The sequence below is a fragment of the Phoenix dactylifera genome, unplaced genomic scaffold (assembly GCF_009389715.1).
Source record: "Phoenix dactylifera cultivar Barhee BC4 unplaced genomic scaffold, palm_55x_up_171113_PBpolish2nd_filt_p 000964F, whole genome shotgun sequence".
Classification (NCBI taxonomy): domain Eukaryota; kingdom Viridiplantae; phylum Streptophyta; class Magnoliopsida; order Arecales; family Arecaceae; genus Phoenix; species Phoenix dactylifera.
The window spans coordinates 15376-87464 of record NW_024068322.1 but is presented as its reverse complement, the minus strand read 5'-3'; the positions used below and the strand labels follow the sequence as shown (position 1 = coordinate 87464).

General features: G+C 37.5%; 2 protein-coding genes and 1 long non-coding RNA gene across 4 annotated transcripts; all 3 read right to left on the bottom strand.

The window, feature by feature from the left end:
- Positions 1 to 38692: 38692 nt before the first annotated feature.
- LOC120107696 lies at positions 38693 to 39140 on the bottom strand. The gene is made up of 2 exons (XR_005509375.1): positions 38974 to 39140; positions 38693 to 38870 (listed from the first exon to the last, which is right to left on the bottom strand). It is a non-coding gene; the product is annotated as an uncharacterized LOC120107696 (long non-coding RNA).
- A 40-nt stretch (positions 39141 to 39180) lies between these two features.
- On the bottom strand, positions 39181 to 39963 carry LOC113461485. Its single transcript, XM_039121089.1, has 4 exons — positions 39761 to 39963; positions 39591 to 39683; positions 39389 to 39490; positions 39181 to 39302 (listed from the first exon to the last, which is right to left on the bottom strand). The coding sequence occupies exons 1-4, from the start codon at positions 39854 to 39856 to the stop codon at positions 39225 to 39227; spliced, it is 369 nt and encodes a 122-aa protein (XP_038977017.1). The 5' UTR covers positions 39857 to 39963; the 3' UTR covers positions 39181 to 39224.
- A 91-nt stretch (positions 39964 to 40054) lies between these two features.
- Positions 40055 to 42090, bottom strand: LOC120107697. Of its 2 annotated transcripts, none has more exons than XM_039121090.1 (3): positions 41591 to 42090; positions 40420 to 40602; positions 40055 to 40326 (listed from the first exon to the last, which is right to left on the bottom strand). In XM_039121090.1, exons 1-3 carry the CDS (start codon positions 41670 to 41672, stop codon positions 40070 to 40072), a joined length of 522 nt encoding a protein of 173 aa, XP_038977018.1. In that variant the 5' UTR covers positions 41673 to 42090; the 3' UTR covers positions 40055 to 40069. The 2 variants fall into 2 exon arrangements, with proteins under 2 accessions (XP_038977018.1, XP_038977019.1); XM_039121091.1 differs by lacking the exon at positions 41591 to 42090 and adding an exon at positions 40700 to 40753.
- Positions 42091 to 72089: the final 29999 nt, after the last annotated feature.

Below are 72089 nucleotides of genomic sequence, written 5' to 3'. Positions count from 1 at the left end.
TATACCCTTTAATTTAAGATAATCTAAAAATTCACTAGAAAGGTATTCTCCTCCTCGATCAGATCGAAGGATTTTAATACACTTTCCAGTTTGTTTTTCGACCATACTTTGATACTCTTTAAATTTATCAAAGGCTTCGGATTTATGTTTCATTAGATATACAAAACCGAACCTTGATAAGTCATCAGTAAATATGATGAAGTAAGAGTATCCACCTCTAGCTGGAGTTGATATAGGACCGCACACATCAGTGTGTACGAGTTCTAACAACTCACTTGCCCTTTCTCCATGTCTCGAGAATGGAGACTTGGTCATTTTACCCATAAGACAAGATTCACAAGTTCCTAATGATTCAAAATCATAAGGGTCAAAGAATTTATTTTTATACAACTTGTGTAACCTTGTCTCACTAATATGACCTAATCGGTAATGCCAGAGGAGGGTATTATTAATATTCTCTCTTTTTCTTTTATTATCTTTGCCAATATGAAACATAATATTATTAAGACATAATACTAAAAGACCATTTTCCATAGTGCCATGACAATAATACTCATTAGATAAAGAAATAGAGCAACCATTGCTCTTTCCATTTATTTCGAATCCTTTCTTAAGCAACAAAGGAATTGAAATTACATTTCTAATGATTTTTGGCATAAAATAACAGTCTTCTAGCTTCAAGAACTTTCCGGAGGGTAGCTCCAGTATGTAGGTGCCAACAGCTTCAGCCTGGATGGATTCTCCTCCAGCGCCATATAGCTCGAAGTCACCTTTCTTCAGTCTTCTAATTTTCTGCAGTCCATGCAAAGATTTGCATATGTGAGAACCACAACCGGTATCCAATACCCATGAATTAGAATCAGAAGAACTTAATGTCATATTGGCATGTAATAAAAACATACCTTTTGATGCAACACTTACATCAGGCTTCACACTTGCAAGAAAGCTCTTGCAGTTTTTTTTCCAATGCCCCGTCTTGCCACAGTGGAAACAGGTACCGGGTCCAGAGATTTTCTTTCCCTTCTTCTTTTTGATGTGACTCTTAGGGTTTAGTTTTTTTCTTTGAACTCTTATTGCCCGACTTCTTCTTTGAGCTCTCACCAACAAGAAGGATTGGACCCTTGTCCTTCTTGATGTGAGACTTGAAAGAGTAGATGCCCTACAAGCCAATCGCAATATGTATTGCGAAAGGTTTTTTCTTTTGATTTGTCCAAATCATGTACATGACATTTAAATATGAATAAAGGCGTTATGTTTTATCATATGCTGTTGATTATATTTATGATAAACTCCTTAGATTAGGGCAATGGTTTTAAGACTATGATGAGATCATACTAGTGAGACTTAAAATCCTAAAATCCTAATCTTAAATATTTCCAGTCATTGGTACATTGAGTCGGGGATCAATGATTATCGGAAAGACTGGCATGTCTTATGTATGCTCGATGCAGAGGATGATTGATCTCACAATCATTTGTGTGGAGACATTAATACAAAGATGTGGGTGCTCATTAGAGGAATGAGTTTACTGAATTGACCTACAAAGAGAAATCTTATGAAGTCTTACTTACATGTCAAAAGATGATTCTCTTAGTGGAAGTTGTGCAACTGATCCTATGACCTGAGATCACCATGGTATCTTGTGCACATGAACCCATATTTTGGTTTACACTCATTAATGACAATAAGTTATGTACGAGGTCTTCTGGATATGGTGAATTGTGTACGAAGATTATGAGTAGGTCAACAAGGAATTAATCACTTCTAGTAAGAGAAGATAGCATCCTATTTATTCTAATCATATGATAATTCAGGAAGCCTTTGATCAAAGCAAAATGAAAATTAGAAAGAGTTTCTAATGTTTCATTATTTGAATTATCATTAAAAGATTGAGAAAAATATGAATATGAAATTGAGTTTGACATATATTCATACTCATATACATATTTGGGATGCAGTTTGATTAAAGGATTGAATTGCATGGTAACTTGCCACTGAAGGGTATTTTTGGTATTTCCACCAAATTCCATATTTTCCGGGTAGACATGACACGTTGCTAGACGTCAATCTTGTTTTATAGGTTTGATCAAATTAAAGAGTTTAATTCGATCACCAATTAGAAAGGATTCTAATTGTTAAGTTCGGGTTCGCGTAGTTTGGACTTAAATCGATTAGAAGAGTTCTAATCAAGTTGGGTCAACTCGCACTCACACCTATTGCTGGCTAAGTATGGAACCCAATGGGTCACACACAAGGAAACTTATCAAGGGTCTAATTGAATTAGATCATGTTTGCAAGATAAATATCCTAGCAGGTGTTGCAAACCTTAGCTCCTAATTCGAATTGGATTCGAATCTGATTCGAATTGGATTCGAATCTGATTCTTAATTGATCTAATTTGATTAGATCATATTCTAATATGGGTTAGCCAAGAATTGGCACCTAATTGGCTTGGTTTAAGTCTAATTGGATTAGATTTAATAAATCATTCAATCTAGACCATTAGATCTTGATCTACCGTTGGATGAAGACATAATGGAGAGTTGGTTTAACCCAATTGGATTGGATTAGAGGATGGCTACCATAATTGACCATTGGATCTTAATCCCACGATTGGATGAAGACATAATGGGTCAAGTGAATGGCGCCTTGCATTGGAGCCCTTGGATCATCATCATGAAAGATCAAGAGGTGAGGCGTGATGGACATGTGATTAGCATGTGATGTTGACTTGGTCAAAATATGGCACCACATGAAAGGACATATCATTTGATACATCTCCTCACTTGATCTGCACCTCTTCTTATTTAATATGGCCCTTAGATGATGTCCTTTCATGAAAGGATGTGTGGATGGGATGCATCCCTCGGAGATGCATCCCTACACCTATTATAAATAGGCTAGCACTCCATGGGTTTCATCATTCCAATTCCACCCCACTCCTCTCTTCTTTCTTTCTTACATTAGTTTCTTTCTTTCTAGCATTGCTTCTAGTGTGTCCTAAGCCAAGACAAGGTAGTCTTCTTTAGGACAAAAGGATTAGAAGTGATTTTAGAAGGCTAAAGAAAAATAGAAAGGAAGGAAAGCAAGCCATTAGAGTTCTTTAGAAGAATTCTGCATTAAGGATCAAAAGTTTTTGGAGCTAAAGTCTTGATCAAGTTTTCGTGTGGATCACCATTGGAGGGCGGACACTTGGACGCCTCGTGGAGATTGTACACTTTGGATTAGCGTTTGAGGTATTCTACTAATTCTGCATTTATTTTATATCATTTGATTGTAATCATTAAGGTGATCTAGGCTTAAAAGGGTTTCATGCATAGGGACTTTATTAAGAAATTTTAAAATTCCTAGCTTCCGCTGCGCATTATAACATGCTAAAACCCTTCAGTGGTATCAGAGCCATCCTTAATTGGTTCAATCAAATAATTATGTATGATGTATGATTATTAATTTATTATGAGATAGTAATGTCATATGCTTAGAGAAATGCTGAAATGTATGATTAATATATGATATGTTATGTAATAAAATATCATGATATAAAATTTTCCATATGAAAATATGTTGAAGCATGTTAATTAATTGCTTATGATTTATACATGCTATGAGATAGCCATGATGCATAATAGTTTATTTTAGACATGTTAAATATATGTTACAATTAAAGAATGTGCTAGAGACTAGTAAGCCCTCAATAAAAATTATATTAAGTCATAGTGTTGAAAAACTTTGAGCTAACCCATTCTAGAACAATTAATCTAATTGGTGTCTAAGGAAAGCACTAAAGGTGGTTACTTAATTAGGACCTTACTCTCTGAGTAAGGGGAGCCTTCCACCTGCTTACCTGGCCAATTGTTTGATTGCTTATTATGGATAAGCTTAATATTGATATAACACTATTGATAGCCTTTCTTCATGCCTCGATATTATTATGTCAAGATCCATGCTAGTTTGTTGTGTTAACACAAGACTTGTAATGGGGACTGATGTTATACTGTCTTGGTGCATTAAGATGCTTATGGCATATTTTAATATATTGCCTTATTGTGCAACCACAAGAGCAATATTATTCGAATATGACTATATGGAAATGAAGGGTTTGACTTAACTAAAATATTATTGTTTGTTGTGCTAACACAAGGCAATAAGTATTTTAAGAGGACAAGATAAAGTTGAGAATTGCATGAGATGCAATTGGAAAGAGTTTCCTACCTTTGAACTCATAAGAGTTTGTTGTGTAAACACAAGGCTTTTTATGATGAATTAGGATCTCAACCCTACTAAGAAAAATTATATTTTCACGTTTATCATAGGAGAGGGCTATGATATTCGATAAAAATAGTAGGAGACAAATTAGATTAAAGTCCTTATCTAGTTGCAAACATGTCATCATGATTGGTCTGCTTATATTAGTTTTGTTCTTGCATATGTAGAATTATTAAATGGCTTCTTCACTTTCACTAAGAGGCATCTTAGATGCCAACAAGTTGACCGGACCAAACTATGTGGACTGGTTGAGGAATTTAAAGATAGTACTCACTCAAGAGAAAATTTCCTATATACTTGAAACCCCTGATCTTGGAGATCTAGGGGATGATGCTACAGAAGAGGAGGTTGCCACACATAAGATGTGGAAAAATGACAGTGTGACTGTCAAATGTATCATACTTGCCTCTATGAACAATGAATTACAGAGGCAACATGAAGGCATGGACACTCAATCCATACTTCTCAATTTAAAAGAGTTGTATGGAGAACAAAGCAGGACTGCTAGGTATGAGATATCTAAGCAGTTGTTCCGTGCTAGAATGAATGAAGGAACTCCAGTGCAAAACCATGTTCTTATGGTTATAGACTTGATCACCAGATTAAGTCAATTAGGTTTTGCTATGGATAGTGAGCTCAGTCAGGATTTGATCCTGCAATCACTGCCTGATTCATTCTCTCAGTTTGTTGTGAACTTTCACATGAACAAGCTGAACACCTCCCTGCCCGAGCTGTTAAATATGCTCAAAACAGCCGAAGGGTATATTAAGAAGGATAAAGGTCCACTCCTTCTTATAAATAGCACCTCTATGAGGAAATCGGGAAATAAGGGTTCTAAGAAACGATTGAACCCCAAGAGTAGCATCAAAAAGAAAAAAAGGAAAGAAAAACTCCGGATCAAGTACCTGTTTTCATTGCGGCAAAGCTGGCCACTGGAAAAGGAATTGCAAGAGTTTTCTTGCAAGTATGAAGACCGATGCAAGAGTTGCATCAAAAGGTATGTTTATGTTACATGCCAACTTGTCATTAAGTTCTTCAAATTCAAATTCATGGGTATTGGATACCGGCTGTGGTTTTCACATTTGCAAATCTTTGCATGGACTACAGAAAATTAAAATTTTGAAGAAAGGTGACTTCGAGCTGTATGGCGCTGGAGGAGAGTCCATCCAGGCTGAAGCTGTTGGAACCTACAACTTGGAATTGCCTTCGGAAAAGCTCCTACAATTAGAAGATTGTTATTATATGCCCAAAATTATTAGAAATGTAATTTCCATTCCTTTGTTGTTAAAGAAAGGTTTTGGAATTAATGGAAAGGGCAATGGTTGCTCTATTTACTTTTCTAATAAGCATCTTTGCAATGGCATTATGGAAAATGGTCTTCTAGTTTTATTACTTAATGACAATGTCTTTCATATTAATAAATGCAATAAAAGAAAGAGAGAGGAAGTGAATAATACCCTCCTTTGGCATTGCCGACTTGGTCACATAAGTGAATCAAGAATCAACAAGTTATACAAAGAAGAGTTCTTTGATCCTTATGATTATGAATCATTAGGAACTTGTGAATCTTGTCTTATGAGAAAAATGACCAAGTCTCCATTCACTGGACATGAAGAAAGGGCAAGTGAGTTATTAGGACTTATACATACAGATGTATGTGGTCCTGTGACAACTCCAGCTAGAGGTGGATACTCTTACTTCATCACATTCACTGATGATTTATCAAGGTTCGGATTTGTGTATCTTATGAAACATAAATACGAAGCCTTTGATAAGTTTAAAGAGTATCAAAGTATGGTTGAAAAACAAACCGGAAAGTGTATTAAAATCCTTCGATCTGATCGAGGAGGTGAATACCTTTCTAGTGAATTTTTAAATCATCTTAAAGAAAAGGGCATTCTCTCTGAATGGACACCTCCGTATACGCCACAACTAAATGGTGTAGCTGAACGGAGAAATCGTACTCTATTAGATATGGTAAGGTCCATGATGTGCTTTACAGATCTTCCTATTTTCTTCTGGGGTTATGCCTTAGAAACTGCTACATATGTGCTAAACAGGATACACTCAAAATCTGTATCTAGTACTCCATATGAGATATGGAGAGGTAGAAAGCCCAATCTTAAATATTTTAAAATATGGGGCTGCCAAGCATATGTCAAAAGAAATTTTGGACATAAGCTAAGTGCTAGATCAGATAAATGTATATTTATAGGTTATTCCAAAAAAAGTATTGGATATCTCTTCTATCACCCTACTGAACAAAAGGTATTTGTTAGTAGGCATGCCACTTTCTTAGAAAAAGAGTTTATCTTAGAAAAGGGCAGTGAAAGAAGAATTGAACTTAATGAAGTTCAAGACCTACAAATAGAAACACAAGAAATTCTTCAACAAGATGTACCCATTGATGAAGTACAACCACAACACACATCTCCTCTCCAAAGGTCAGATAGAGTGCGAAATGCACCTAAGAGGTATGGGTTTATCATTGAGAATGATGAAGCCCACATCGTCGAAAATGATGATCCTCTGACCTATTCGGAAGCTATCATGAGTAATGACTCTAACAAATGGTTAGAAGCTATGAAATCCGAAATAGACTCTATGTATACCAACCAAGTATGGACTTTGGTTGATGCACCAGAAGGTGTAAACCCTATAGGTTGCAAATGGGTCTATAAGAAGAAGATTGGAGCAGATGGCCAAGTAGAAACCTACAAGGCTAGATTGGTGGCAAAAGGTTTCAGGCAAAAGCAAGGAATTGACTATGATGAAACTTTTTCACCAGTTGCCATGCTTAAATCTATTCGGATTTTGCTTGCAATAGCTGCATACTATGATTATGAAATTTGGCAGATGGATGTCAAAATCGCCTTCCTTAATGGTTATCTTGAGGAAGAGGTTTACATGACCCAGCCAGAAGGATTTGTCTCAAGTGGGAGAGCAAATCAAGTATGCAAGCTTAAGAGATCCATTTATGGATTAAAGCAAGCATCGAGGAGTTGGAACATCCGTTTTGATACAACAGTCAAAGAGTTTGGTTTTATCAAAAATGTGGATGAACCATGTGTGTACAAGAAGACTAGTGGGAGTGCCGTTGTCTTCTTAATATTGTATGTAGATGACATACTAATCATTGGAAATGATATTCCAATGTTACAATCGGTCAAGACTTGGCTATCAAAAAGCTTTTCCATGAAAGACTTGGGAGAAGCATTCTATATACTTGGTATAAAGATCTATAGGGATAGATCTAAAAGGATGCTAGGCTTGTCCCAGTCTAAGTACATAGATCGTATGCTGAAAAGATTCAGCATGGAAGGAAGTAAAAGAGGTTACTTACCTATGAGTCATGGAATACGTCTCTTTAAGAAGATGTCTCCTAAGACATCTGAAGAGAGGAATAGAATGAATTCTATTCCCTATGCTTCGGCAGTAGGATCAATTATGTATGCTATGCTATGTACTAGGCCTGATGTTGCTTATGCCTTAGGCATAACAAGCAGATTCCAGGCTGATCCAGGAGAAAATCATTGGATAGCTGTGAAAAATATTCTTAAGTACTTAAGAAGGACTAAAGATATTTTTCTAGTTTATGGAGGATCTGAGTTGAAACTAGAAGGATTTTCTGATTCTAGTTTTCAATCAGATCCAGATGATAGCAAGTCCACTTCAGGGTATGTCTTTACCCTAAATGGTGGTGCAGTGAGCTGGAAGAGTTCCAAGCAGCAAACTGTAGCTGACTCAACTACTGAGGCAGAATACATCGCTGTAAGTGAAGCCGCTAAGGAAGCTGTCTGGATGAAGAAGTTCATCGCTGAGTTGGGAGTAGTTCCTGAGATTGCTGGACCAGTTTCAGTTTATTGTGACAACACTGGAGCTGTTGCTCAAGCAAAGGAACCAAGATCTCATCACAAATCCAAGCACATTCTAAGACGCTTCCACCTCGTTCGAGAGATCGTCGAGAGACAAGACATAGTCATTGAACGAGTAGACACAAAGAACAACTTAGCAGACCCGTTCACTAAAGCTCTACCACAACAGCAGTTCGATCGCCACCTCGATTGTATGGGGATAAAATATAAAAGCGATTGGCTTTAGTGCAAGTGGGAGATTGAAAGAGTAGATGCCCTACAAGCCAATCGCAATATGTATTGCGAAAGGTTTTTTTCTTTTGATTTGTCCAAATCATGTACATGACATTTAAATATGAATAAAGGCATTATGTTTTATCATATACTGTTGATTATATTTATGATAAACTCCTTAGATTAGGGCAATGGTTTTAAGACTATGATGAGATCATACTAGTGAGACTTAAAATCCTAAAATCCTAATCTTAAATATTTCCAGTCATTGGTACATTGAGTCGGGGATCAATGATTACCGAAAAGACTGGCATGTCTTATGTATGCTCGATGCAGAGGATGATTGATCTCACAATCATTTGTGTGGAGACATTAATACAAAGATGTGGGTGCTCATTAGAGGAATGAGTTCACTGAATTGACCTACAAAGAGAAATCTTATGAAGTCTTACTTACATGTCAAAAGATGATTCTCTTAGTGGAAGTTGTGCAACTGATCCTATGACCTGAGATCACCATGGTATCTTGTGCACATGAACCCATATTTTGGTTTACACTCATTCATGACAATAAGTTATGTACGAGGTCTTCTGGATATGGTGAATTGTGTACGAAGATTATGAGTAGGTCAACAAGGAATTAATCACTTCTAGTAAGAGAAGATAGCATCCTATTTATTCTAATCATATGATAATTCAGGAAGCCTTTGATCAAAGCAAAATGAAAATTAGAAAGAGTTTCTAATGTTTCATTATTTGAATTATCATTAAAAGATTGAGAAAAATATGAATATGAAATTGAGTTTGACATATATTCATACTCATATACATATTTGGGATGCAGTTTGATTAAAGGATTGAATTGCATGGTAACTTGCCACTGAAGGGTATTTTTGGTATTTCTACCAAATTCCATATTTTCCGGGTAGACATGACACGTTGCTAGACGTCAATCTTGTTTTATAGGTTTGATCAAATTAAAGAGTTTAATTCGATCACAAATTAGAAAGGATTCTAATTGTTAAGTTCGGGTTCGCGCAGTTTGGACTTAAATCGATTAGAAGAGTTCTAGTCAAGTTGGGTCAACTCGCACTCACACCTATTGCTGGCTAAGTATGGAACCCAATGGGTCACACACAAGAAAACTTATCAAGGGTCTAATTGAATTAGATCATGTTTGCAAGATAAACATCCTAGCAGGTGTTGCAAACCTTAGCTCCTAATTCGAATTGGATTCGAATCTGATTCGAATTGGATTCGAATCTGATTCTTAATTGATCTAATTTGATTAGATCATATTCTAATATGGGTTAGCCAAGAGTTGGCACCTAATTGGCTTGGTTTAAGTCTAATTGGATTAGATTTAATAAATCATTCAATCTAGACCATTAGATCTTGATCTACCGTTGGATGAAGACATAATGGAGAGTTGGTTTAACCCAATTGGATTGGGTTAGAGGATGGCTACCATAATTGACCATTGGATCTTAATCCCACCATTGGATGAAGACATAATGGGTCAAGTGAATGGCGCCTTGCATTGGAGCCCTTAGATCATCATCATGAAAGATCAAGAGGTGAGGCGTGATGGACATGTGATTAGCATGTGATGTTGACTTGGTCAAAATATGGCACCACATGAAAGGACATATCATTTGATACATCTCCTCACTTGATCTGCATGGGACACCCCGTTTGCTGCTCAAACCGTAGCAGGAAATGCCTCCTCTTATTTGATATGGCCCTTAGATGATGTCCTTTCATGAAAGGATGTGTGGATGGGATGCATCCCTTGGAGATGCATCCCTACACCTATTATAAATAGGCTAGCACTCCATGGGTTTCATCATTCCAATTCCACCCCACTCCTCTCTTCTTTCTTTCTTACATTAGTTTCTTTCTTTCTAGCATTGCTTCTAGTGTGTCCTAAGCCAAGACAAGGTGGTCTTCTTTAGGACAAAAGGATTAGAAGTGATTTTAGAAGGCTAAAGGAAAATAGAAAGGAAGGAAAGCAAGCCATTAGAGTTCTTTAGAAGAATTCTGCATTAAGGATCAAAAGTCTTTGGAGCTAAAGTCTTGATCAAGTTTTCGTGTGGATCACCATTGGAGGGCAGACACTTGGACGCCTCGTGGAGATTGTACACTTTGGATTAGCGTTTGAGGTATTCTACTAATTCTGCATTTATTTTATATCATTTGATTGTAATCATTAAGGTGATCTAGGCTTAAAAGGGTTTCATGCATAGGGACTTTATTAAGAAATTTTAAAATCCCTAGCTTCCGCTGCGCATTATAACATGCTAAAACCCTTCAAGACTCTGCTGTTTTCAGCATATTTAGAAGCTCAGTCAGGGAGGAATTCAGTTTGTTCATGTGATAATTCACGACAAACTGCGAGAATGAGTCGGGTAGTGATTACAGGATCAAATCCTGACTGAGCTCACTGTCCATAGCAAAACCAAGTTGACTTAATCGAGTGATTAAGTCTATAACCTTAAAACAATGGTCTTGCACAGACGATCCCTCGATCATTCTAGCATGGAACAACTGTTTAGATATCTCATATCTAGCAGTTCTGCTCTGCTCACCATATAACTCCTTTAAGTTAAGGAGTATGGAGTGAGTATCCATGCTATCATGCTGCCTCTGCAATTCATTATTCATAGAAGCAAGCATGATACATTTGACAGTCAAACTGTCATTTTTCCACATACGATATGTGGCCAATTCCTCCTCAGTTGCATCTTCCCCTGCTGACCCTAGGTCAGGGGTTTCAAGAATGTAGGAAAGTTTTTCTTGTGTGAGAACGATCTTTAAATTTCTCAACCAATCCATATAGTTGGGACCAGTCAATTTGTTTGTATCTAAGATACCTCTAAGTGAGAGTGAAGATGCCATTTTTGCAAAATTAATCTATAATTACAAAGAACACTAATATAAGCAGACCAATCATGATGACATGTATTCAATCAGACAAGGACTTTTATCTAATTGTTACTCCCACTATTTTTATCGAATATCATAACCCTCAAGTATGATGAACGAGAAAATACTAATTTTCTTAGTGGGGTTGAGATCCAAATTCCTTATAAAAGACCTTGTGAGAATCACAACAAGCCCTTATAAGTTCAAAGGTAGGAAACTCTTTCCAATTGCATCCCATGCAATTCCCAACTTTATTCTGTCCTCTAGCACACATATAGTCTTGTGGGAATCACAACAAACTATTGTGTCTAGTTAAGTCAAACCCTTCATTTTTATACAGTCATATTTGAATAATGCTGCCCTTGTGGGAATCACAACAAGACAACATATTAAAATATGCCATATGCATCATATGCACCAAGATATTACAATATCAATGCCTAATACTAGCCTTGTGGGAATCACAACAAGCTAGCGTAGATATTGACATAATAATATCTAAGCATGAAGGAAGGACCTTTATAGTGTTATATCAGCAATTAGCTTTTCCATGGAGGTCAATCAAATAGTTGGCCAGGTAAGCAGATGGGAGGCTCTCCTTACTTAGTAAGGTCCTAATTAAATAACCACCTGTAGCCTCTTTCCTAGACACCAACTTAGTCAATTGATTCAGAATGGCTCAGCTTAAAGCAATTAACACTACGACTTAATTATGAATTTAGTGAGGGCTTTCAAATAGTAGTATCTTACTAACATTAAGCTCAACCATAAAGGACAATCAAATAATTGGCCAGAAAAGCAGGTGGGAGGCACCCCTCACTCAGAGAGTGAGGTCCTAATTAAGTAACCACCTGTGGCTTCCTTCCTAAACACCAACTGAGTCGATTGTTCCAGAATGGGTCAGCCCAAAGTTTTCATACTACTATATTGGTCTCATTGCACATTCTATAATTTAGTACTAGCAATTATACTGTGCTACAACATGAATATAACACTATCTCATAGCATAAACTAATCATGCATACAAACAACCTAGCTATCTCATAGCATCAAGATAATAGCATGTATTATCATTTGGTTAAACTGATTAAGGGTGGCTCTGATACCACTGTTGGGTTTCCCAGTGCCCTAGGGCGCAGCGGAAGATACGGGATTATAAAATTTTCTTATAAAACCCATTATATGAAATCCTAATAAGCCAAGATCACCTTAATAGTATAACCAAATAATGTAGAAAATATAATCTTGGTATAGAAGAATACCTATCACGCTATATCCAATATGTCTGAAGATGTCCTAAGGTGTCCAAATGTTCACCCTCCGATGTTGATCCACACAGGAATGGGTTCAAGACTCTAGCTCCACCAAAACTTGATTCTAATTGTTCAATCCTTCCAAAGGATTTAATTGGCTGATTTTTCTTCACTTCCTTCTTCCTTTCTACCTCTAAAACATTCACTAGCCTTTTTGTCCTAAAGAAGACCCTCTTGTCTTGGGTTTGGACAAAAGAGAGAGGCTTGTAAGAAAGAAGGGATAAGGGAGAGAGAAGGAGAGACTTTTTCTTTGATGATCTTTAGAACCCCAAGGCACCTCCTTATTTATAAGAGATGGAGGGATGCATCATAAAGGGATGCATCCCATCCACACACCTCATCATGATGAGGCATGTGCCAAGAGAGGCATCCCATCATGATGGGGTGCCAAGGAGAAGGGTGTATCAACTTCTTTCTCATGTCTCCCTCTTAAATCCTGATGATCCAAGGGCCCAAATGCAGTGAATCAAAGCCAATGGTCCAGATCTAGGCACCATCTAATGGTCCAGATCAAGGCATCATCATCCAGGGTGCCATCCAATGGTCCAGAAGCAAGATGCCATCACCGATGGTCCAGATTCAGGCGCTGAGCAACGGTCCAGATCTTTCATCCAGAGAGCCATCCAGTGGTCCAGATTCAGGCGCTGACCAATAGTCCAGATCCTTCATCCAGGAATCCATCCAGTGGTCCAGATTCAGGCGCTGACCAATGGTCCAGATCCTTCATCCAGGAATCCATCCAATGGTCCAGATGAAGGCGCCAACCAGTGGACCAGATCCTTCATCCAGGAAGCGATCCAATGGTCCAGAAGTGAAGGCCCTATCAAACCCAATCCAATTGGGTTTAACCAACTTAAAGAAAACATTAAACCTAATCAAATCAGGTCTAATTAAAGCCAAATGGGTTTCAACTCTTGGCTAACCCATATTAGGTCATGATCTAATCATATTAGATCAACCTAACCTAAGAATCAGATTCGAATTTAATTTGAATCAGGAGCAAGGGTTTGCAACACGTGCTAGCATGTTCATCTTGCAAACATGATCTAATCCAATTAGACCCTTGATCAATTCCCTTGTGTGTGACCCATTGGGTTCCTTATCTTAGCCAGCAGTAGGTGCAGGTGCAAGATGACCTAACCTGATTAGAATACCTCTAATCCAATTTAGGTTCAATTTAGTGCTATACCTGACTTAGCAATCAGAACCTTTCTGATGCTTTGATCTAATCAAACTCTTTGATCCAATCAACCCACAAGACATGATTGACGTCTAGCAACGTATTATGTCTACCCGAAAGATGAGGAATGTATTGGACAAATCCAAACATACCCTTCAGTGGCAAGTTACTGTGCAATTCAATCCCTCAGTCATACTACATCCTAAATAAGTGCATGAGTATGGATCAATATCAAACTCAATCACTTATTCATGTCTCTCTCAATCTTTTATATGATAATTCAAACAATGAAACATTAGAAACTCTTTCTAATATTCATTTTGCTTTGATCAAAGGCTTCTTGAATTATCATAAGATTAGAGTAAGTAGGATGTTACCTTCTCTTACTAGAAGTGACTGATTCCTTGTTGACCTACTCACAATCTTCGTACAAAATCCACCATATCCAGAATACCCCGTACACAACGCAATGTCGTGAATGAGGGTAAACCAAAACATAGCTTCAAGTGCACAAGGTACCATGGTGATCTCAGGTCTAAGGATCACTTGCACAACTCCCACTATGAGAACCATCTTTTGATAATTAAGTAAGAATCCATAAGATGTTCTCATGGATGGTCATTTCAGTGAACTCATTCCTCTAATGAGCACCCACATCTTTGTATTAGTGTCTCACACAAGTGATTGTGAGATCAATCACCCTCTATATTGAGCATACATAAGATGTGCCCGTCTTTCCGATAATATTGATCCCCGACTCAATATACCAATTTGACTGGAAATATTCTAAATTAGGATTTTAGGATTTTAGATCTCACTGGTATGATCTCATCATAACCCTAAAACCAATATCCTAATTTATGGGGTTCATCATCCAATAATAAAACAGATAAGCAGCAAATGATGAAACACAATGCCTTTATTGATATATATCAAGTGTCAAAGTACTTGATTGGGAGGATTACAAAGAGAAACCTATCAAATGATTGGCTTATAGGGCATCTACTCTTTCATGTGGCCCATTTGATGTGCTAGCCAGGGGATGTTATTCGTACTTCATTACCTTTACCGATGATTATTCACGGTATGGGTATGTGTATCTTATGAGACAAAAATTTGAATCTTTTGAAAAGTTCAAAGAATTCAAGAATGAAGTAGAAAAACAAACTAGAAAACCCCTTAAGGCTCTTCGATCAGATCGAGGAGGAGAATACCTTAGTGGAGAATTTCGAGACTATCTCAAGGAAAACGGCATAGTCTCACAGTGGACACCTCCGGGTACACCTCAACTCAACGGGGTGTCAGAGAGGAGGAATCGGACCCTATTGGATATGGTCAGGTCCATGATGAGCTTCACTGATTTACCTATGTTTCTTTGGGGAGATGCCTCACTTACCGCAGTAAATCTACTAAATAGAGTTCCATCTAAATCCGTTCCTACCACACCGTATGAGATATGGCATGGTAAGAAACCAAGTCTTGGTCATCTCAAGATTTGGGGATGTCCGGCCCACGTCAAAAGACTACAGGCGGACAAACTAGAGGCTAGGACCATAAGTGCTCGTTTTATAGAATATCCTAAAGAGTCATTAGGATACAATTTTTACATCTCAGAGGATCACAATGTGTTTGTGAGTCGTCATGCCATCTTCTTGAAAAATCAGTTTATCCTCGACAGAGGCAGTGGGAGGAAAATCGAGCTTGAAGAGAAAGTCTCTGAAAAGCAACGAGTCATGTATCCTATCGAACCCATTAATACAAAGCCAGTACACGATGTCCCTCAACCACCTCGCAGATCAAGTAGGGTCTCCCATCCTCCCGATAGATACTTAGGTATACTAGAAGAGGATACCGAGGAAATGTTCCTAATGGGAGATAGGGATCATACACAAGATCCCAAAACCTATGACGAGGCGATATCTGATGTCGATTCCAAGAAATGGCTGGAAGCCATGAAGTCAGAGTTAGACTCCATGCATTCCAACCAAGTCTGGACCTTAGTAGACCCACCAGAAGGTATTGTACCTATTGGATGCAAATGGATCTACAAAAGAAAAATAGGTTCGGATGGAGAGGTAGAGACCTATAAGGCAAGGCTTGTGGCGAAAGGGTATAGTCAGCGTGAAGGCATTGACTATCAGGAGACCTTTTCACCTGTAGCCATGCTAAAATCCATCCGAACATTGCTTGCCATTGCAGCATTTCATGATTATGAAATCTGGCAGATGGATGTGAAAACTGCTTTCCTGAATGGATATCTTGATGAAGATATCTATATGGAACAGCCTTTGGGTTTCACTTCCAGTGATGGAGATCACAAGGTCTGCAAGCTGCAAAGGTCCATCTATGGACTAAAGCAAGCATCTCGGAGTTGGAACACTCGTTTCGATGACGCAATCAAAACGTTTGATTTCATCAAAAACGAAGAGGAACCGTATGTTTACAAAAAGGTTAGTGGGAGCGCTGTCGTATTTCTCGTACTGTACGTGGACGACATCCTCCTGATAGGGAATGATATTTCCATGCTAACCTCGGTCAAGGTCTGGTTGTCAAAAGAGTTCTCCATGAAAGACCTTGGGGAAGCATCCTATATTTTAGGAATAAAGGTCTATAGAGATAGATCTAAAAGGATGCTTGGCCTATCACAGAAGATGTACATAGAGGAAGTGCTGAAAAGGTTCAGCATGGAAAACTCTAAAAGGGGTCTCTTACCCCTACGACATGGAATTCATCTCTCCAAGAAGATGTGCCCCAACATATCTGAAGAGATTCAACGCATGAGCAAGATCCCTTATGCATCGGCAATAGGGAGCCTCATGTATGCCATGCTATGTACACGACCTGATATAGCTCTTGCTGTGAGTGTCACAAGCAGATATCAGTCGAATCTAGGTGAAGAACACTGGACAGCTGTGAAGAATATTCTTAAGTACTTGAGAAGAACTAAAGATTTATTCTTAGTCTTTGGAGGATCATCAGAGTTAAAGGTAGAAGGGTACACAGATTCAGACTTCATGACTGACGTCGATGATAGGAAGTCAACATCTGGATATGTGTTCTTGTGCAATGGTGGTACGGTAAATTGGAAGAGTTCTAAACAACCGATCATTGCTGATTCTACTATGGAAGCTGAATACATCGCCGCCTCTGAAGCGGCTAAGGAAGGCTTCTGGTTCAAGAAATTCATTGCGGAATTGGATGTAATGTCATCAGATGGCATAACGCTCTACTGCGATAATAATGGCGCCATAGCTCTTGCTAAGGAGCCAAGGTCTCATCAGTGACTTGCTTGATGTTGCAGTAGTGTGACTGGTCCTTTGACCTGCGGTGCTTCGGCTACTCACAGTGAGGTTATTGTAGTTTGACTGCACACATACATGGTCTCTAGCTATATGGGTCCATGCAGTGTAAATTGGCTGCAGTAAGTTCACTGTAGGAGTAGGGTATGCACCTATAAGGAATTTATCGACCTTGATAGATAAGGAGAGATCCTATGTGATTTATAAGACTGAGTTCGTAAGACCTCGGCCGGGGCAGTATGCACAGTGGAGAAAGAGTTTTCCACTCTCGAACTTAAGTCGAATAAATCTTCACATATGACAGACGATGGGGTTTGACGAGTTGTCCATGACCTCCGTCCTGTAGGGATCCACGATAGTAGGACTGTATCACATGATAACTGCACCTAGAGGTTCATCATTCTATTCTACTGGGTAGCCACTACATGCTGCTAGGTGTCACTGGATGGTGGGACTCACAGGGATTATCTCGATGATCGATAAACCCTAATGAGTAGAGTTGGAATCGTTCCAATCCATTGAAAGGAGTTTTCAATGATATTATGATAGAGATCATAATATATCTCACTACCAGTGAGAGTAGAACCTATGGGGTCACACACACTAGAAGTATTGATCGATCCGATGGTTGGATCGTGATTAGGAATCACAAGTAATCAATTCGATTGATATTCAGTTGAAGAAGGAACAAAGGGAATTAATTAATTGAACTTGAAACAAGAGTCCTACTTCGAGTAGGATTTCTAGAGTCCTAATTGGATTAGGACTGGGAATCCTAGTTGGAGTAGGACTGGGATTCCTACTTGGAATAGGATTCCTACAATCCTAATGAGATTAGGAGTTTTAAATTAAAATCGGATTCCTACTTAGAGTAGGATTTCTAGAGTCCTAATCAGATTAGGACTTCGGATTCAAATAGTCCTAATTGGATTAGGACTAAAATTAAATATGTCCTAATTTGGATTAGGGTTTCTTAAGTCACAATTAATTATTAATCTAATGAATCAATAAGACTCCTAATTGGATTAGGATTGAAGAGTTCAATTGAGTCAAAATTGATTTAAGTTCTAATTGGATTAGGACTTACCTAGATTGGATCCAAATTGGTTCACCCTTGGGCTAAGCCTAATTGGATTAGGGCTTGACCACATTAGGGCATCCCAATCCTTACTTAATAAGGATTAGGGCAACCATGAAGGAGGGGCTCACGCCCCTCCTCCTTTGATCCCTTGGTGCGGCAACAAGAGGGGCCGGCGCCCCTCTTGGTAATACATCAAGGGCTCCTAACTTGTAGGAGCCCTAGATGGCTATAAAAGAGGGCAAGGGGGCTGACGCCCTAATTGATTGAAACCCTCTCCCTCTTGTGCCGTGGCCACCCTCTCCCTCTCCTTGGTTCAGCCGCAAGCAAAGGGAAGAAAAGGAAAAGCCATTGGCGGCCCCCTCCTCTTCTCTTCCTCCTTCCAACGCAAGGAAAAGGGAGTAGGCTGCAAGGGCTTTGGTTCTTCATCCAGTTGCCTTCTTCTTCTTCCTCCTCTCAAGCACAATCAAGGGTTGATTGATAGAGAGGAAATCAGCCATCAAAAGAAGTCTTTGCAAGGAAGCTAGCACCCCGGAAAGACAAGAAAGCTTTGATCGGTCCTCTGCTTCGTGTGGATACCCGTAGAGGCCGGACGTTTGAACGGCTTCAAACGAACCTTCATCCTAAAACCACGAACTTCAGTTTGTGGTGATCATCTACCCGCACAAGGTGAAGATTTGATCTTCTAATGTTTTTAAAAGTTTTTAATTCTTGCCTAACTACGAACGGTTCATGAAACAACGTTCATGAGATGAACATCGATCCCGCACATGCCCCTTCCGCTGCCATCTGATTTTGTTTTGAAATATCAGCGGCATGGGCGGATTCTAACAGGTTTCTCCTATTTTAATTTCAACAGTGGGGCAACCAGGGTCATTGTTGCCCAGAGATGGTCACCCAAGAGGGGGGTGAATTGGGTGTTTTAAAACTTTTTGCCTAATTAAGAGTAAAACACGCAAATGTATGAACTAAAGTAAAGATAGAGGGATGAGAAGAGTCAATCGCAAACACAAGGTTTTATAGTGGTTCGGAGCTTCCACTGCTCCTACATCCACTCCCCAAAGCACCTTTGGGAATTTCCACTATAATCCAAGATTACAGTCCGGTAGTTTTGCGAGTGCACTACCCAACTCGTTGTTTTACACCGGGCTAACAACGAACCCTAAAACCCCCAATTTAACCTAGGCTTGGGACGCCTTTCCCTTGTTCCAAGTCCCTTGACTGGAACAAGCACAATATTGAAAGAGTTTTACAAACAATTAGAAAGCTCTAAATAAGCAAATATGACAATGATAAACAATAGAACCCGGAAGAATCCTTTTGCCGTTGGAAGCGTGGGAAATGGTGATTCTTCCGATGTGGATTGCGTAGGTTTGAGTGTGAGCTTTGAATCCCGGGCGGAAGAGAGTAGTTGAGCTTGAAATCACTTGGGAAGCTTGAAAGCACTTGATTTCTTCACTTGAATGCACTAACTCCCTTGAACCTCTTTTTCTTTCTTCTCTCTTGAATGATTTTGCTTTGGATTGGTAAAAAGTTATTGAGAAGCACTTAAGAGCTCCCTTTTATAGCTCAAAAAGCAAATATAGCCGTTAGAGATAAAGTAAAAGAGATTTGAAATTCAAACCAAACCTGTAAAAGCTGTCAGTCACGTTCCAGGCGCTCCGGGGACGTCTCTGCTTCAACGAGAGACGTCTCGGCTACAAGATTTTACTTTTTACGTTGTCTGGGGACGACTCGGCTCTTTACGGGGACGACTCTGGAATTGTACCGTTTGAATCCTTGCCTTTCTGATTTGCTGAGAGGATCGTCTCTGCACTTTACGGAGACGTCTCGGCTTGTTTGCACTTTTTGAATGGGGACGACTCCGCTGCCTCGGGAACGACTCCGCTTCTTTATCTCAGAAAAACATGTCTTCTGGAATTCCCTGAGAGAGTCGACTCCACTCTTTTAGGGGACGTCTCCGCTGCCTTATCACCGAAAAAGTCATTCTCTGAAAAACCCTGAGAGAGCTGTCTCCGCTATCTTGGGGACGACTCGGGAAGTCTGCTTTTTACTTGCGGGGACGACTCCGCGTACGGTGGGGACGTCTCGCGCATATCTCTTGAAAACTGCCTTTCTCCACTGAGAGAGTCGACTCCGCTATCGCGGGGACGACTCGGCAGGTGCCAGGGACGTCTCCAGACGTGCCAGTTCTTCCTGTTTGTGCCAGAGACGTCTCTGAGACAACCCGGAGACGTCTCGGCTGTCCCTGAACTTTTTCTTTCATCTCAAAAATTCTTTAATAAGTCCATAAAAATCATGGGAACTTGCCTAGACATTTCTTAACAATATTCCTAATAAAATGCATGAAATCCTCAATTAAATAGTTAAGATAAATGGAATTATACTCTAGTATTTTGTATTCATCAAAATCCATTAGGGGGTCAACAATCTCCCCCTTTTTGATGATGACAAAACACTGAGTATATGCAAAATTCGAAATTTAAACATATACACAGTATTTGATCAGATGTATAAGCATAATGTTTTGATTAGAGCTAGATACAGTGTGCATAATTCAAAATAGTCAATTTTGAGTTCTATCATTATGCATAAGATTGATCTTCATAGCTCTTAAGCAATTTTAGCATATCAACTGAATTTGAATTAAGTTAAAATTTGAAAGCTTAGTTCTTTTTGACTCCCCCTTTCTTTTCAGAAGAGCAATTATCTAAAGGCCAATATTTTTCAATTTTATCTTCTCTTAATTCAACTTGGGAGTATGAATTTTGCATTCCAATGTATCCAATATCCATATATCCATATTGGTTCTACTCTTGGTTCTACTCTTGATTCTACTCCCCCTGCTATATCTACTCCCCCTTTTTGTCATCAACAATGAAGGGGACAAATTATCCTTCCATGAACTACTCAAAGAGATTCAAGTTGTGCTCCCCCTGTCCAAGAATTTAGTCATTCATATCACTCCCCCTTTGTTTTGGAATTCATTTCAGACTCCTCTTTTTGTTTAACATAGTTATCACAAGATGTGCTCCCCCCTGTGTCATATGTATTGATAAGTTGTGTTGAATTTGAATACTCAAGGTATGTTATGAGATTTTTATGACACATCACAAGAAACACATACACAGTCACAGAATCCCATACACAGAAGCACATACACAAGGTTTCAAAAGAAATTGTATTCATGTATCATTGTAAATCTTTGAAGTCAGTACATAGTTAAAAGAAGAAATCATTACAAGAAGTGTTCCAAAATAGCCTAGGGTTTACAAAAAGAAGATCCTACAAAATGTCCCTCATCGGCGATGTTGCTCATAGACCCTACAAGCTGCATCTATAAATGCATTGATTGAATCCATTAGGGTCTTGAACTGATCTCCCTGTGACTTATGGAAGGCTGCCACGAGTGCTTCAAATTCTATGGTTGCCATTTCAATTCTTCCTCTGAGTTGGGCAACCAAGGTGCCCACATTTCCTCCTGGGCTTGTCAACTCTTTAAGATTCTTTGAAATGGCCTTCAAACTGTCCTTTAGCTCGATTGATCTGACTGTTTGGGTGGCACCCACACCAATTATTTCTTGCGTTGTGGCTTCAATTTGAGCTCTAATGTCCTTTAGCTCTTGTAGAAGCCCTTCATGTGAAGCTCTGATGGGGGCCAACTCAGTAGAGATCATGGATCTCATTTCCTCCCTCATTTGTTGGCAAATGACAGATGCTAAGGTACGCATCTGGTCTTCTGATAGGAAGGAGGGCCCACTGACTGGAGGAGGTGGTGGCATGGATGTGGAAGGTCCAGCTGAGCTTGAGGGTATATCAGGCAAATCCATGTGGCTAGGTGGAGGAGAGTGGTGGTCAGGCTCCTGAAGTGGGATCTCAGGCTCTAGGATTTGGGCTTTTCTCTTTGGTACCTTGACCCACGACCCATCTACTTTATGAAACTCCATTCTTCGCATTGTGCCCTCATTATAATAGTCGGTGTTTCTCAAGGGTTTTGCAGGCTCATTTGTTGGAATGGGAACTTTGAAGTGTTTGAATACTAGGGTAAATATCATGCCATAGGGTATACTAAACCTAGAATACCTATGACATAGAGCAATGTAGTTCAACATAAGTCTAGGGAGGTTTAGGGGAATCCCTAGTAGGATATGATGCATAATAACTAAGTCTCGCTCCGAAACAAAATCGAAGCGACCGGTTTTAGGAAACAAGACCCGGTTGACAATACTCAAAAGGAGTCTCATCTCAGCGTTTAGGTCTTGAGAGTTGACAACATCAAGAGGGCCGCAGTCCTCTCGTCCTAAAAGTAAATTTAGGGCTATTTCCCTTTGGGGATGTGAGGTTGGAGCCTCACCGTCCTTAGGGATTTGCAAAATAGTGGACAAGATGTCCTCATTAATTTCTACTAATGTCCCCCGGACATATGCAGTGTACCCTAAGTCCCCTAAGGCCATATTGCTAAAAAGTTCTCTAACTAGACCGGGGTAGGTCGAGGTATTGAGGGTACAAAGGTGCTCCCACCCTTAGGCTCGGAGTCTCTCTCCAATAGAGAACCCCTCACTGTCTAAAAATGCAAAATCTATGTACCTACCGGTCGTCACTGTGCGATTTGCACAGGAAATGGTCGTGGTTGGCGGAGCAACCGGAGGAGACGGCGCGGAAGGTTCTTCCCTCCGTTCCTCACCGTCGTCCGCTACCCTAGGTCGCCTTCCACCGGTTCGTCTAGCCCTCTTTGGTGCCATGGATGCTAGGGTTTGTGATGGAGAGCAAATGGAGGCTAGGGTTTGAGGTGGAGAGCAAATGGAAGCTAGGGTTTTTTTTTGTTTTGGTCGGGGATGAGAGAAGATAGCTCAGGTCGGCTCGAGCAGTTTCACTTATTTTAAAAAAAAAACCTCGTTCGGTCCCCGAGACGTCTCCGCGACTAAGGCGAGACGTCTCGCCTGGGGGGACGTCTCTGCGATTTGCCAGAGACGTCTCCGGCACTGAAAAATTTCAGACTGAATTCTATCTTTTCCCAAATTTTTGTTTAATCACCCTAATCAACATGATTTCTTTTGATAAACACAGAGTGAATTTGTTTGTGATCCTCCCCCTTAATAATACATCCTATAATAAATTGATAAAGATTTTTGAATTATTAATGTTGAAATGAGGAATGTTTGACCAAATTTCGAATACCTATGAAATAGGCTCTGAAAATATCTCCATGAAGAGTCCAAGGGAGGGTAACCATCCTCCGGAAAGTCAAACAGTTCGTCATTTAGCTTAGATGAATTCATGCTTTCACTTATGTTTACCTTGAGGTGGATTACTAGTTTGAGTGGCAAAGCAATGCAATACAAGTTTAATTTATTTGCTAGGATCATACAAGCTCAAGGCATTCCTTAAGAAGTTGAATCTATCTTTACAAAGGGGCTTTGTAAAGATATCGGCCAATTGATTTTCAGTACATACATATTCAATCATCACATCATTTTTCAGCACATGATCCCTAATAAAATGATGCCTAATCTCTATATGCTTTGACTTAGAGTGTTGGACAGGATTTTTTGTTAAATTAATTGCACTTGTATTATCACATTTAATTGGTATATTATTCATTTTGATACCGAAGTCTTCAAGTTGTTGCTTAATCCAAAGGACTTGGGCACAACAGCTTCCAGCTGCAATGTACTCAGCCTCAGCTGTGGACAAGGCAACTGAATTTTGTTTCTTGCTAAACCAAGAAACCAAATTAGCACCTAAGAATTGACATGTGCCACTTGTGCTTTTTCTGTCGAGTTTGCACCCGGCAAAATCAGCATCGGAATAAGCAATTAAATTTATGTCAGATTGTTTAAAATACCATAAGCCAACATTAGATGTCCCTACTAGATATCTAAAAATTTTTTTAACAGCTTGCAGGTGTGATTCCTTAGGACATGCTTGGTATCTAGCACACATACAAACACTGAATAATATATCTGGTCTACTAGCGGTAAGGTAAAGTAAAAAGCCTATCATACCTCTGTACAATTTGCAGTCTATACTTTTACCTTTTTCATCTTTGTCAAGCTTCCAACTTGAGCCCATGGGTGTGCTGATTTACTTTGCATCCTTCATCTTGAATTTTTCCAACATTTCCTTGATGTATTTGGACTGACTGATGAAGATGCCTTCCTCTGATTGTTTTATTTGTAGCCCAAGGAAGAAGTTGAGCTCACCCATCATGCTCATTTCAAATTCTCCCTGCATAAGCTTGGCAAACTCTTGACAAAGACTATCATTAGTAGCACAAAAAATTATATCATCCACATAAATTTGCACAAGCAATAAGTCATTTCCTTTTCTTTTAATGAAGAGGGTTTTGTCTACATTTCCTCTCTTAAATTTATTTTCAATTAGAAAATTACTTAATCTTTCATACCATGCCCTAGGAGCTTGCTTAAGTCCATACAATGCTTTATGCAATTTATACACATAATCTGGATGTAAGTGATTTTCAAAACCTGGAGGCTGTCCTACATAAACTTCCTCCATTATATAATCATTTAAAAAGGCACTTTTTACATCCATTTGATAGAGTTTAAAATCCATGAAGCATGCGTATGCCAAAAGTAATCTAATAGCCTCTAATCTAGCAACAGGAGCAAAAGTTTCATCAAAGTCTATTCCTTCCTCCTGATTATATCCTTTGGCCACTAGCCTAGCTTTGTTTCTTATTACTATCCCATCTTCATCTAGTTTATTTCTATATACCCATTTGGTGCCTATGATTGAAACATTAGGGGGTCTTTTCATTAGAGTCCAAACTTCATTTCTTTCAAATTGGTTTAATTCCTCTTGCATAGCATTCATCCAATTATCATCTTTTTCAGCTTCTTCTAGTGATTTAGGCTCTATTTGTGAAACGAAAGCAAGATAATTACTAGTATTTCTTAGAGAGGATCTAGTTCTTATACCTTGTGAAGGATCACCAAGGATTAGATCCTTTGGATGACCATGTGCATACCTCCATTCCTTAGGAAGATCTTGATTTCTTGATGGAGGTTGATCTTCTTCATCTTGCTGATTTGTATCTTCTTTGATCTCATCCTCATGTTGTTTGTCTTGTATGGAGAATTCTTTCATTCGGTCTTCAAGTATACCTGCATCACCATCTTCTTCTTTCTAGAAGAATCTCCATTAGCTTCATCAAAAACAACATGAATGGATTCTTCAACAACGAGAGTTCTCTTGTTGAAGACCCTGTATGCTCTACTAGATGAAGAATAACCTAGAAAGATCCCCTCATCTGATTTAGCACTAAATTTACTTAGATTGTCCTTTCCATTGTTTAAAATAAAGCATCGACAACCGAAAACATGAAAATAACTTATATTTGCTTTCTTACTTTTTATCAACTCATAAGGTGTTTTCTTTAAGATGGATCTAACTAAAGCACGATTTAAAATATGACATGAAGTATTTATTGCTTCAGCCCAAAAATACTTTGGTAGATCCGATTCGCACAACATGGTACGAGCCATATCTGCTAGTGTGCGATTCTTCCTTTCTACCACCCCATTTTGTTGGGGTGTCCTAGGTGCCGAGAAATTGTGATTGATACCATTTTCTTCATAGAATTTTTCAAAATACTGATTTTCAAACTCGGTACCATGATCACTTCTAATTGCTTTTAGTTTAAGATTGAGTTCATTCGAAACCCTATTATGAAACTTGATAAAAGCGGGAAAGGACTCATCTTTGTGTGCAAGAAATGAAACCCATGTAAAACGTGAAAAATCATCAACAATTACAAGACCAAATTTCTTACCCCCTAGACTAGCAGTTCTAGTGGGTCCAAACAAATCCATGTGAATTAGTTCTAAGGGTTTTGATGTTGAGACTATGTTCTTAGACTTGAAAGAACTTCTTGTTTGTTTTCCTAATTGACATGCAGCATAAATTTTATTCTTTTCAAAGTCTATTTTTGGTAGTCCTTTGACTAGATCCTTTGTAATTAATTTAGAGATTAAATCCATGCTAGCATGCCCTAACCTACGATGCCATAACCAACTAGTCTCATTGACTTTGGGATTCATGGCTACAAGACATTGGCCATCCTTCATGGTGAGATCATCAAGATCTACCATGTAAACATTTCCATGCCTATGTCCTGTGAGTATGATCTCATTGTCAATTGGACTACTAATTATGCATAGTGATGATTCAAATGACACTTTAAAGCCCTTGTCACAAAATTGACTTATACTTAATAAATTATGTTTTAGTCCATTAACTAACAATACATTATCAATAAATGAGGAGGGTGATATGGAGATTTTACCAACACCAATGATTTGGCCTTTAGCATTGTCTCCAAATGTGACTACTCCTCCTTTTTTTGATTCCAAGGTGACGAAGAGACTCTTGTCACCGGTCATATGCCTTGAGCAACCACTATCAAGATACCACATTCTCTTTTTATTTCCGGCTGCAAGGCATACCTGCAAAATGATCATGTGAAGCTCTTAGGTACCCAAGTTTTCTTGGGTCCTTCGTGGTTAGTGTAGTTGGTTCCCTTAGGCACCCATACTTTAGTTATGTTTTTAGCTTTTACAAATATACTCTTGTTAGTTTGGATCTTTCTTTGAATACAAGAGTAGGCTTTATGTCCATTCTTTCCACAATGAAAGCATGTAGGTTTTTCAGTTTTTATATCTTTTGCTTTTACAAAGAAATTCTTTAGATACTTTTGTTGCTTGTTAGTTTTATATCCTAATCCGGCTTTATTAAAAACAGCTCTTTGATTTGAAAGAATAAGATTTAATTTTTCAGAGCTTTGTGTGAATTTTTCAACAATTGGTTTGTACTTATGTACCTCATTCTTAAGGTTCAAATTTTCTTTAACTAGTTCTTCCTTATCTTTTTTAAGAGATTCAACATTTTGTGCAAGTGAGGTATTATTATCGAATAGGGATTTTACTTTTAGATTTAGTTCCTTAATTAGTATTTTTGCCTTTTCATTTTCAATGCTAAATTTTGAATTTTTGATTTCTAGGTTAGTAGTGTTAATATTTTTAACGCTCTCCTTTTCAATTAATAGGTTTTCAATATCTTCCTTCAGTTTTTGATTGGAGATTTTTAATTCTTTATTCTTTGCTCCTAACATACTACAATCACCCATAAGTTCTTGAAAAGCTTCATATAATTCTTCTAAAGTAAAATTTATAGTTGGGTTTTGACATACCTCGTCGTCTTCGAACGCCATGAAGCACAAATTGGCGGTCTCTTCCTTCTCTTCCTCGGAGGATGATGTGTCACTATCATCCCATGTTGCCTTCAATGCCTTCTTCTTCTTCTTTCCAAAATACTTCTTTTGTTGAGGGCATTCGGAACGAATGTGTCCCGGTCTCTTGCAATCATAGCATATGATTGGGTCTCTTTCTTTTTCTTTTTCTTTTTTCCAATCAATTTTTCCTCCAAACTTTTTCTTTGGGAAGGGTTTCTTTTTCCTCATGAATTTTTTAAACTTCCTAACTATCAAACCTAAGTCCTCATCTTCGCTTCCTTCTTCACTCTCACTACTTTCTTCTTCAACTACACTCGAAGTAGCCTTGAGTGCGATTGTCTTCTTCTTTGGCAACTCTTCTTCATGTTGCTTCATTGTGAGCTCATGCGTCATCAATGAGCCCAATAGTTGTTCTAGTCCCAAAGTGTTGAGGTCTTTGGCTTCTACGATCGCCGTGACCTTTGCTTCCCATGCTTTCGGCAAAGACCTGATAATTTTACTTACAAGTTCCGGGTTAGTATAAGATTTACCCAAACTCTTTAGACCATTAATTATATCGGTAAAGCGTGAAACATGCATGTGATAGTTTCATTGGGTTCCATCTTAAACAACTCATACTTGTGAACTAGAATGTTCACTTTAGACTCTTTGACTTGATTTATACCCTCATGGGTAACTTCAAGCCTATCCCATATTTTCTTAGCGGAACTACATGTGGAGACTCTATTGAACTCATTTACATCTAGAGAACAAAATAATGAGTTCATGGCTCTAGAGTTGAGTTGAGCCATCCTATCATCATTCTCATCCCACTCCTCCTCAGGTTTGGGAACTTGAATGCCATTAACCATGTGTGATGGTTCTTGTGGTCCCTTAAGTATAACCCTCCACAAGGCATAGTCTTGTGCTTGAATGGAAATCTTCATTCTAGTCTTCCAATAGGTATAATTTGTCCCATTGAAGAGTGGAGGTCTATTGGTTGCCTGCCCCTCAGCAGGAACATTGTTAAAGGGTGTTCCTATCTAGATCTTTAGCTAAGACGGTTAGGTCTTCAAGAATTATACAGAGCACCCGCTCTGATACCACTTGTTGCCCAGAGATGGTCACCCAAGAGGGGGGTGAATTGGGTGTTTTAAAACTTTTTGCCTAATTAAGAGTAAAACATGCAAATGTATGAACTAAAGTAAAGATAGAGGGATGAGAAGAGTCAATCGCAAACACAAGATTTTATAGTGGTTCGGAGCTTCCACTGCTCCTACATCCACTCCCCAAAGCACCTTTGGGAATTTCCACTATAATCCAAGATTACAGTCCGGTAGTTTTGCGAGTGCACTACCCAACTCGTTGTTTTACACCGGGCTAACAACGAACCCTAAAACCCCCAATTTAACCTAGGCTTGGGACGCCTTTTTCTTGTTCCAAGTCCCTTGACTGGAACAAGCACAATATTGAAAGAGTTTTACAAACAATTAGAAAGCTCTAAATAAGCAAATATGACAATGATAAACAATAGAACCCGGAAGAATCCTTTTGCCGTTGGAAGCGTGGGAAATGGTGATTCTTCCGATGTGGATTGCGTAGGGTTGAGTGTGAGCTTTGAATCCCGGGCGGAAGAGAGTAGTTGAGCTTGAAATCACTTGGGAAGCTTGAAAGCACTTGATTTCTTCACTTGAATGCACTAACTCCCTTGAACCTCTTTTTCTTTCTTCTCTCTTGAATGATTTTGCTTTGGGTTGGTAAAAAGTTATTGAGAAGCACTTAAGAGCTCCCTTTTATAGCTCAAAAAGCAAATATAGCCGTTAGAGATAAAGTAAAAGATATTTGAAATTCAAACCAAACATGTAAAAGCTGTCAGTCGCGTCCCAGGCGCTCTGAGGACGTCTCTGCTTCAACGAGAGACGTCTCGGCTACAAGATTTTACTTTTTACGTTGTTTGGGGACGACTCGGCTCTTTACGGGGACGACTCTGGAATTGTACCGTTTGAATCCTTGCCTTTCTGATTTGCTGAGAGGGTCGTCTCTGCACTTTACGGGGACGTCTCGGCTTGTTTGCATTTTTTGAATGGGGACGACTCCGCTGCCTCGGGGACGACTCCGCTTCTTTATCTCAGAAAAACATATCTTCTGGAATTCCCTGAGAGAGTCGACTCCGCTCTTTCAGGGGACGTCTCCGCTGCCTTATCACCGAAAAAGTCATTCTCTGAAAAACCCTGAGAGAGCCGTCTCCGCTATCTTGGGGACGACTCGGAAAGTCTGCTTTTTACTTGCGGGGACGACTCCGCGTACGGTGGGGACGTCTCGCGCATATCTCTTGAAAACTGCCTTTCTGCCGCCACTGAGAGAGTCGACTCCGCTATCGCGGGGACGACTCGACAGGTGCCAGAGACGTCTCCAGACGTGCCAGTTCTTCCTGTTTGTGCCAGAGACGTCTCTGAGACAACCTGGAGACGTCTCGGCTATCCCTGAACTTTTTCTTTTATCTCAAAAATTCTTTAATAAGTCCTTAAAAATCATGGGAACTTGCCTAGACATTTCTTAACAATATTCCTAATAAAATACATGAAATCCTCAATTAAATTGTTAAGATAAATGGAATTATACTCTAGTATTTTGTATTCATCAAAATCCATTAGGAGGTCAACAGTCATTGTATTTTGGGGCAATCTGTTGTTGAATAAGAGATGAGGCTTGTGCCGCCATCACAGCTTGCCTAGGAATACTGGTTTTTCTTTTCACCGAGGTTAGGTCTTTTAAGAATTTTGTATAGGAGGGAATCTGTCTGATGGCATCTAGGAAGGGGAAATTTATTTGAACATTTTTAAAGACTTTCATGATTTCATCGTACTGAGATTTTTTCTTTGAGTCTTGTAGTCTACTAGGAAAGGGAGCCTTAGGTGTGTAAGTTTCTATTGGTTTCTCCTCTATTCCTTGTGTTCCCTGTTCTTGTGCCTTTTTCTGGGTGGGGTTTGGTTCATGTTTTTCTTCTTTTTCTTGCACAGAAAGTTGGACTTTGTTGTCCACTTGCTTGCCAGACCGTAAAGTGGTAATTGCCTGAACTTCATGGGTAGGGTTTCCATTAGAATCAATTTGAAACTGGCCTCTCGGCCCTTGATTCTGTTGCCTACTAGGGTTAGGCACTGGCTGACTAGGTAGTTCACCTTTCTTTCTATCCCCTATAGAGTTTGCTATTTGACTTAGACTAACCTCAAGTTTTGCAATTGCTTGCGCGTGGAATTGGTTAGTCTGGGTTTGAGCCATGTTGGTCTATTGTTGCTGTTGGATGAAGTCTTGTTGCTGCTTCATCATGTTAGCCATCATGGCTTCCAATGATGTAGTTTGCCAAGGGATAGGGGCACTATAAGTAGGAATAGGTGGAGCCAATGATTGGTTTATTTGTGAGGGACCTATCCTGGAAAAATTCTTCTGAAAACCTGGTGGACCACCTTGATGTTGAATAGGTTCATTTTGCTTGTATGAGAAATTTGGGTGGAACCTATTATCAGGGTGGTAGACTGGGCTGAATGAATTGGGAGTGGGCTTCTTGAAGGCACTATATGAGTTTAGAGCATTTGCCTGCTCAGCCTTAATGTTGGGTAAACTAGGACAACACTCCACTAGATGCTCAGAACTGTTACACAAGATACATAAACTTTGTGACTCGTGATCCACTTTTATGACGGGATTTAACTCTTTATATGAACTTGAGCTAGTGGAAACAGTGAAAGCATCAAACTTTTTGCTTAAGTTGTTCATTCCAGTCACCAGATTGGACATGACATTTTTTAGTTCTGGGTCTGCTTTCATTTCATAATTGCCTGGTTTTCTAGACCCGAACTCATCTCTATTTACTTCCTCACCATAGCTACTCCAATTTTGGGCGTTCTCGGCTAAGTCAACAAGAAATTCATAGGCTTGATCCGGGGTTTGGTTCATGAACCTACCTTTGTGCATGGACTCGATCATGTTTCTATGTGCCGGAGGTAGTCCTTTATAAAAGAAATGTACTAGATCAGCCTTGTCAAGCCCATGGTGCGGGCACTTGACCAAAAGATCATGGAATCTTTTCCAAAGTTGGGAAAATTCCTCCTCAGATTTTTCTCTAAAAGTTCTGTTGGCATCCTTAATTTTTTCAGTTTTTACCATGGGATAGAACTTAGCCATGAACTTCCTAGATAGTTGTTCCCATGATGTGATGGAATTTGAAGCAAGGGAATACAGCCATGCAGCAGCACGATCCTCTAAAGTCATGAAAAACAACCTTAATTTAATACCCTCTTCATCTAAGTTTTGATTTTTAAACGTTTGACAGATTGTCAAAAATTTATTTAGTTGAATGTAGGGTTGTTCACTCTCGAACCCATGAAACTTGGGTAACATGTTTATTGTTGCAGCCCGAATCTCGAATTGGGCTGCATTATTGATTGGTAATACTATGCAAGTAGGGGGACTAGCAGATGCGGGTGCAAACAACTCATTCAAAGTTCTAATATGTTCACCCATTGTAGAGATTGATGGTTGGTTTACAGTTCGCAAGTTGTAATGAAAAGTTCTGTCAATCTCAGGATCAAATGGGGTTAACTTATCCCTTAATGACCTTCTACCATGCATACATTATCAACACTTCATTATATTTGACTCCTAAAATGAATGAAATCCTAAGAGAAGAGAAGGGCTAGACACGGATGACCACAACCAACACCACACAACAATTTGCCCCCATTAGTCTTAGAACTAAGTGAGGTTTAGTAGCTTCTTAAATCTAGTTGCACAGAGATGTATCAGGTTAAAAAGTTCCTGAAATTCTCTCCTAGATTAGACAGCTCCTAATCTCCCTTTCAGATTAAGCTTGAGCTTACCAGTTAAGCAATCCAGTAATCAGTGACCAGGAAAGTTCCGAGGTGTGTGGTGGTGCCAGAAGGGATACACCGATACCACAATACCCGTAACAGTTCTCACTGTTGTAAAACTTTCCTAGACATCAACAATTACTAAATTCTCACTGGAGTGTCTTTCAGCCGCTTCTTTCCAAGAGCCTAATTGAGCTTGAAAACCCTAAGACCAACGTCTAATTTGATTTTAATTTAATTTCGCTTAGGATAAGTATGCAAGATGGTGATTTTTAGGCTAAGGACAGGTAATGACTTTCCGACCTTATCTTTTTAATGGGTTTTGCCCTTAAATTCTTTTATGCAAATGCTTAATACTAAATGCAGCAAATAATCAATGATTTTTTAAAATTTATGCAATGTCATTAGGTTGTACTGATTAAATGAGCAAGCAATTTTTTTTATTTTTTTATTTTTTTTAAATTTTATATTGTTTTTTTTAATTTTTATATAGGAATAACTTGAATGTAAACTAAAACTAATCCTTATGTGTCAGTCAATCTCCGAATGCCCGTTGAATAAGCTCTGGAGATTACTCCGTGAGGAGCCCCAATAGAGGTATGATCACCTCGGGGGATTGCACCCTATCAATTACTAGCAAAAATAATATTTTTTTGAATTTTTTTTAAATTTAATTAATTTTTTTTACTTTTTTTTAGAATTTAAATTTCAAATTTCGAATCACAGAATTCAAATTTTGAATTTAAATTTTTGAATTCTTGAATTTTTTTTTGAAAATTTTTCAAATTTTTTTTTACTTTTTTTTAGAAAACTTTAATTTCAAATTTCAAATTTTAGAATTTAATAACTACGAAATTACTAACTAAAAATAATCAAAATAAAAAAAATTAATAAGAACTTACTACCGGAGTGCGTTCACTCCGGGCATCCAAAATCCGATTTGATCTTTGTGATTGTTCTTGCTTCTCGATTTGCCTTCCCCGGTAACGGCGCCAAAATTTTGTTCGTCCTTCCTGTTTATCTAAAAATATGCTAAACAGATCGTTGTTAGAACCGACAAACAAAGTTTAAATTTAATTCTACTCTTACCTTTCCTACTCGAAGAATAGTGGTTGTAAGAGGTCGATCCACAGAGAGGCAACGATTTAGGAAAGGATCCGGTGGAGGGGGTGGTGATTCGTGGGTTTCCTTCTTTGGATCATGGAAGGATGGGAGCGTGGAGATGGGAGGCGAGACGGGCTGACGGCTGGCAGCGATTGTGAGGCACTGGGATCACGGGATCATTGCTGGCTGCGATCGCGTTGATGGCGTGGAGGAGGAACGTGATCATAGAAGATGCTTGGGGGATCCGATTGCTGGGGCACGGAAGAGATCTTGGAAGCTTCACGGCTGGAATGGAAGGGAGGATGGCCGAATTGGAAGCTTCGTGGATGGCTGGGGCGGCTGTGAGGCGCTGGGATCATGGAATGGATTTGGGACGCATCTCCAACGGTGGGATGGCAGTCGGCAGTGACTTGACTACATCAGGGTGATGGCTGTGGGAATTAAGAGAAGTCAGATGCAGCTGGGACTCGGTTGAACCTGGACATGGAACGTTGGATGCTTGCACGAATAAAACATTAATTAGTTAATTTTATTTTTAATGATTAGCTAAAATACTGATTAAAATGGTCAGATGATTGCACTTTTGTGCTCTCATCACCTACCATCTGCGACTACCGTCTGGTTTTAGTTTATTACTTAGAGACTGCTATTATGTACCTGTTGCTAGCAGAAATTTGATTTCTGTTTCATGTCTAGCACAGGAAGGTCATGTTTTTACATTTGACAAAGACTGCTGTTCTATTTATTTAAGAAATAAAATAGTTGCACGTGGTTTTATGATTGACAGTCTCTATCATTTACATATGGATGTATCTGTGAATGTTACCGAGCAAGAAGTGAGTGCCAAAGGATCCAAGAGATCCAGGGATGGGATAAACCAAAAATATTTGTGGCACCTCAGACTTGGCCATATTGGAGAAGATAGAATGAACAAAATGGATAAAGATGGGCTTCTCGGCTCATTGACTTCCGAGTCATATCCAGTTTGCGAGTCCTGTCTTCAAGAAAAAATAGCTAGATTGCCCTTTGTAGGACATGGAGAGAGGACCACTGAAATACTTACCCTGATACACACAGATGTGTGTGGCCCATTCGATGTGCAAGCCAGGGAACGTTATTCGTACTTCATTACCTTTACCGATGATTATTCACGGTATGGGTATGTGTATCTTATGAGACACAAATCTGAATCTTTTGAAAAGTTCAAAAAGTTCAGAAATGAAGTAGAAAAACAAACTGGAAAACCTCTTAAGGCTCTTCGATCAGATCGAGGAGGAGAATACCTTAGTAGAGAATTTCGGAACTATCTCAAGGACAATGGCATAGTCTCACAATGGACTCCTCCGGGTACACCTCAACTCAACGGAATGTCAGAGAGAAGAAATCGGACTCTATTGGATATGGTCCGGTCCATGATGAGCTTCACTGATTTACCTATGTTTCTTTGGGGAGATGCCTTACTTACCGTAGTATATCTACTAAATAGAGTTTCCTCTAAATCCATTCCTACCACACCGTATGAGATATGGCATGGTAAGAAACCAAGTCTTGGTCATCTCAAGATTTAGGGATGTCCGGCCCACGTCAAAAGACTACAGGCGGACAAGCTAGAGGCTAGGACCATAAGTGCTCGTTTTATAGGATATCCTAAAGAGTCATTAGGATACAATTTTTACGTCTCAGAGGATCACAATGTGTTTGTGAGTCGACACGCCATCTTCTTGGAAAACCAGTTTATCCTTGATAGAGGCAGTGGAAGGAAAATTGAGCTTGAAGAGAAAGTCTCTGAAAAGCAACGAGTCATGGATCCTATCGAACCCATTCATATAGAGCCAGTACACGATGTCCCTCAACCAACTCGCAGATCTAGTAGGGTCTCCCATCCTCCCGATAGATACTTAGGTATACTAGAAGAAGATACCGAGGAAATGTTCCTAGTGGGAGATAGGGATCACATACAAGATCCCAAAACCTACAACGAGGCGATATCAGATATCGATTCTGAGAAATGGCTGGAAGCCATGAAGTCAGAGTTAGACTCCATGCATTCCAACCAAGTCTGGACCTTTGTAGATTTACCAGATGGTATTGTACCTATTGGATGCAAATGGATCTACAAAAGGAAGATAGGTTCGGATGGAAAGGTAGAGACCAATAAAGCAAGGCTAGTGGCGAAAGGGTATAGTCAACGCGAAGGCATTGACTATCAGGAGACCTTTTCACGTGTAGCCATGCTAAAATCCATCCGAACATTGCTTGCCATTGCAGCATTTCATGATTATGAAATCTGGCAGATGGATGTGAAAACTGCTTTCCTGAATGGATATCTTGATGAAGATATCTATATGGAACAGCCTTTGGGTTTCACTTCCAGTGATGGAGATCACAAGGTCTGCAAGCTGCAAAGGTCCATCTATGGACAAAAGCAAGCATCTCGGAGTTGGAACACTCGTTTTGATGATGCAATCAAAACATTTGATTTCATCAAAAACGAATAGGAACCGTGTGTTTACAAAAAGGTTAGTGGGAGTGCTGTCGTATTTCTCGTACTGTACGTGGACGACATCCTCCTGGTAGGGAATGATATTTCCATGCTAACCTCGGTCAAGGTCTGGTTGTCAAAAGAGTTCTCCATGAAAGACCTTGGGGAAGCATCCTATATTTTGGAAATAAAGATCTATAAAGATAGATCTAAAAGGATGCCTGGCTTATCACAGAAAATGTACATAGAGGAAGTGCTGAAAAGGTTCAGCATGGAAAACTCTAAAAGGGGTCTTTTACCCCTAAGGCATGGAATTCATCTCTCCAAGAAGATGTGCCCCAACACATCTGAAGAGATTCAACGCATGAGCAAGATACCCTATGCATCGGCAATAGGGAGCCTCATGTATGCCATGCTATGTACACGACCTGATATAGCCCTTGCTGTGAGTGTCATAAGCAGATATCAGTCGAATCCAGATGAAGAACACTGGATAGCTGTGAAGAATATTCTTAAGTACTTGAGAAGAACTAAAGATTTATTCTTGGTCTTTGGAGGATCATCAGAGTTAAAGATAGAAGGGTACACAGATTCAAACTTCATGACTGATGTCGATGATAGAAAGTCAACATCTGGATATGTGTTCTTGTGCAATGGTGGTACGGTGAATTGGAAAAGTTCTAAACAACCGATCATTGCTGATTCTACTATGGAAGCTGAACACATCGCCGCATCTGAAGCTGCTAAGGAAGGCTTCTGGTTCAAGAAATTCATTGCAGAGTTGGACGTAATGACATCAGATGCCATAACACACTACTGCGATAATAATGGCACCATAGCTCTTGCTAAGGAGCCAAGGTCTCATCAGAAGTCCAAGCACATAGAGCGGCGCTTCCACCTCATATGCGACTATGTTGAGAAGAAGTATGTCGAGGTGCAGAGAGTAGACTCCGCGGACAATGTGGCAGACCCATTCACTAAGCAGCTGAGTCAGCAAAAGGCTGAAGCCCACCTTGAGAAGATGGGCCTAAGATATATGACCAATTGGCTTTAGTGCAAGTGGGAGATTGTTAGATGTATGCCCTAGAAGCCAATCTGGCTGACACATTGTTAATTCTAGGAACATAATTTTCTACTTGACTATTTATTATTGAATAATTAATAGGCATCTTTTTCATTCATATTGTTATTGTGTCTATGAATCGTCCAAGGAATTAATAAGATGATGATGCATATTCTCAAGAGTTGAGAATTTGAGCCATGTATCATTAGTGATTAATTTCTAAACGCTCCTGATCGATGGATCATCACGAGGACGGTGATCGATCCAATGAGATCAGTGCACACATTACTTTCCCTATGGATGGACGAGACTCCAGTCCACGGTGTGGAGACATGGAAGTAATAGTGCCGGTGCTTGTAGAGAACAAGGGTACTGAGCGTGACCAAGACAAGAAGTCACTTGGATGTCTATCCACTCGTCAGTGACTTGCTTGATGTTGCAGTAATGTGACTGGTCCTTTGACCTGCGATGCTTCGGCTACTCACAGTGAGGTTATTGTAGTTTGACTGCACAAATACATGGTCTCTAGCCGTATGGGTCCATGCAGTGTAGATTGGCTACAGTAGGTTCACTGTAGGAGTAGGATATGCATCTACAAGGAACCTATCGACCTTGATAGATAAGGAGAGATCCTATGTGATTTATAAGACTGAGTTCGTAAGACCTCTGCCGGGGCAGATTGCACAGTGGAGAAAAAGTTCTTCGCTCTCGAACTTAAGTCGAATAAATCTTGACATATGACAGACGAAGGGGTTTGACGAGTTATCCATGACCTCCGTCTTGTAGGGATCCACGATAGAAGGACTGTATCACATGATAACTGCACCTAAAGGTTCATCATTCTATTCTGCTGGGTAGCCACTACATGCTGCTAGGTGTCACGGTGAATGGTGAGACTCACAGAGATTATCTCAATGATCGATAAACCCTGATGAGTAGAGTTGGAATCGTTCCAACCCATTGAAAGGAGTCTTCAATGATATTGTGATAGAGATCACAATATATCTCACTATCAGTCAGAATAGAACCTATGGGGTCTCACACACTAGAGGCATTGACCGATCCGATGGTTGAATCGTGATTAGGAATCACAAGTAATCAATTCGATTGATAATAAGTTGAAGAAGGAACAAAGAGAATTAATTAATTGGACTTAAAACAAGAGTCCTACTTGGAGTAGGATTTCTAGAGTCCTAATTGGATTAGGACTAGGATTTCTACTTGGACTGGGATTCCTACTTGGACTGAAAATTCTATTTGGAGTAGGACTAGGATTTCTACTTGGAGTAGGATTCCTACAATCCTAATTGGATTAGGAGTTTTGAATTAAATTTAGATTCCTACTTGGAGTAGGATTCCTACACTACAAGAATAATGGTCATTAGCGACGCATTTTTTGTCCTTTAACGATGCTTTTAAGCGTCGCTAAAAACCATCCCGACGCTTTCGTAAGCGTCGGCAAAGCGTCGCCTATGCTACAGTGGAGAAAATATTTTCCGACGCATCGAAAAGCGTCGAAAATTAGCAACACTTTACCGACGCTTTTTAGCGTCGGCAATTGCAAAATTAGTGACGCTTTAAAGCATCGTTAAATTCCAGCTAGCGATGCTTTAAAGCGTCGTTAATTGATTTCTAGTCGAAATTTTAACGACGCTTTAAAGCGTCGCTAATTGATTTCTGGTCGAAATTTTAACGACGCTTTAAAGCGTCGTTAGAATATTAATTTTTTTTTAAAAAAAATTTCAAAATTTCTAAACCCTGTTTACAAAATCAAAGCCACACACACTAAGCGAGATATACACAAAATCAAACATATTTATCTAAACATTCATATTGTCAAATTACATTCATACTATCAATTTACGTTTACAATGTACTTCAAAAAGCATAAAAAAATACATATAAACTCCAAAATAAATGCTTCAGGGGTCGCTAGCATCACCATCTCTACGTGCAAATGAACTATCAGGAACCTGTAATAAAAAACCTAAAGCAGTTAAGAATACGAAAATTATTAAACTCTTTAAGAAAAATATGATACTTATGCAAAATGTTCAAGTAGATGTAGTAATTTACCTGAGGAGGGACAAACTGATGCAACAAAGATGTAATCTGATTAATCTGAGCCCTCAAAGATTGCATCTCTGTCTGGTGGCTCTGCTTCAACTCTTTTATCTCTGCCTTCAGATCATTAACCTCTGCAGTGCTACTACTCTGTCTAACACTTGAGTATATCTACCCACTGCAGACAACTGAGTGGGGGTAACTCCAACGCCATAATCCCTCACTCGACCATAACGCTCCGAGCCCATCAACTCGGTAAACACCTAAGCTTCGACACCTCTGGTGTTGCCGATTGAAGATGACTCTCCGATACGCTCTGAAATAAGGGATGTAGCTCTGTCCTATATCTCTCAAAAACAATCAAATTAATTTTTGAAAAATTAAAATATATAAAAAATCATTGCAGAAATTATTAATAAATACATACAACTATATCTCTCGACTCCTCTCGGACAAAGCTGCCATCTCGGTGGGTGTGAGTCATCTTATAGAACTCCACCTCACCAGGTTTCCTCCCATGGTCTTCCATCTACAACAAAAAGTATATTGGAAGAGTTTCATCTTATAGAACTATATCATGATACATGCTATATGATACAAGAGTTTCAAAAAGTTTCAAAAAAACTTACGAATTCAGCTCTGAGCCTCGCATAACTCTTCGAGCCTGAAGTGTGAGGAATTGTCTGAGATGCTCGTGCGGCTCGACCAATGTCAGAATATGTCTACCATGAAAAATTAAACATTGTAATATATTAAATATATTAAACATTATATAAGGTATTGAGAGAGAATACACAACCTGTCCTCTCTCGGAAAACCAATAGTGAACAAGCTCCCTCCACTGATGATGGTATACATCAGGAGGACAAACACGAGCAACCTCCTCCTCTGTCATACCCTCGCGCTTCCAGTCGGCCTTCAACTTCGACTTATATTCTTTCCATTTGCGGTTGAGGGACTTTAGCACCCAATCATGGCTCTCTGGAGGGAGCACAAACTTTTTCTACACCAAAACAAAAGAATGTTATAATAATATTAAATCAAAAAATTAAATTTATAATAGTAAGCAAATTAACATACAGTAGCTATCAAATTAACAATATTAAATTCAATTCTTTACGTGTACAAATTTAAGAAGCTCAACTTTATAAGAAGGAAGGATATCATTCCACTTATGATAGTTGAGCGGACACAACTGACCCCTACGCGCAACTGATCCTAAGAAACTTGATAAAAGGCTTCCAGCCCTCTTGATGGGCTGCCCTAGTTCGTTACATTCGACGACCATCTTCTCATCCTCACGAAGCTGCCACACATCCCGTGCTCGAGAGGAACCCCGTGTCAACCTCACTCTCCCTTGTTCATCTATAAAAAATAATAATTAAAATATTGGAGGCAAATTAATTAAAATAATTAGATTGTAAATGAACTTAATATATGCACTTTAAATCAAATTACCTTGGATATGCAAGTCATCCATAACCTCCTGGCCTGGATGTTGCTGAGACTGGAACTCATGCTGAGACTCGGACTCGTGCTGCTGGGGCTGCTGGGATCGCATGGACTGAGCAGAAGAAGATCCCACCTGAGACTGCTGGAACTCCACATCTCTGAATCGTTTTCCTCGGTGCATTTTGTTACCTAAGCAAGTACTTAAGCAATTGAAATCTGTTTAAAAATGCAAGAGTAACTAATTTATAAATCATAAAATATTAAAAACAGTGGATGAATCACAAACCTTTTCTCCAACTAGGCCAGAGCAGACAGAAAATTTCAAGCATTATAGGGTTGCGGATTGGGTTGCCGGAGATCGTTTTTTTTTAACCCTATAAAATCAGTACAGGGTAGAATAAACCAAAAAAATGTACAGGTACAATTATCCATACAGGAGCCAAGTCAGCCAGGGAAAAGAATCCTGGGGCAATTCCATACACATGTACAGGTACTATTATATTTTATGTACATGATTAGGCAACGAAAAGGGTCACAAATATACAGTAAAAATAAAGATATACTTAAGAACTGCATTAAATTCATATGGATCAAAACATTTTCTCTAGCAGAAGTTTCCAAGTTTATCTATTTGAGTTGTTCTAGAACATCACAATATCTAGGCATTCAGTTGTTTTTTGTTGACATAGCCATCTCTACAGAAGAAGTAACTATCAAATAACAGCAGAAATTTTAATTAGAATACGAACATGTGAGAGTGTGATCAGCCTTGAAAGTAAAAGACATACAATTTTTTACAGAAGCTAATGCCCCATTGCCTGATCATATGCATTTGTTAATATGTAATTCAATTTAGATTATTTGCAACAGAGGACTAAAAGATTATAAGACAGTTCAAAAGGAAATAAGGAATTAAAGAAAAATCATGTAGGTCTCATCCAAATTTGTTTATCCTTGATTACAAAAAGTAACTGAAGAATCCCGGTGGGGAAAGGAAATATAATTAGAAAGGTGAAGGAAAGAGAACAAGATTTCCAGGTCTGCATCAATATTTCTGTGTATTATGGCATGCCTTCAAGAGTACGTTAACAGCATAATCATCCCATATCTCTCACTGCAAACTAAAACTATCTGAGAAAGAAGAAGCCATTATTATTAATGGAGAAAGAAACGATACCTGTGGCGAAGATAATAGGATAATGTTCTTGAAATTCTCTAATGTCTTCTGCTGAAAAAGGATAAACAAAATGTATCAGCATATTTTAATTTGGGAGCAATAATGTGATCGGTAATAGATCCTTAGTACTCGGACATATTTAACCCTCCAATAGGAACTTGTGTAGTCATAAACAAGTATCCAGGGGTGCGCAAATGCATGTTCAACCCTTTTAGTGTGATCTGGTACAAGGCAGCCCCTTGAGACTGATGCATGGGTGAACCAACCCTGAATCAAGCTCATATAACTCAATACGAAGCTTAACAGGGTTTTTACACCTTGTTTCCAACTTTCATTACTGATCTGTAGCTTGTGTTGGTATGGTCATTCTATAGACCAGCAAGCAGTATGAGGCCATACAGCAAGTTTTAAAAACATCGCCATGAGCCCAAGAGAATAGGGAAAAAATCCAAATAACACACTAAATCACTACCTAATCACTATTGAACCAGCTCATAGCAAACCACATAAATCACAATGTTGGACATACTCGGCCGCTGTGCGGGCCATACCCGCGGGGTCCCTGAGCAGCACAGGGAGGGTCACTGTCAGCATGTCCTGCCGCCTGCCAACGGCGATGGCCTGGTTAGTAGGTGGGTCATACCGAGGGTCCCTGAACCCATGGCGAGGCCAGGTCGGAGTCCGGGGTTGGGCGAGGCTTTGGTCGGAGTCGACTCGTGGCGCTGCCTTTGGTGGGGTTTAAGGAAATAGAGTTGCGCCTTCACTAACACCGGTCGGTTTTGGTGTAATGGTAGCGCTTGATCCTGACAATTGGTATCAGAGCCAGAGGTCTCGAGTTCGAAACCCAGGCATCGCGTTGGGGGGGGAAATGTTGGACATACTCGGCCGCTGTGCGGGCCATACCCGCGGGGTCCCTGAGCAGCACAGGGAGGGTCACTGTCAGCATGTCCTGCCGCCTGCCAACGGTGATGGCCTGGTTAGTAGGTGGGTCATACCGAGGGTCCCTGAACCCATGGCGAGGCCAGGTCGGAGTCCGGGGTTGGGCGAGGCTTTGGTCGGAGTCGACTCGTGGCGCTGCCTTTGGTGGGGTTTAAGGAAATAGAGTTGCGCCTTCACTAACACCGGTAGGTTTTGGTGTAATGGTAGCGCTTGATCCTGTTGCCCAAGGTGACAAGCCAAGAGGGGGGGGGGTGAATTGGTTTCTTCTAAATTTTGGTGCTTTAAACGTTTTCTTAATTAAGTGCGGTGGATGCTTTCTTAAACTATTTGAATGATTTAAACTAGTGCAAAGATAGAAGATGATGCAAGAATAAACGTAAGCACAAGCATAACACAAACACAACAATATATAGTGGTTCGGTGCTCTCCTTAGCACCTACGTCCACTCCCCAAGCGTCCCCTTGGGAATTCACTATAATCCCGCGGATTACAGTTGGATTGTTTTCCGGGCTCACAATCCAAAAACCTTTACACTTTGGTTTTCCGGGTTCACCAAAAACCTACGTTGGTTTTACGGGATCACCAACGAACCTATACAATTGGTTTTACGGGTTCACCAATCAACCTATGTTGGTTTTACGGGCTCACCAACGAACCTTTGTTGGTTTTATGGGCTCACCAACGAACCTTTACAATTGGTTTTCCGGGTTCACCAATCAACCTATTCCGTTGGTTTTGCGGGCTAACCAACCAACCTTTACAAAGTGTTTAATAAATGAAAAGAAAAGATTCAAACTCCTAAATGAGCATATGAAACAATATAAGCTACAAAGAAGAGTTAGAAAGTATTTATCGCTTTGAAGTGGCTTTGCTCTTCTTTGTCAAGGATGCTTCACTCTTCAAGGGAGGATGGAGCTCTTGATGCCTCTTTGAATATGCTCAATCCCTTTCTTTGATTCTTGAATGAAGCACTTGGATGAAGCTTGCCTTGCTAGGGTTCTCTCTTGAATGCACTTGATGTATTTTTCCAAAAGCTTGCTTCCTCTGATGAATACTTCCTCTTAAATACTTCTCCAACCTCCAAATAGTCCTTTCTGACCGTTGGATTGAAGAAACTAGCCGTTTATAGCCGTTGGGAGTCCAAAAAGCATTTCTGCACAACTAGCCGTTATGTTCAGCCCGTGTTTGGGTCGGCTCAACCTGTCCTTGGGTCGCCCCAACCTTCACTTGGGTCGACTCAAACATTTCTTGGGTCGACCCTCTCAGAAAACACAGAAACTTGAAATTCAGCCTTCCTTTCCTTGGGTCGACCCAACCTTTCTTTGGGTCGACCCAACCTTGGGTCAGCTCAAACTTTTCTTGGGTCGACTCAACCTTGGGTCAGCTCAAACTTTTCTTGGGTCGACCCAACTTTCAGAAAATTCAGAATCTTGAATTTCAGCCTTTCTTCACTTGGGTCGACTCAACCTTTCTTTGGGTCGACTCAAGGTTTACTTGGGTCGACTCAACTTCTTCTTGGGTCGACCCTCTCAGTAAATCCAGAGAACCATTTTCTGAGTTGTTTGAGGATCTTGATGTTTGGGTCGACTCATGCTTTCCTTGGGTCGACCCAACTCACTGTTCATCTGTGCCATTTTTGCAGAAGTGTGCCAAATGATTTCTTGATGTGCCGGGGTCGACCTAATCATCCTTTGGGTCGACTCAATCCACACTTTGCTGCATCTCAAGGTTAGATTCATTCATATAAACAATGAAATGTATCTATATCAATTTATACAAATATACTGAGAGTAATGAACTTATAAATGAAGTATCGATTTAACTTATAACATACTCTTGTTAAATGCTTGTTAATCATCAAAATAACACTATCATTCTCAATCTCCCCCTTTTTGATGATTACAAAATAAAGAGTATGAGCCTATTGATACTTATCTTAAAATCAGTTTTTGAAAAGGGCTTAACTTGCTGAATTTCAGCTTTTCATATATAAGAGTGAAGTCTCCCCCTATATCATTTAAATGTTGCCAATTTGACTTTTTGAGTTACTCCCCCTTTCATTTATAATTCATTAAAGATGAAACTCCAAAAATTTGAGATAAAACATGAGTTTCAGATTATGTATCGAGGTGTGAAAGGTGCGTGCCAAATTCTGAAATTATGTGTGCCAAATTCTGAAATTTGATATAAATTTTTGAGTTGATCATTTTCATTGTTGCAAATTGCTCCCCCTTGGATGTATATGCTTTCCTATATGATTTTCAATTTGTTTTACAAATTATTTCTCTTTCTTTCTTTACTTCTCCTCTTATTACTCTTTCTTTACTTCTCCCCCTTTTTGTTATTCTATTTACTCTAAAGATATCTTTACTTCTCCCCTAAAGATATCTTTACTTCTCCCCTAATACTCTTTCCTTACTTCTCCCCCTTTTTGTTATCATCAAAAAGATACAAGGGAAAAGATGCAAAAAAATAACAAACTTCAAACTTCATTGATCAAAATAGGAACATTTTCATACATTAATGCCCAAAATAAAGATAAGTACAATGTTCCTCAATCAAGATTTAAAGATGCACGATAACCACCAAATACATATGAGAACTAGATGCATATCCTAGTCTCTAAACAAGATCGTGAGACTTTCTCGGATCGCTTGGCTACGGCTCTCTCGGGTCCCATTTCTCCAAGATCTTGAAGTAATCTTCTATTTGGAGATGATTGGAGAAGATTTGAGAGTGGGAAATAGGGTTTTCGGAAGAGGACAAAGGGTAAACAGTGCCCTAGATAGCTCACGGGTCTCCCTTTTAACAGTGGGGTCCCGACGTTGGGTCGACTCAAGAATTTTCTTGGGTCGACTCAACATTGGGTCGACCCTATTCTGGGTTGGGTCGACCCAAGTGCAGAATTTTTCTTTTCTCTTCCTTTTTGCTTCTAATTTTTTTTTTTTTTTTTTTTTTGCTTCCAATCCTTATAAATTCTTTCTGGGACAATGATACATGAGTAAGGAATCTATAGATTACAAGTTTGACTCATGTTTCATAGGTTTTTAGAAATGGGAGGAATGTATCATGAGACTGCTTGCTTCCTTTTATATCTCTTCAATAAAACGGATCACATATGCCTAATTTCCTCCTTAGCGTGCAGAATCTATCTTCACTCAAGGGTTTTGTGAATATGTCGGCTAATTATTTTTCAGTGCATATATGCTCATATGTTTCCATTTTGCACATGATCCCTAATAAAATGATATCTTATTTCTATGTGTTTGGCTTTAGGAATGAGATATTTAGAATGTAAGCCAGAAGTGATCTCTAAATGTAGATTCCAAAGATAGTTTTGAAATCAAGTGTAGATGGAATCTTTTTCAAGTTATTTCAAGGAGTATCAAGAATAATATTCAAGAAAAGGCACGGATGAAAATCCAACATTTTTTTTTTTAATATATTAAGTATATAGCAAAATGAGAGCAATCTAATTAGTTTTCAGAGTATAGTATAAGATCAAATAAAGATCAAACCTTATATACTTGAAAAACATAAGATTATGTTGAATCCTTAATTCTTAATGACTTTAAAGTTCTTTCATGATAAAAAAGTATTGGGGCATAGATACCAAAACATGAATCTATGCAGTGTAGGATACATAAAATTTAAGGCTTTGAAAGTTCTTTTAGAGCTCTCTTAAGGACTTTCTTTTACTCCTTTAAAGATCATAACATCAAAATCAATTAAAATGAATTGGCTCAGGATTGAAACACTAAGGTGCAAGCCAATAAGAACTCATAAGTAGATTGCAAGATAAATTTTCGATACTAAGACAGACGGAATCCTTGTCAATTAATTTTCAGAAATAAATGATTTACCGATGAATACAGATAGAAATCCAACTTTCAAAAGATATTCAATGAAGCACAAAGTTTAATACCACTTTACATTTAGTATTCTTTGTCTCATCTTTAGATGCGAATTTATACGATTAAGTTCTATATGATCTCTCCCTCTGAAATTTTCTTTCTCTTAATCTTTGAGAAAATGTACTGAAATATTAATCAGAAAATGATTCATTTAAAGCTCAAATTCTTTCAAAAGCATTTACATTTTCTTTCTTTTAAGAATCGTTTGAGTGAGCTGAAATATTTCTAGACTTAAGATCATTCACTCTTTTAATAATATATATATACATATATATTTTGATGGAAGTCTTTAATACTGTAGGAGAGAAAAAACATATAGATGATCATTGAAGTATATATATTTATAGAACTCAATTTCTTAATCAAGGTTTTTCAGCAATGTATGTATGAAGCACAATAAATCTTTTCAATATCAAAAAAAAAAATATTTGTTTGCAATCAAGATCATCGAAAGACACATCATTCAGACCAATATTAGTACACTTTGAAGATAAGAAATGATATGTTTCAGATGCGTATCGGGGCAAGCAATCAACGCATCAGAATTATTCTATTTTTCTTAAGCTGTAGTTTTATCTAGAAATTCATATTGAGTTTAAGCTTTTATACAAAATCAGATTCTGAATTTTATAAAGATTCTCAAGGAGACTTTCAAGGTTGTAATTTGAGATATGTATCTTCTCATTTGTTGCTCATCTTAAACTATTAAGATTGAAAACACATATTTCAAACATATAAGAGCATATTCAGAATATTTGTATTTATGTTGAGTTTTGGTATGAATTATATACCAAAGTTAGGCAAGTTGAAGGATAAAACAAAATCAATTCATTTTGCCTAAATAGAGATATCCTTCTCTTCTCCTTTTTACAAGTTTATTCAACTTTCAGATTTTAAAGATGATTGGAGCATTACAAAATATTGAGAACCCATAATTCAAGACATCATGCCATATGCAAAATATATTATGTGTTAAGTTATGCATTAAAATATTAAGAGCAAGTATGTCAATGATCAAAATCAATTCTTTTCAAATAAACTCCTCCTATTTAAATATAATCTTGCACTGATTTCATCCTTAAAGTGTGTTTTCAAGTGATTAAAAATTTGACTTGATTCTTCTTATATACTTCCATTTTTACCTTCTTATGCTCTATACTCTATTTGCTCCCTATCCGGTGGAGTTGGAAGGGGCACGAGGTACTACCACTAGCCTCCCTCTTGTGCCGTCCCTAATATACCCTACACCGAATAGTTGGGTCAAATAGTGCTGGGTACTACCACTAGCCTCCCCATTGGCACCATCCCTATGATGAGCAATATAGAAATGTTAAAATGTTCACTTCAAACTCTTCCTGGTTAAGTGTAATTAATTACGGATTTTATCCCTTTCACTAGTCTCACAAATGTGCCGAATTTATTATGCTTGTTTTGCTTTTCCTTAAGATTGAAGTATTTGCCTTTACTTAGATTTTACTTCTCTTGAATAATATCCATTTTCTTTTCTTTATCTCTCTCTCTTTTTGTTATTCTCAAGTAATTTACATGAAAGAGCAGAATAAAGAAATAATCTTATATGCTGCATATAAATGAATATCATGCAAACATCATTTTCATTATGCCCAATGATTCATAGCTTATCACAAGTTATTTTGAATTAGAGATTTGAGGCATAAACTTGTGTATTTCATGGTTATGCATTATATAAAAAAATAAACTTCAATTTAATCACACCATGAAACAATCATCACTAGCATGAGAATGAAGCATGATATCAAGATGATCAGCAATTAAAGGTTTAATCATGCTACCATATAATTTCAAACTATTGATTTTGCTCAACTAACTTACAAGAGAAGAGTTTAGATTACCAGTGCATTTAGCATTCTTCAAGCCAAATACCTTTTAGATTCTTTATACCCTTGGCTGAAGAAAATCTCTCTTTTTTTTGGTTTGCAAGGGAATGTTTATTGTATCTTTCATCGAGGTGTCCTTCAAGTTGAAATTTCTTGCTCATAAATCCTGTATCATTAATAAAATCTTTTTCTTTCTTGAAGGAAAGTCATTAGTTTCTTCAAGATACAAAACATTCATACAATATATTTCTTAGCTAGATGACTCAACATAAGATATGACAATAATTGAATATTAAGTCACTTTACTCAAGAGATTGTCTAAATATAAGCAAGCACAAGTCACTTGAACTAAAGAGATAACTTCATTAAGTAAAATGGTTCAAGGACAAGCATGTGAGGCAATAGAAGGATTCATCAAGGTCAAAATTTTTTTTTTTATTTTCAGAATTAATTTAGCTTAGATTCTATTTGCTTAAGATAATTATCAATAAGATATACAAGTTGAGTTTTAATCAAATTATCTTAAACAATTGTTTCTATCAAAATTCAGATTTTTTACGTAGAATCAAAGTGATAAACTATATTCTCAATAAAAGATCTAGTTTTAATAAGAATAATATAAATTGATCTTTCTACAACTAGTATCTTTTCATTGAATATTCTATATGCATTGCTTAAAGAGTAATATCCAAAGAAATACTTGTTTTATCAGATTTGGCATATATTTCATTCTTGAGAATATAATATGTATAACTGAAAAACATGAAGGTATGCAACATTTGATTTTCTGTTTTTCATGAGTTCACATGGGGTTTTCTTTAAAAATAGATTTAATAGAAACCTTATAATATGACAAGCTGTGATGATAGTATTAATCAACTGCAATCACAAAGCATTGTCCTTACACAACAAAGGTTCTATTTTTATATTTTTATAACCCCTATATGCAATAGTGTTCTTGGTGCAAGCACAATTGTATTCAATACCATTTTCTGTACAAAACTTATCAACAAATTGGTTTTCAAAGCTGTGCCATGAATTTTCACAGTTTGCAAATCTTTTTCATTTGAAACCTTTTGTAAGTTTGTGCCAAAGCAGAAAATATTTCAATTTAAGTGCCAAGAATAAAACCAACATTAGCTTTGAGAAATCATCCATAATTACAAAATTAGAGAGCTTATCTCCTAGGTTCACAATCCTAGAGATCCAAATAAGTTCTTATGGAGAATTTCCAACGGCTAAAAGGTGGAAACAATGTTTTCAAATTTAGAAATGATTCTAGTTTATTTTTCTAGATGACATACATAGCAAACTTTGACCGTGCAAAAATTAATCTAAGTGAACCAATGACAAGGTCTTTTGAGATTAAGTCCATACTAGTATGAGTTGATTTTATATGCCAAAACTAGACTCTTTAATCTTGGTATTCTTAATACATATATTTAAAAAAAAAGATATACCAAGTAGACATTCTTATGTTTATGATCAATAAAGGATAATGTCATGGATAAGAACTCTCAATCAAGCATATAGATAATTCAAAGAGTTATTCTAAGAGTATTGATTAAGCAAATTATCCATCAATAACTGAAGCATAATATAGGAAGATGGAGTGATTTGGATATATTTTCATTTCATACCAAAAGTATCACCTATATCACAGAAATGATTAATACTAGCTACAATTTCAATATGAGAGGATGCAAGGATTACTAATTTCATTATTTCTTCCATTTTGGTCACTCTTCTTAATTATATTTTAAGTTCTATTCTTTAACACGTGTCTAGAACACCCAATTTCTAAATTAGCATCTTTTGTTGGAGCCTTGAGTGCTAGACACACCTACAGAAAATATTCAGATTTTCAACTTAGGAACCCAAGCTCTTTTGGGTCCTTGTAGGTTAGCTATTATTGTTCCTTTTGGAACCCATATTTTCTTAATGGCTATTTTGTCCATAGTCTTGCAGATTTTAGGATTATAAGGAATGTATTTCTGCATACTCTTGTTAAATTTAACATCAGTAGTAGATAAACTTACAATTTTCTGTTTTTGCCTATTAGGTTCATCAAATTTGTAATGTATAGATTTAGAAACAACAGAAGAGATTTTGCTTAGCTTTTGTTCCTGTTTATCAACATTATAAGAATCTGTTTTAAAATAATTAGAAACTGTTTTAACAAATATATTCTTGAAAGATTTTTGGGTGTACCAAGGTTGATATCCCAATCCAACTTTATCAAATTCAACTATTTGATTATTTATCATTAGGTTTAATTTTTCAGAGCTGAAAGTAAATCTTTCAACAACAGGTTTCAATTTGTCAACTTCTTTAGTTAATCTTCTATTATCTTCTGAAAGCAATTCATTATTTTTCTTAAGTTTATCATAGCTTTCAGTGAGAAGTTGGTTTTTCTGATTTAGTTCTTTATTTTTCTCAATTAAGATTTTAGTTTCATTAGTATGTTTCTTAATTAATGTTTCATAATAATTAGACAATTTCAGTTTTTCATTTACTAGGATTTTCTTTTCATTCGTCAGGTTCTTATTTTTACAAATGAGTTTCTTATGTTCTTTCATTAGATCAAGAAATGCATCATGTAACTTATCACGTGTAAAATCATTTTCAATTTTATCATATACTTCATATTCAGAAGAGGAGACACTTTGTGTTTCAATACATACCTCGTCCTTGTGTGCCACAAGACTTAGGTTCTCAATTTCAGCTTGCCTCTCATCTTCTTCAGAGCTAATTTCAGATTCACTAAAAATGTTAGTACTTTCATATTTAGCCTCTAGCATATTCCATATGTCTTTAGCAGTTATGCAAGAGGATATGCAATTAAACTCATTCTCATCTAATGCACAATATAACAGCTTCATGGCTTTTGAATTTTGTTGAGCCATTTTCTTATCATGATTAGTACTTGTGTGTAGCCCATTGACTATGATACTCCATAAATCGTAGTCATGTGCTTGAATGAAAATGCGCATGCGTGCTTTCCAATATATGTAGTTTATACCATCAAATAGTGGAGGTCTATCAATTAATTGTCCCTCACTCATAGAACATCCCACTTGGGTTGTCATGATCTTTAACTCTTGATTGTGAGATCAATAAGTACTATTAGAGCACCTAGCTCTGATACCACTTGTTGCCCAAGGTGACAAGCCAAGAGGGGGGGGTGAATTGGTTTCTTCTAAATTTTGGTGCTTTAAACATTTTCTTAATTAAGTGCGGTGGATGCTTTCTTAAACTATTTGAATGATTTAAACTAGTGCAAAGATAGAAGATGATGCAAGAATAAACGTAAGCACAAGCATAACACAAACACAACAATATATAGTGGTTCGGTGCTCTCCTTAGCACCTACGTCCACTCCCCAAGCGTCCCCTTGGGAATTCACTATAATCCCGCGGATTACAGTTGGATTGTTTTCCGGGCTCACAATCCAAAAACCTTTACACTTTGGTTTTCCGGGTTCACCAAAAACCTACGTTGGTTTTACGGGATCACCAACGAACCTATACAATTGGTTTTACGGGTTCACCAATCAACCTATGTTGGTTTTACGGGCTCACCAACGAACCTTTGTTGGTTTTACGGGCTCACCAACGAACCTTTACAATTGGTTTTCCGGGTTCACCAATCAACCTATTCCGTTGGTTTTGCGGGCTAACCAACCAACCTTTACAAAGTGTTTAACAAATGAAAAGAAAAGATTCAAACTCCTAAATGAGCATATGAAACAATATAAGCTACAAAGAAGAGTTAGAAAGTATTTATCGCTTTGAAGTGGCTTTGCTCTTCTTTGTCAAGGATGCTTCACTCTTCAAGGGAGGATGGAGCTCTTGATGCCTCTTTGAATATGCTCAATCCCTTTCTTTGATTCTTGAATGAAGCACTTGGATGAAGCTTGCCTTGCTAGGGTTCTCTCTTGAATGCACTTGATGTATTTTTCCAAAAGCTTGCTTCCTCTGATGAATACTTCCTCTTAAATACTTCTCCAACCTCCAAATAGTCCTTTCTGACCGTTGGATTGAAGAAACTAGCCGTTTATAGCCGTTGGGAGTCCAAAAAGCATTTCTGCACAACTAGCCATTATGTTCAGCCCGTGTTTGGGTCGGCTCAACCTGTCCTTGGGTCGACCCAACCTTCACTTGGGTCGACTCAAACATTCCTTGGGTCGACCCTCTCAGAAAACACAGAAACTTGAAATTCAGCCTTCCTTTCCTTGGGTCGACCCAACCTTTCTTTGGGTCGACCCAACCTTGGGTCAGCTCAAACTTTTCTTGGGTCAACTCAACCTTGGGTCAGCTCAAACTTTTCTTGGGTCGACCCAACTTTCAGAAAATTCAGAATCTTGAATTTCCGCCTTTCTTCACTTGGGTCGACTCAACCTTTCTTTGGGTCGACTCAAGGTTTACTTGGGTCGACTCAACTTCTTCTTGGGTCGACCCTCTCAGTAAATCCAGAGAACCATTTTCTGAGTTGTTTGAGGATCTTGATGTTTGGGTCGACTCATGCTTTCCTTGGGTCGACCCAACTCACTGTTCATCTGTGCCATTTTTGCAGAAGTGTGCCAAATGATTTCTTGATGTGCCGGGGTCGACCTAATCATCCTTTGGGTCGACTCAATCCACACTTTGCTGCATCTCAAGGTTAGATTCATTCATATAAACAATGAAATGTATCTATATCAATTTATACAAATATACTGAGAGTAATGAACTTATAAATGAAGTATCGATTTAACTTATAACATACTCTTGTTAAATGCTTGTTAATCATCAAAATAACACTATCATTCTCAATCTCCCCCTTTTTGATGATTACAAAATAAAGAGTATGAGCCTATTGATACTTATCTTAAAATCAGTTTTTGAAAAGGGCTTAACTTGCTGAATTTCAGCTTTTCATATATAAGAGTGAAGTCTCCCCCTATATCATTTAAATGTTGCCAATTTGACTTTTTGAGTTACTCCCCCTTCATACGCTAAGGGAATGACAACATAATATTCATACGCTACTAGTAGAAAAGTCAGTATCGGTAACATAGAAACAGACTAGTAAATTTTTCTTACCATTACGAAACTATACTCTTTCATTGTCCATCAGTCGGCATAATATTAAAAGGCATACACTGAGTATAAGTCTTATTATCCTCCTCTTCCAACCCTTTTCCTATATCATACAAGTCCCTAGGTTTAGTCTTAATGACAACAGACCAATCTTTATCTTTTGAGTCTTGTACAAAAAACACTTGTCGAGCTTGAGATGAAAAAATGAATGGGTCATCTTTCAATAGCACACCGGTATGTATCAACTTTGAAAAATTTACAAGTGTGAAACCATTTATGTCTTGTCTCAAACCTCTAGATGAGTTTATATCCACCCAATCACATTGAAATAGTACTACCTTACAGTTTCTATAATAATCCAGCTCATAAATATCCTTCAGTGCACCGTAATAAGTTTTTCCCTCCGCATCAACCATAACACCACTGTTTTGGGTTTTTCTAAATTTCTCACATTCTTTAGTATGAAATTTAAAACCATTTATAATGAACCCATCATATCTATTGACAATATTGTTCGGACTTCGAGCAATGACTATTAATTCATCGGAACAATTTTCCTCCATCATCGTGGGCACCTAAAAAATTATAGAAGCAATGATTAATTATTCAATGACAATGTATTAAAAAATTGTGAAAATATCTAATGTATTAAATGTCTAACCTGTTTGAATAGCCATTCAGGAAATAACTCAACCAACCATCTTTGCTCAATCCTTGGGGTAGGACGAATGTTATTGTTGATGCTTCGCTGAGTTACTAAAAATTCTCTGCACGATCATAAACTCTTTAGCTAAGCATTTATATCTGATATGACAGATAAGAAGATTACAATCATACTAACCTGCGATACTCGGATATTATATCACTGTGAAGTAACACATAGCGATGTGCTTGTGCTAATGATTTTTGGTCAAGAACAACACTTTTAACTGTCCCCAAAACTCTTTCCGCAGATGAGAACTTGTAAATTTCTGCATTCTCTACAATATCAAAATTCCTTGGAGGTCGATTGAGAGCAGTTTCAACACCTTCGAGATATCTCGAGCAAAATGTCAAACACTCCTCAGCAATATATCCTTCAGCAATCGAGCCCTCGGGATAGGCTCGATTGCGTACATAATCCTTTAAGCGCATCAGAAACCTTCAACGAGAAATTTTTAAGATCAAAAACAACACCGATATGATTTATAAATATAGACATTAGAGTTTAGCAAAATCACCTCTCAATAGGATACATCCATCGGTATTGAACCGGTCCACCAAGTTTAGCTTCCGCCACTAAGTGAATGAGTAGATGAACCATAATAGTAAAAAATCCAGGAGGAAAGATCTTTTCCATATGGCATAATGTAAGGGCAACATTAGACTCCAATTGATCAAGCACCCTAGGATCAAGAACTTTTGAACACAATGCTTTAAAAAATGATGACAACTGAGAAACAATTACAAGAACTTGATTCGGCGTTGACGATCTTAAAGCCAATGAAAGTATATCTTGCATCAAAATATGACAATCGTGACTTTTAAGATTTGAAAGTCTTCGCTCTTTAAGATTTACGCACCGTGAAATATTCGATGCATACCCATCAGGAACCTTCATATTTTTCAGAACCATTAGGAAAAGATCCTTATTTTGAGTAGACATTGTGTAACATGCAGGAGGTATAAAAAATTTATCATTATCAAGCTCTTTCGGATGAAGCTCTTGTCGTATGCCCATATCTTTCAAATCAAGACGCGCTTTCAAGTTGTCTTTGGTCTTTCCATCAAGATTTAACAATGTTCCAATCAAGTTATCACAAACATTCTTTTCTATGTGCATGACATCAAGATTATGTCGAAGAAGATTATACTCCCAATAAGGTAAATCAAAAAAAATACTCCTTTTTTTCCGTAACTATTTTTGTGTAGAAGCAACCAATGTGTCATCATCATTTTTCTGTCCATATGCATTGTCATCATTCTCAAAAAAGTTAGCATCCTCTAAAATCTCTGATATTAACCCTTCATTTAATGAGCTACCAACATCCTCCCTTCCCCTCTTCTTTAAACATTTGGAGACCTTACCAGGTATGTAATTTGTGCCATGCATTTGTCTAAGAACTTCGGTACCAGTTGGTGGAATAGGGGCAGAACGCAACTCTGTGGTACTATCAAATAGATCATTCTGAAATCGAAATGGATGGTTTGGTTCTAACCATCGACGATGGCCCATATAACAGAACTTTCCTCCATTTTTTAACCAATATGAATGGGTTGAATCTCCACAAGAAGGACATGCAATACGCCCCTTAGTGCTCCAACCAGATAAATTAGCATATGCAGGAAAATCATTAATAGTCCATATAAGAGCTGCACGCAATTTGAATGTTTGACCAGTAAAAGCATCAAATGCATCAATACCCTTCTATAACTGTTTCAATTCCTCTATTAAAGGCTGCAAAAAAACATCAATATCATTACCTGGGCCCTTATCACCTGGAATAACCATTGACAAAATGAGTGAAGATTGTTTCATACACATTAATGGTGGTAAATTATATGGAACCAAAACAACCGGCCAAGTGCTGTATGTAGAACTCATAGTTCGAAAGGGATTAAACCCGTCAGTAGCCAAACCCAGTCTGACACTGCGAGCATCAGAAGCAAATTCGTGATGCCTATCATCAAATGCTTTCCATGCTAAACTATCTGCTGGGTGTCGTAACATTCCATCTTTTGTATGGCCTTCGTCATGCCATCTCATAGAGGAAGCCGTCTTCGATGATGCATACATTCTTTTCAATCTAGGTATGAGAGAAAAATATCTCAACACTTTAGCCGGTCTTTTCTTAGTCTGTGCAGCATCCACTTCATTCAAAAAATCATGCTCATCTTTAGATTTCTCCCATCGTGAAGATCCACATATTTGGCACGACTCTTCGTTAATATTTCCACCACGAAATAAAATACAGTCATTCGGACAACTGTGTATCTTCTCGTATCCAAGATCCAATTCTTTTACTAATTTTTTGGCTTCATAAGAAGATGATGGCAAAGTAACGCCTTCCGAAAATGCATCATTTAATAATTGGAGAAGCATAGTAAAAGACTTGCTAGACCACCCATTCAAATACTTCAAATGGAATAAATGCACAAGAAAAGAAATCTTTGTAAAATTGTTACAACCCGGATATAGTTCTTCATCACAAGATTTCAGCAAGTTATGATACCGAGCTGTGTCATCATCAGACTGTATATGTTCTTCAACATGCATAAAATCAGTTGTTGTATGCTCATCACCTATTTCAGTTGCTTCTTTTCCTCCACTAATATCTGTTAAATTTCTAATACTATGTCCAAGAGCATCTCTGAGTAAGCCCCTTATATCATCTTCTCCTACAGGTTTTTTTTCTGTATTACTGGATGCAAAACTAGAGGTGTCTTCTATATACGAGGGTTGGTTACATGGAGATGACAATATCAACTCTCCATGAAATACCCATTCAGTATAACCTCTTGTAAAACCATTCCACACTAAATGTTCTTCAACAGTTTTTGGAGCAAGAGAAGAAGCATTTACACATTTTCGACATGGACATAAAATCTTTCCATTCATATTAGATTTCTGAAAAGCAAATTTAATGAAATTCTGAACTCCATTCAAATATTCGTCACTGTATCTCGGCTTATTCATCCAACTTTTGTCCATTCTAAGAAAAAACAAGGTAAATGATACAGTCAAAAAATATGCATGCGTACACTGACTCAAGCAAAATTAAGTTAAACAAATAGCACTTAATCAATTAATTCAATGATTGCATAGCCTACATTAACTGAGATGGTCTGGAGATTAAAACAGGGACAGAGGGAAACGAGTTCTCAAGTACCTGATAAGAGAGCAAGTCTTCCTTTGATAACAATAGTGATGGTTAATTTTCTACTTGACAGACCAGGATTAAATTATATTTGATTTGGTTTCATTTAGAAGAAACACAAAGCCCATTATCTTCTGTGCTCTAGACGTTATCATGAGTGCCGACACATCTTGGATGGTACATATCTGCAATACTGGTATGCAATATGTGTGTGTGTGTGTGTGAGTGAGAGAGAGACAGAGAGATACTAGTATGCATGTCTGGGAAAGATTTGACAATACAATAACTATTTGACAATACAATAACTAACTTTTTTAAACTTTGAGAAATATAATAGAAATGCCACTAAGGCTCGAACATGTAAACCTATCCAATGTCCATGGTGTGATCACTCGGGAGGGGTGTTGCCAACTAATGCACCCCAATCCTTTTTCTTCCTCTTATTCTTTTTTTGTGAGAAATATGGTCGTTATAAGCTACCATTTGGGTTCAACATTAAACCCCTAATATGAAAAGATAGGTGCCAACTAGGTAACTAACAATTATTGATTGACCCCAATCTTGTTGGTGTGTAGACTAGACAAGTACTAGGTACACTTTATGTGAACCAGATTATATTCCTGGTCTTATATTATGTAGGCTCAAAGATAGAAGCATTCCTTCTTTTTAGATGGGGCAAAGATACAAGCATTCGTAAGTAAATTTCACCAACAATTTTATGTATATAAAACATGCTGAAAATTGAGTATCATCCATCAATTACAATTCAGATCTAATATATAATCCCAAACTAACTTTTAATTCTTGCATATATCAATGTAATTTGATTATCCATCCATCCATCTTCTGTCTATAAAGAAAATTGTTTTTTTGTTTGTTTATTTGGTTTTCAATTTATTTTTGGAGTCACAAGAATGTGGTCATGAAGACAAAGTTCCAATTAAAAATGGTTTCTTGACATTCTCTCCTTATAAGTTAGTCTGTAGGATCTAGTTGGGTCACTTTTCACTCCTCAATAAAAGGTTGTTAGCATGTATGATATAGCTAGTCTACTTTCAGGATTCCACCGCTATGCACGGACTTCTTGTGGGGATCACCCAATGCTCTTAGTTTGACTACTAAGATACCTGATCACTTCCAGGGAAAATATTTGATCTAGGATCAACCTTTGTTGGAAAATGATTATGCATAGCCTAGAGGTTTCAAATGTGCCTAATAGAAAATAATGAAGACATCAGATTATTTTGGGTTCATTAAACTAAATCTAAGCTAAAAACTAGAGAAAGAATTATTGTGAAGATGCAAATATAAGGAGTTGGCACGGAAGGGGAGGAATTGGGACACATCACCTTTCCTTAAAAACCCGGAAAAGTGAATAAAGAGACCAGGTTATGTGATATGTCTAAAGCTATAAGCATATGTAGGAGAAATAATAAAAAGGAGGAAAAACTATATCCTCACTCCTATCTTTTATGTGTATAGAGCCAAAGCAGACACTGCTCACCTAACAAGGTCACTTATCCAAGGATAAGAAATGTCCTACAACCTACTAATCCCTATTTAATGTAATCGTTGGAATATAATTAAGCCTTCAAAATTCATGGCTTCTTTATGGTATCCATACCATAAATCCTAAATTCTGTAACGATAACATGGTCAAGACATTTTTTTGGTAGGCTGGAAGCTCATCTTGCCTCATGCCTTGAGGCAAAGTTCTTTGAAAATGCCTTGAGGCTCATGGGGGAGGCTACATATAATGTGACACCTAAACATTGTATTATACAAGACATGTTATGCCCACATAATGCCTTTCACAGGTGCAGTGTTAAGCTTTAATTATTCTCACAACAAATAGAAGGTAGGGCATGAATTCTCATACTTTGGAATATTTTTTCTTTTTATGGTTAAAATGCAAATTATGGGGATACGTCATTGTATTTTTTTTAAGCTTTGCATGTAATGGTGATATTAGACCAACTAAATTTTTCACCATATTTTTGAGAATGGAGTTCTAGATCTTTACTAACACAAAGTAAACTAACTACCCCTGAACACAACAGTCACATCATCTATCTTGCATTTTCATGTAATATTCTCATTTTCTCAATGCTTCATTTAATGAAAATAGAACTTATGCAGTTACTACCCTAGGTTTAAGCAATGCCTTGATGAGAGACTAATCAGTTCATACTGTTAAACTTAGAAACTTCTGCAACAAGCCTCTTCATCTGTATCATGATTAACTACTTAGGCAAATTTCTTCCCAAAGATGCCATGACTGGCATTATCACTGGCTCACTGCTCACAATCCCTCCCTCTAGCCATTCAGAAACTAGCAAAATCTTATAAGACTTTTCTACCTGATCCATCCAAAGGATGCACACTCCAGGCCGCCTCATAGAATGGGGAATCAATTATTGGGGCAATACACTTCTGAATTGAGTCAATAGCTAGAACTCTGAGTACCATAGGTCTTACCCATTGGGGCAATACCTATGTTAGAACTCAAGATCTACAAAGGAAAAAGAAAAATGAACAAAGAAACCCTAGATCTATGATAGGCGATCATTACCTTCTTTCTGAGGCCCGAAGTCCCGGGCTTCTGCCCCTCAAAAGGAGACGTCTCCTTCCGAGTCACCGTAAACATCACCATTTTCTCCTTCTTTCTGTCGAGATTGAGATCAAGATCGACAGAGAGGGCGAGAGGTGGGGAAAGAAAGGAAAGATAGACACGGGAGCAACGACGGAGGACGTGTGGTGACGAGAAGCGAGCACGGATTTAAAGATCCAGAACATCTAGAATTTAAAGATCGAAGTAAGAGAAGAAGATCCCAAACCTGGCCTTGTCCCTGTCCTTGCCGGCTCCAAACTTCAAACGCCGCGTGATGCCTATCTGCGGCGGAGGAGGCGGGAGATATCCACAGAGAGGAGGCCAACGGAGAGGGGGAGGAGGGGAAGGAGATGCGGCGGAGGAACGCGATTTGGGGTCGCACGAAGGAGGGGAATGGCTGAGATCGGCGGAGGGAGGGGGGAGTCGGTCGGCGTGAGCTAGCTAGGGATAGTAGGGATTTAAGGCTGCGGAGGGAGAGGGTCGATCGGGTTTTGATGTGGGAGAAATGAAGTCCGACGACGCTTATAAGCGTCGTCGCATTTCTCCCTTATGCCGACGCTTATAAGCGTCGGTGATTAAACAATGCGACGCGTCAAAAGCGTCGGCGGAAGATTTTGTACCGACGCTTTCTCAAAGTGTCGGCATTTACTATCGCAAGAAAAAAAAGTGCTGACGCTTTTATCTAGCGTCGGCAATTTAGAGTCGGCAGATACCTTTTTTGTTGTAGTGCTAGAGTCCTAATCGGATTAGGACTTCGGATTCAAATTAGAGTCCTAATTGGATTAGGACCAAAATTAAATAAGTCCTAATTGGATTAGGATTTCTTAAGTCCTAATTAATTATTAATCTAATGAATCAACAAGACTCCTAATTGGATTAGGATTGAAGGGTTCAATTGAGTCAAGGTTCATTAAGTTCTAATTGGATTAGGACTTACCTAGATTAAACCCAAATTGGTTCACCCTTGGTCCAAGCCTAATTAGATTAGGACCTAACCATGAGTGACCTTCCTAATCCTCCTTAAAGGAGGATTAGGTTAACCATGAAGGAGGGGCACACGCCCCTCCTCCTTTTCCTTGCTTGGTGTGGCAAAGAAGAGGGGTCGGCGCCCCTCTTGGAAGTTTATCAAGGAGCTCCTACAAAGTAGGAGCTCCACATTTGTAGGAGCTCCACATGCTATTTAAGAGGAGGCGTGGGGGCTGACCTAGGGCGTCATTGAAGCCCTCTCCCTCTCCAATTCGTGGCCCCCTCTCCTCCCCTTTCCTTAGTTCAGCCGCAAGCAAAGGAAGAAAAAGAAAGGTGGCCTCTTCATCCTCCCTTCCTCCTTCCAACGCAAGGAAAAGAAAGAAGGCTGCAGGGGTTTTGTTCCTTTACTATTCTTCATCCTTCTTCTTCCTCCTCTCAAGCACATTCAAGAGTTGAAAGAAAGAGAGGAGATCAGCCATCAAAGTTATCTCCGCAAGGGAGCTAGCACCCCGAGGAGATAGAAAGCTTGGATCGGTTTTCTGCTTCGTGTGGATACCCGTAGAGGCCGGGCACTTGAACGGCTTCAAGCGAACCTTCATCCAAAACCACGATCATCAATTTGCGGTGATCATCTAACCGCGCAAGGTGAAGATCTGATCTTCTAATGTTATTTAAAAGTTTTTAATCCTTATCTATCTACGAACGGTTTTTAAAACAACGTTCATGCGATAAACGGTTGATCCCGTGCATGCCTCTTCCGCTGCATCTTTAATTTTTGAAATTTTTCTGCGGCATGGGCGGGTTCCCAACAAAGGGGACTCTTACACCTAAGGCATGGAATTCATCTCTCCAAGAAGATGTGCCCCAACACATCTGAAGAGATTCAACGCATGAGCAAGATGCCCTATGCATCAGCAATAGGGAGCCTGATGTATACCATGCTATGTACACGACCTGATATAGCCCTTGCTGTGAGTGTCACAAGCAGATATCAATCGAATCCAGGTGAAGAACACTGGACAGCTGTGAAGAATATTCTTAAGTACTTGAGAAGAACTAAAGATTTATTCTTGGTCTTTGGAGGATCATCAGAGTTAAAGGTAGAAAGGTACACAGATTCAGACTTCATGACTGACGTCGATGATAGAAAGTCAACATCTGGATATGTGTTCTTGTGCAATGGTGGTACGGTGAATTGAAAAAATTCTAAACAACCGATCATTGCTGATTCTACTATGGAAGCTGAATACATCGCCGCCTCTGAAGCTGTTAAAGAAGGCTTCTGGTTCAAAAAATTTATTGCAGAGTTGGACGTGATGACACCAGATGCCATAACACTCTACTGTGATAATAATGGCGCCATAGCTCTTGCTAAGGAGCCAAGGTCTCATCAGAAGTCCAAGCATATAGAGCGGCACTTCCACCTCATACGCAACTATGTTGAGAAGAAGTATGTCGAGGTGTAGAGAGTAGACTCCGCGGATAACGTGGCAGACCCATTCACTAAGCAGCCGAGTCAGCAAAAGACTGAAGCCCACCTTGAGAGGATGGGCTTAAGATATATGACCAATTGGATTTAGTGCAAGTGGGAGATTGTTAGATGTATGCCCTAGAAGCCAATCAGGCTGACACATTGTTAATTCTAGGGACATAATTTTGTACTTGACTATTTATTATTGAATAAATAAAAGGCATCTTTTTATTCATATTGTTTATGTGTCTATGAATCGTCCAAGAATTAATAAGATGATGATGCGTATTCTTAAGAGTTAAGAATTTGAGCCATGCATCATTGGTGATTAATTTCTAAACGCTCCTGATCGATGGATCATCACGAGAACGGTGATCGATCCGATGAGATCAGTGCACACATTACTTTTTCTATGGATGGACGAGACTCGAGTCCACGGTGTGGAGACACTGAAGTAATAGTGCAGGTGCTTGTTAGAGAACAAGGGTACTGAGCGTGACCAAGATAAGAAGTCACTTGGATGTCTATCCACTCGTCAGTGATTGCTTGATGTTGCAGTAGTGTGACTGGTCCTTTGACCTGCGAGGCTTCGGCTACTCACAGTGAGGTTATTGTAGTTTGATTGCACAAATACATGGTCTCTAGCCATATGGGTCCATGCAGTGTAGATTGGCTGCAGTAGGTTCACTGTAGGAGTAGGGTATGCATCAACAAGGAACCTATCGACCTTGATAGATAAGGAGAGATCCTATGTGATTTATAAGACTGAGTTCGTAAGACCTCGATCGGGGCAGATTGCACAGTGGAGAAAGAGTTCTCCACTCTCGAACTTAAGTCGAATAAATCTTGACATATGACAGACGAATGGATTTGACGAGTTATCCATGACCTCCGTCCTGTAGAGATCCACGATAGAAGGACTGTATCACATGATAACTGCACCTAGAGGTTCATCATTCTATTCTGCTGGGTAGCCACTACATGCTGCTAGGTGTCACTGGTGGATGGTGGGACTCATAGGGATTATCTTGATGATCGATAAACCCTAATGAGTAGAGTTGGAATCGTTCCGACCCATTGAAAGGAGTTTTCAATGATATTGTGATAGAGATCATAATATATCTCACTACTAGTCAGAGTAGCACCTATGGGGTCACACACACTAGAAGCATTGACTGATCCGATGGTTGAATCGTGATTAGGAATCACAAGTAATCAATTCGATTGATATTTAGTTGAAAAAGGAACAATGGAATTAATTAATTGGACTTAAACACAAATCCTACTTCGAGTAGAATTTCTAGAGTCCTAATCCAATTAGGACTCTAGAAATTCTACTCGAAGTAGGACTAGGATTCCTACTTGGAGTAGGATTCCAACAATCCTAATTATTTTAGGAGTTTTGAATTAAAATTGGATTCCTACTTGGAGTAGGATTCCTAGAGTCATAATTGGATTAGGACTTCGGATTCAAATTAAAGTCCTAATTGGATTAGGACTAAAATTAAAACAAGTCCTAATTGGATTAGGATTTCTTAAGTCATAATTAATTATTAATCTAATTGTTGCCCAAGGTGACAACCCAAGAGGGGGGGTGAATTGGGTCTTTTAAAAACTTTTCAACTACTTCTAATCTTTTAGAGTTAATTAGGCTAAGTTGTATGGATGCTTAGTGGAATTTAAACTTAGCAAGAGTATGACTCTAATCTAATCAACTATTAAGCAGCGGACTCAATAAAAGATTAGTCTAAGTTTGCCCAAGTATACAATTCAATTGAATGAGACTTGATTAAGTAAATTGAATATGCTTGCAACTAAAGGATGCACGGAGAGAAGTTAAGCACGCATAGTATCTAAGTAAGTAAGTGAGTGAGGAAGTCAGACAACAAAGAGCATCACAAACACAACAAAAGTATAGTGGTTCGGTGCATCCCAGCACCTACATCCACTCCCCAAGACCTCTTGAGGATTTCACTATAATCCCTCAGATTACAGCCGGTTGTTTTACAAGCTCACAACCCAACTTGTTGTTTTGCGAGATCACAACAAACTCGGTCGGTTTTCACAGGCTCACCGACTAGAACCAACCGATTGTTTTCACGGGCTCACAATCCAACCCAGTTGGTTTCCCAAAGGCTCACCAACCACAACCTTACAACGATTGTTTTCCGGGTTCACAATCAACCCAGTTGGTTTTCCCAAAGGCTCACCAACCACAACCTTACAACGTTGGTTTTCCCTTTGGCTCACCAACAAACCTTAACCCCTTGATTCAATCCCTTGATTGAATTAAGTTACAAGATATTAGAACAAGAGTTTAAATCAAATACAAGCTTCTCATATAAGCAAATATAGCAAATATAAATAAGTAAAGAAAAGAGAAGAAGCCCTCAAACTAATTTGTAAATAGAGGAACTCGGCTTCTTCTTCACTTGACCCTCTTCTAATTTTGCACGAAGTAGAGGATCTCCGAGGCAGCACACGAATGGAGAGGAAGCTTTGGGATTCACTTGGATGCTCTTCTTCTCTCTATTTTACTTTGAATGGCCCTTTTGTGCTTATGGGAGATTTTTCTTGTAATCTCTTTCAAATCTCTTCCCTAAATGTTTTCTCCCACTTCCATTCCCTCTTTCCTAGCTCTCCTCTTGATTTTATAGCTTTAGAGGGAGTGGAAACAAAAATCTAGCCGTTAGAGACAAAAATAGAGCCGTTGGAATCAAGAAAAAACTAGCCGTTATGCCTCCCAGCGTACTCGAGTCGACTCGGCTGAAGTAGGAGTCGACTCGGCTGAAACAGGGGTCGATCTGTGAATAGTAGTCTGCCGACACTGTAGCTGGGAGTCGGCTCCGCACTGTAGCGCTGCAGTTGGAGTCGGCTCGAGATCACTGCAGTGCTGAAAATCAACTTTCTGTCTTTTTGTTTATTCTCAGTCGGAGTCGACTCGTAGAGTGCCGGAGTCGACTCGAGCACTGTTTCTTGAAACTCTAGAGTGCCAGAGTCGACTCTAAACTTCCCGGAGTCAACTCGAGGACTATTTTTTTGAATCTTTCTTTGAATTTGCTCCTCCAACTTAAATCCTTTGAACTTGAAACTTAGGCCATTAAATTGTAGCTTTCTTCTAACTTTTCTTGAGAGCTTTTGAGGCCTTCTTGTATTTTTCCAACTTGCTATGTTCCTTGCAAAATAAATTATCTTTTCTTCTTGCAACACAAACATTAGTAATTATACTTCAAGGTTTTGTGATCATCAAAATCAATCTTTAACTCAATCTTTAGGTCATCAGTCTCCCCCTTTTTGATGATGACAAAACTTGTAGTATGTGCAATATAAAATATATTGTGTTCTAGGACTAATGCATAGCTAAGTTGCATGAAGTAGAAAACATATATATTTAAAACATACTTCATGATAATGCTTTAGATTTAATCAGCGTAACACAATCAACATATTTCAATTTAAGCTGATTTGTATTCAATTCAAAACATAAAGCATTATGAGCATATACTTAGATATTTATCCCCCTTTTTGACAACATTAAAAAGGTTGCAAGATAATGAAACATTAAGCACAAAGATAAGAATACTCAAATATTTCTTTTTCTTTTTGTACTCTGATTTGTATGTCAAATTATTGCGAGAATATGAATCATGTAACTCAAGGCAATATTGTTAGAAAAAGATTAATGAGCATAGATCAGAGCCAATTATAATGAGAACACATCGAATGTGGTTCCAAAGATAGTTTTCAAATCAAGTGTAGGTGGAAACTTTCTCAAGTTAATTCAAGAAGTACCAAGAATGATATTCAAAGAAAGCACGAATGAAAATCTAATCATTCTTTAATAATAAGTATGAAAGCTTGTTCATTTAAGATCTTTTGCCCAATATATTAAGTATTTTAACAACATGAGAGCAATTGAACTAATTTTCTTTTTGGAGTATAATAGCAATATATTAAGTATGATTTCAAAGTTCTTTTATTCCTTTAAAAATAAGTACATTTTGATACATATAATAATGAATTGGCACAAAATTGAAGTTCTAAAGAGCAAGCCAATAAGAACTCATTAGTGAATTCCAAAATAGATTTTCTAAGAGATACTCAATGAAATTCAACATTATTCTCCCCCTTTTTCATTAAGCTAGAGGCTCTTAAGGTCAACTGTTTGAATTGCAATTTGGTTCATGATTTATGCATAAGATATATTAACCAAATAACAAGCCTCAAGGTGTATCATAAAGATTTGTATGTTTAAATTTCAGATGATACTTATTGGAGAGTATTAGGATCACTTCTCATTCAGTGTTCTTTCTCTCTCCTTTAGTTATGGATTTATGCGATTAAGTTCCATATGATCTCTCCCTCTAAAATTTTCTTTCTCCCCCTTAATTATTCATTCCATTTAAGAGTTTAAAATTTGAAGATAGTGTCCAATAAAATTGTCAAACTCGAAACTATATGTTCAATATATTCTATTTCCATAAAGCTCAAATTTTGAGATAAAACAACCTTTATACAACTCATCTCAAGGTACAAGCTTATTATGTATTCATGAAGTCATGCAACACAATGAGGTTCATCAAAATCAATCCATAAAGCATTCAAAATATTCATCAAATGGACGTGACATTTTGGATAAGATACAGAATGCATTTAGATTGAATATCTAAAGCTCCCCCTCAAAAGATGCATTCTTCTTTAATTATTCTATAATATTAAGAATGTAGAGTGATCTAGAATTATTCAAAATTTATAGCAATCACTCTTTTTAATCTTTCAAGAACAAGTTATGCTTCCTCTTAATCTTTGAAAAAATGTACTGAAATATTAATCAGAAAATGATTCATTTGAAGCTCAAATTCTTTCAAAAGCATTTACATTTTCTTTCTTTTAAGAATCATTTGAGTGAGCTGAAATGTTTCTAGACTTAAGATCATTCACTCTCTTAATAATATATATATATATATATATATATATATATATATTGATGGAAGTCTTTAATAATGTAGGAGAGAAAAACATATAGATGATCATTGAAGTATATATATTTATAGAATTCAATTTCTTAATCATAGTTTTTCAGCAATATATACATGAAGCACAATAAATCTTTTTAATATCAAAATAAAATTATATATTTAAAAATATTTATTTACAATTAAGATCATTGAAAGACACATCATTTAGACCAATATTAGTACACTTTAAGGATAAGCAAAGATATGTTTCGGATGCGTATCGAGACAATCAACTAAGGCGTCAAAATTAATTCTGTTTTTCTTATATTAAAATTTTCATTTAGAAATCATATTGAGTTATTCTCCTGGATGACGTGATCATTGAAGCATATAACTAAGGTTACAAAGATGTAACGATATAAGCATTTTTAAGTTAAGTTTAAGCTTTTATACAAAATCAGATTCTGAATTTTCATAAGAATTTCCAAGAAGGCTTTCATAATTATAATTTTAGATATGTATCTTCTTCATTGTAGCTCATCTTAAATCATTACGATTGAAAACACATATTTCAAACATATAAGAGCATATTCAGAATATTTGTATTTATGTTGAGTTTTGGTATAAATTAGAACATTATATACCAAGGTTAGGCTAGTTGAAGGATAAAACAAACTCAATTCATTTTGCCTATATAAAGATATACTTCTCTTCTCCTTTTTACAGATTTATTCAACTATCAGATTTTAACGATGATTGTGAATGACAAATCTGAATTTTCTTTTCAATAATACCAAACAAAAATTTTATGTAGTATTTCAAACATTCAATCAAATTGTCCAAGCATGGAGCATCACAAAATATTGAGAACCCATAATACAAGACATCATGCCACATGCAAAATATATTATGTGTTAAGTCATGCATTAAAATATTAAGAGCAAGCATGTCAATGATCAAAATCAATTCTTTTCAAATAAACTCCTCCTATTTAAATATAATCTTGCACTGATTTCATCCTTAAAGTGTGTTTTCAAGTGATTAAAAATTTGACTTGATTCTTCTTATATACTTTTATTTACTTTGTCTTTCATTTTTACTTTCTTATGCTTTATATTCTATTTGCTCCCTATCCGGTGGAGTTGGAAGGGGCACGAGGTACTACCACTAGCCTCCCTCTTGTGCCCCTACACCGAATAGTTGGGTCAAATAGTGCCGGGTACTACCACTAGCCTCCCCATTGGCACCATCCCTATGATGAGCAATATAGAAATGTTAAAATGTTTACTTCAAACTCTCCCTGTTTAAGTATAATTAATTACGGATTTTATCTCTTCTAAAAGAATGCTCACACAAGTTTCACAAATGTGCCGAATATATTATACTTGTTTTGCTTTTCCTTAAGATTGGAGTATTTGCCTTTACTTAGATTTTACTTCTCTTGAATAATATCCATTTTCTTTTCTTTATCTCTCTCTCTTTTTGTTATTCTCAAGTAATTTACATGACAGAGCAGAATAAAGAAATAATCTTATGTATCATATAGATGTATATCATGCAAACAACATTTTCATTGTGCTCAAGGATTCATAACTTCTCACAAGTTATTTTAAATCAAAATTTTAAGCATTTACTTGTGTATTTCATGGTTATGATATAGGCAAAGAAATATTTTAGTTTGAGCAAACCATGAAACAATTTCTAAAAGCATAAGTCAATTAATGCATATATAGACATGATATCTAGAAATTAATATTTAAAGATTTTAATCATGCCACAATAAGATTTAAGTTATTGACTTTGCTTAGCTAATTTATGAGAGAGGTATCTAAAATTATCGATTCATTCTGCATTCTTCAAGTCAAATACCTACTAGATTTCTTATGTATGAACTTTTGGCTGAAGAAGGTCCTCTCTCTTGTTTGCATGTGAATGTTTATTGTATCTTACATGGAGATATCCTTCAAGTTGAAATCTCTCATTTTCTTGCTCAAGGATCCTGCATTATTAACAAAATTCTTTTCTTTCTTGAAGGAAAGTTATTAGTTTCTTCAAGATACAAAACATTCATATAGTATATTTCTTAACTGGGTGACTCAATCATAAGATATGACAACAATTGAATGTTAAGTCACTTTACTCAAGAGATTGCCTAAATATAAGCAAACACATGTCACTTAAACTTAAGAGATAGTTTCATTAACCAAGAAGGTTCAAGGACAAGCGTGTGAAGCAATAGGAAGATTTATCAAGGTCAAATCAATTTTTTATTTTCAGAATCAATTTAGCTTAGATTCTATTTGCTTAAGATAATTATCAATAAGACATGTTAGCTAAGTTTTAATCAATTTATCTTAAACAGTTGTTTCTATCAAAATTCATATTATGAATCATTAGAGTTAGATTGAAGTCTTGCACAAGGGCACATAATGAGCATACAATCTGGTCTACTAGTTGTATGATAAAATAATTATTCTATCATGCTTCAATACAGCTTTAAAATAATATATCTACTTTGCTCATCCTTTTCAAATTCTACAAGATGGGGTTATAGACATACCTTCTTCATGCCAATCTTCTATAAGAGTTGTCTTGTGGACTAACTTTGGTCAATGAAGATTCCCTTTCTTGTTTGGCTTAATTTGGAGTTTGAGAGAAAATGTTAATTCATTCATCATACATATTTCAAACTCACCTTGCACGAGCTTAGTAAAATCTTCATATAAATCTCCATTAGTAGAACCAAAAATGATATCATCAATGTATACTTTGAGCAAGTAAGATATCACAAATTCTTCTTTTGATGCATAGATTTATCACTATTACTTTCTATCAAAAAGGTTGCTTAAGCTTTTATATCATGCTTTTGATGCTTGTTTCAAATCATATATTGCTTTATCATATTTGTAATGAGTGTTTTCAAATATGGTGGTTATTTAACATATATCTTCTTTAATAAAGTAAGCACATAGGAGTCCATTCTACACACTCATTTGATATAATATAAAGCTCATAAAGCAAGCAAATGATAATGGTGATCTTTACTTCTAATCATGCAAGAATTTCATCAAGATCTATTTCATCTTTTCTTGATTTAGTCTTTTAGTAGTCATCATTTTTCTTTATTAAGTGCATTTCTGAAAAACTCAATTTGGTTCTAATTATTAACATGTTTTCAGATTGTTATATATAAAAGATTAACCATATATATATATAATTTGATTTTAGTATCTTGATAATAAATCATTAGTCTCATAAAGAATAAAATGACTTGATATTTCTGCAACTAAAATCTTTTCATTGAATATTCTATATGCATTGCTTGATGAATGATATCCAAGGATAGACATATCTCTATCAGATTTGGCATTATTTTCATAAGAACATATCAAGCATAACATGTACGACTGAAAAATATGAAAGATATGCAATAGTTTATTTTCTATTTTTCAGAAGATCAAAAGGAGTTTTCATCAAAAATAGATATAATAGAAATCATATATATGAAAAGCAGTGATGATAGCTTTTAACAAAAATTATTTAAGTAGACTATCATACACCATTGTCTTTTTCATTTCTTCAAGAGTTCCATTAACACTATTTTACTTATGGTGTCCTTGGTGCTAAAATAATTGGATTTAATATTATTTTCTGTATAAACTTTATCAGGATTTTGGTTTTCAACACTGTGCCTTGAACTCTTTATCTTCACAGTTTGGAAACCTTTTTCATTTGAAACATTTTTACAAGATTTAGCAAATACAGAAAATACTTCAATTTTATTTGCCAAGAACAAATCCAATGTAAGCTTTTGAAAACTTAGTGATGGAAATAACATCTTTAGATTTAGAAATTGATTCTTGTTTGTTTCCTTAGTTAGCATGCATAGCAAATTTTTGACCTTTCAGAAGATAATCTAAGTAAGCCAATGACAAGGTCTTCTGAGATTAAGTACATACTAGCATGAGTTGATTTTATATGCCAAAGATGGTTTCTTTAATCTTGGTATTCATAGTGCATATATTCAAAAGCACACCAAGTACACATTATCATATCTATGATCAATAAACAATAATGCCATGGATAAAAACTCTCAATTAAGCATATAGAGAATTCATAGAGTTATTCTTAATAAATTGATTAATCATTTAGCAACTTATCCAATAGTGAGTAAAGTATACTATAAAATGAAATGATTTGATTATATTTTCAAAAGCATTTTCTATATCACAAAATTGATCAATACTTGCAATTCATATCAAATACTAAAGCAAAAATAATGATGAGATGCAAGGATTACTGATTTCATTATTATTATTTTTGTTAATTACTTTTCATAAGTATATTTTAAGTTTCTTTTGTTCCATGGGTATCTTGGCACACCTATGTCTACATCCTCATATTTTCATTTTGGGTACCCAAGCATGCTTGGGTCCTTGAGAGTTAGGACATATGGTTCCTTTTGGAATCCAAATCTGTTTAATAGTAATAACTTTACCATTTGATTTAATTGTGTTAGAACATTGGGAAAAGTTGTTATGCCCATTCTTTTCATGTTTGAAATAAGTTATCTTATTTAATGGTTTGCTTGGTAAATTAATAACCTTTTTCTCTTGAGATTTATTGTTAAGTAAAGGAGTCAAGCCAAGTTTTGATTTATCATAAGCAACATATTGGCTTTCAAACATCATTTTTAATCATTCTGAACTTACGGTGAATTTGTTAATAAAAGATTTTAATTGATTAATTTCTTTACTTAAGTTTTGATTTTCTTTAATTAAGCTATGATTTTTCTGAATCAATTCTTCTGAAAATGACCTTAAGCTTTTATTTTCAGAATTCAGTT

Excerpts from the sequence above, each read along its gene's own strand:
- LOC113461485 (XM_039121089.1), bottom strand. The coding sequence starts at position 39,856 with ATGACAGAGGAGGAGGTTGCTCGTGTTTGTCCTCCTGATGTATACCAT. Across the intron at positions 39,684-39,760 it reads GGTTTTCCGAGAGAGGACAG|ACATATTCTGACATTGGTCG; the intron begins GTTGTGTATTCT and ends TTTTCATGGTAG. Across the intron at positions 39,303-39,388 it reads AGGAGTCGAGAGATATAGTT|GACAGAGCTACATCCCTTAT; the intron begins GTATGTATTTAT and ends TGAGAGATATAG.
- LOC120107697 (XM_039121090.1), bottom strand. The coding sequence starts at position 41,672 with ATGCTGATACATTTTGTTTATCCTTTTTCAGCAGAAGACATTAGAGAA. Across the intron at positions 40,603-41,590 it reads TCCTATTATCTTCGCCACAG|GTAACAAAATGCACCGAGGA; the intron begins GTATCGTTTCTT and ends GTACTTGCTTAG. Across the intron at positions 40,327-40,419 it reads GGATGACTTGCATATCCAAG|ATGAACAAGGGAGAGTGAGG; the intron begins GTAATTTGATTT and ends TATTTTTTATAG.